At 53.3% G+C, this 64,478-nt stretch overlaps 1 protein-coding gene across 1 annotated transcript; it reads right to left on the bottom strand.

The window, feature by feature from the left end:
- Nucleotides 1-6,540: 6,540 nt before the first annotated feature.
- On the bottom strand, nt 6,541-23,369 carry TRIM35 (tripartite motif containing 35). The gene is made up of 7 exons (XM_032790549.2): nt 23,156-23,369; nt 22,309-22,747; nt 19,980-20,075; nt 18,077-18,307; nt 16,205-16,227; nt 15,192-15,313; nt 6,541-7,266 (listed from the first exon to the last, which is right to left on the bottom strand). Exons 1-7 carry the CDS (start codon nt 23,263-23,265, stop codon nt 6,701-6,703), a joined length of 1,587 nt encoding a protein of 528 aa, XP_032646440.1. The 5' UTR covers nt 23,266-23,369; the 3' UTR covers nt 6,541-6,700.
- Between the last annotated feature and the right edge of the window lie 41,109 nt (nt 23,370-64,478).

Genomic DNA, 64,478 nt, shown 5'->3' with positions numbered 1-64,478 from the left:
TCCATAAATAGCTATTAGCCAGGATGGGTAAGGAATGGTGTCCCTAGCCTCTGTTTGTCAGGGGGTGGAGATGGATGGCAGGAGAGAGATCACTTGATCATTGCCTGTTAGGTTCACTGCCTCTGGGGCACCTGGCATTGGCCACTGTCGGAAGACAGATACTGGGCTGGATGGGCCTTTGGTCTGACCCAGTACGGCCGTTCTTATATTCTTATCATGTAACTAATGCCAGCTGTAGGGTGTCCCTTTGGTGAGGTGAATGTAACAACGCTGCACGGGACGGGCTTCCCAGGGACTGATACCCTGTTGAAGCTTTCCCCTGGCCTATATTCTTATCGGCTTAGGGCAATAAACCTCACTGACCCTGGTTATTTGGGCACTTGGGTAGATTTCATAATGAACTGAAGTGTAATCAAACCACTCACTACACAATGGTTCAGCAACCCTCCGAGTTCACACATCTCCAGAGCTTCCTCAGCTCACTGCTAAGCCTCCTGCCTCTGGCGGTCTCTGCTACTCCCTCCAGTCCCCGCTGCAGCTTGTGCTGCCTTTTATATCGGGATCCTGGATTCCTCGAAGGTGGGGCTCATCAGTGCTGGCTTAGCCCCAACGCTCCAGCCTATGGGCAAGCCACCTGTTACACACCTGTCCCCCTTAGGCACATCCCAGGGCAAGTTCTACATGAAAAATTGTTTTCCCTCTCGCTTTCCCCCCTACAATGTTGCTGGTGGCTTATTCCACTCAGCAGAAGTGTAGCTTTTCAGCGCTGGCTTCCTTCTCTGCCCACACATACCCTGTTCTGCGAGGGAAGGCAGTAACTATACTGCCCTCCTTTCGAAAGCTTCCCCTGATTGGCCCAGGGAGAGGGACGTTCTGCCCCATCCTACCCTACAGAGCTCCTGATCCTGGGCCCTTCAATGACAGTGACCTGGAATCTTCCCACCCCCCTGCTAACTCCCCTGGACCAGTTCCTCTCTTCCAGTTTCCACTGCTCTGTAAGCCTGTGCTCGTGTTAACGTTGCTAGAACAGAGTCTTCTGCACCCCTCCACTCCACCCTGACTTAATGGGCCAGTACACCCCCTTACATTCCTGAACAGGGAGGGAAATAAGCTATACCAGTCTACAAGTCACCTTTATACCAGTGTAAGCAGAGTCAGGATGAGCTGTACCCTGACCAGTATAACTGTGTCCACACTAGAGGGATTGTATGGCTGTGGCAGTCTCTACCTCAAAGCAGAACCTGGGAGCCCCCCTATTCTCCCTGTCATAATTATGATATATTCCATACAAAGCATACCCTGTAAGATATCACATGAAACGTCATGATCTGCCAAAACCCATCGTTCTGTCCAGATATGTATATTGTTAGTGTGTATGAAGTTATGAGATTTTGCTGCATGGTTGTTACTGAAACGTGTTGTCTGTTTGAGAGTCTTTACTGCTAGTTCCCCACTGATAACACAGGACGTGAGCCACTCCCTGGAGGGTGTTAAGCGACCACCAGGGGCGGCTCTAGGGATTTTGCTGCCCCAAGCACAGCAGGCAGGTTGCCTCTGGTGGTTTGCCTGCCACCCTCGCAGCGCCAGTAGAGCGTCCCCCGCGGCTTGCCGCCCCAAGCACGCGCTTGGCATGCTGGGGGCTGGAGCCGCCCCGGTGACCATTAATCAGCAGGGGAGTTGTAAACCAGGGATTTACAAGGCTGTAAGAGAAGCACCGTACAGTGGGGCACTGCTCAAGTCTGTGACTCAGCAAAGCCCACCAGGACATAGCTGAGTTCGTGTTTTCCAGCCACAAGGACGGACGATATAAAATAGGCCACAGCCTGATGCCACTGTGCCCTTTCTCCTCACCCACCTATGCAGGAAGCAACAAGGACGCTGGGAAGATGACTTGAACTGAGGAGACTGGTCCCGGGCTCAAGGGGGAAGCCTGTGTACTAAGAATTATAACCAACCTGCAACATCCAGTGCAGTGAGAAAGTTGCTTGATCTGAATACTGCCTAGTCTAATAAGGGTTAAGATTTAGACTGTGCACGTGCCTTTTATTTTCTTTGATAACTATCACTGAACTTTTGTGCCAACCACTTAAAATCGATCTTTCTGTAGTTAATAAACCTGTTTTATATCTTACCTAAAACAGTGTGTTTTGGTTGAAGTGCTTGAAAAATCTCAGCTCAGTTTACAAAGGCTGGTGCGTGTTCTCTCCACATCAAGGGAGGGGTGGACTGGGTAATAAGGCTGCGATTCTGTCACAGAGATTGTGAAAGTCACAGATTCCATGACCTTCCGCCACCTCCGTGACTTCCGCAGCTGCAGTGGCCAGTGTGGCTGGCCACCAGGTGCCCAAGCAGCTGGTCCCAGGAGCGGCTGGTGCAGCTGGCCCCCAAGGATCACCTGAGCAACAGCGGTCCTGGGGGCAGCCGGAGCAGCAGCCCTGAGAAACTCCCCAGCAACAGTTCTGGGGGAAGCCCCAGGGACCACTGGAGAAACAGCGGTCCTGGGGGTGGCCCTGAAGGCCATCATGAGAGTGGTCCTTGGAGCCTCTGTGCAGGGCCCCCCCTGCCCCCGCTGTGATTTTTGTTTACTGTTCATGACCTGTCCAAGACTTGGACTATAAATACCCATGACTAAATCTTAGCCTTAGTAATAAACTTACACTGGTCAGCTTCTTACCAGGGCAGGATGGTACATTCCTGGGGTGCAAAGCTGGGGGCTTGGGAGATTTGCTGGTGACTGTATGATTTGTGAGTGGTTCTGGGAGCATTCATGCCATCTAGCTGGCTGTGGGGCTCCACATGCTGTTGTGCTGAGTGATCACAGCACCTGGAGGGGTTTGCTGCTTGTCACTAGCAAAGCATTGAGAGAGCCAGCCCAGGCTGGATAGTTAAGGGGGCACAGTGGTACCCCAATTCCAGGTTGCACCCCAGGGATCCCATCACAACCGTTTTACCTATATAGGTTACAAAATCATACCCATAACTGAAATAGTTCTACTGGTACACAAAATGAATGCAGACCAGGCCTTTAAGATAAGCGTGGATGGAAAGACCGAGACCCCAAAGCATTCAGAGGCACATAGTGGATTTAAGGGGGATTCTTAACATCCCAAGCTACAGGAAAGCAACCAGCAATTCTTACCTTGAAATGCTTAATCCACCTCTTCTCTCTTGGACTGAAAGCTCTCTGGGCTAGGAATGGTCACAGGCTGGGTAAGTTCACAGCCCTGAGTTCTGCAGGTCATCAGACTAGATGCTCTTTTGACCATGCATCCGACGAAGTGGGTATTCACCCACGAAGGCTCATGCTCCAAAACATCTGTTAGTCTATAAGGTGCCACAGGACTCTTTGCCTCTTTTGACCTGAAAATTTATTAAACATTGGGAAAGTTTGTACAGCACCTGACACCGCAGGGCCCAGACTTGGTCGGCCTCTAGATGCTACCACATTAAACAGGTTACGTAATAAGAGAGAGCTCTTCAGGCCATTTCTGTCCAGGCAGTAATTCCAGCTGCTGCTAAAGTTATACAATAGGCAGCATATGAGATGCATCATATGTTGTATCTTACCCAGGGACATAATGCAGTTTGAATCAGTGTCAATTTCAATTCAAATTCACCTCCACTCTTCTGGTTCTCCCCAGGAATTAATGGACAGGCAGGAAAGGGCAGAGCTGGATTCAAATAGCTTATCATAGAGAGGAGGGTGGGTATGTCTGATGTGGGCTCCATGGAGGAGCAGCCCCATTGCGCAGGAATGTGTATGTTTGTTGGGGGCGTGGAGGGGGAGGAAGTCTGGTTGAAGAACTGAAAAAATTCACAGCCCCCCCCCCCCCCCCCCAATTCTTAACATACTTTCCTCCACCAAAATCCGCTTACCTTGGCACTCAAGGGGGTGGTGTGAAGGCGATTTGGAGTCTTGTCTTTCACCCAGCTGAAGGGAAATACCTGATTCGCAATTAACTCCTCCCCATCCCCTCCTTCCCACACACACACTTAATACCGGAGATTTCAGGCTGTAAATTAGGTGCCTGAGACCATGCTGAAAATGAAAGTGGGACTCTTGGAATCAGCTCTCACGACTCACTGCATGGAGTCCCTCGGTCACACCCAGTTCCTCTGTCATTGTGGAGGTCTGGTTTCGGCTCCCAAACGGATTGTGACCTCTCAGACTGGAGGAGAGGCGTTAGAGCAGCTTGAGTCAGCTTTCATGACGCGAGAGGCTTAAAATTGGTTCTAGGCGGTTAGAAAGGGGACACTGATGAGTTGTTCTCCATGGCCACGGAAGGCAGGACAAGCCGTAATAGGATCTGCCAATCAGGTGCATTTCTTGACTTCTCAGCCAGCTGACCTGCATTTCCGCCCATATCCAGTAGATAGGGACATCTTCCGAAGGCTGCTTAGCCCAGTTTGGGGGCTCAGAGGGAGGCAGTTCTGATTCCAAGAACATACTGGCCTAGATCTCCCCATGGCTGCTTACAAGAGCTCCAAACCACCTTTGAATCTTGGTAGGGCGACCAGACAGCAAATGTGAAAAATGGGGACGGGGGTGGGGGGGTAATAGGAGCCTACATAAGAAAAAACACACAAAAAATCAGGACTGTCCCTATAAAATCAGGACATCTGGTCACCATAAATCTCGGGCACATTCCTCTCACGTCTTTGAATTAATACAGTTCACATTACCCTCTTATACAGAGGGCATGATTCTGATCTCAGGTACCCTGGGGGGAAACCAGGAATAACTCCAATGAAAGCAACAGGGTTACACCAATCTAAAGCCTGTTTGAGGTCAGACTCAGAGTCACAAGCTCCAAAAGTTAACAGTCCGTCAGAACTCTTTGAGGTTCGACAAGGAAGGGGTGAAAAGCCACTCTTCTCAGTCTCAGGTCCTTCTTACACATCCGGGCTGTCCAGTGCCCAGAAGCGTCTGGGTCTGCCTTTTGCACACCTGCGCTCCCTGCTACAGCACAAGGATCAAACATGCTCAGATGAAACACTGGAGTCGTGCAGGACACAAGACATCACGGGTTGTGGAAGTCCTGGCCAGAGCTCTGTGATTAAGGGTGAGTTGAATTTTACACCTTATATAAAAATGGGAAGTGATCAGTTATCTAGGAGGAGTCTGGTTGGGGCACTTTGGGCTGAAAATGTGCCAAAGCCCTGCCATGCAGATCAGGTTTGGCTTATGGCCAACAGAGCCAGTTTGAGGAATCTCCCAATCTTTTGGATTCAGTCACGTTCTGCACAGCCACTACTGTAGGTAGCCAGGTGGGTTAGGTGTGGTTTTACTTTCTCTCTCATCCACAGAAGACAACTCCGGGGAGCACAGGCTGGTGGAGACCTCTGGAGACCTGTATCCTATTCCCAGCACTGCCACTGGGTCCAAGTCAAAGTCAGCTCTGTGCCTCAGCTTCCAGATCTGTAAAATGGAGGCGACACGGACCTCCTCTGTGAAGTGCTTTAAGATCCACTGATGCTTTTATTAGATGGCCTCATGTCAGCCTGTGTAGAGGTATCCAGTCATTTAGGAACAGAGCAGCTGGGGCCAGGGAGATGATGGGTTACTCAGAAGTTAACACTAAAGAAAAGGTGCAAAGTTGATCACTTGTTGATGCTACTCAGTCAGGGATTATTCTCACTGTGAAGAGGCTGGACAAGGGGAGTTCAGAGCTCCTGGCTACTCAAGCTGCCCACTGTGACATGCAGGAGTCCGAGATCAGGAACATTCACTCATTTCCCTGCGGCCGCTCAACCAGAACACAGGACCTGCTGCTGAGCTCTATTGACTTGGCCTGAATTTGAGCCTATTACCTTGGACAAAGAGGCTTTGTAGGTTATGACCATTCCCCTGAGGCTCTCAGTGCCCCCATTTTCATATCGAAAAAACAGCTACAGCCCTTTTGTCTTTCAAGCTCATGAAACTCTCCATGCAAGAGCTTGGGGTTATTTTTATAGCAGCCAAGGGACAGAGTGAAGAGGAGGCTCTATACAATGCACTGTAATGGACCAGTGGTCTAATTAGTGCAGGACCTTGTCTCACCTGTGGTCTACACTAGATACTCAAGGACGAAGTGCAAGAAACCTTACACAGGGGTAATTCTGAAATTCCCTCAGGGCAGAGGGAGTTTCTTGAGTACCTGCTACCCTGCCCTCTGGTAGCTGGTTTATGTGCTGGGGCAGGAGGGGTTTTATAACAGAATAGTCTCATGAGCCACAGGCCCACGCCCATTTTTTGAATCCTGAGAAGCTCTTGGCCTCAGCATCATGTGACCATGAGTTCCACGGGCTCAGCCTGTAAAGAAAATGCTTTCCCAACTCAGCAGTGATTCCCCCCACCCCCAAAAGGAGGGGGAGGGGTTTGGCAGCTAACTGAACCTTTGACGAAAATTCAAAAGGAGACGCTTGGAATTTGTGACTCAGAACACAATCCACATGAGACCACTGCTGTGTTCTGCCACCATGGAGGTTTATTAAAAAGAAAAAAAAAAAAAAGAGCCACAATCTGTTATGGAGGCAAAGAGTAGAAAATAAAAACCCACCAGTAACAGGTTCCCGTGAGAAACCCCAAGCCAGAAACCAGGGGCCTGAGGGGGTTAGTCCATTGGAGTACAGCCTGATGGAAGACACTGTAGAAAGGCTCTTGGAAGATGGGAAAGGGGCAAGCCAGGAGGGGGAGCCTTTACTGGTTGTGTTGAGCAGCCTAAAGTGGAAGGTCCTCCTTGATCAGGATGCGCAGAGGGCAGATCCTGAGGGACCCAGGCGGTGTATCAGGCTTTGGGTTGCCCACGTAGAAATAGGGGAAAACCTCGCCACTGAACTGCTCATGGAAGGTGTAGATATGGCTATTCTGGTCGGCGTCGTAGAAGGAGAGCTCGCCCTCGTCGCAATCCAGTTCTACCCGGATCCGCTTGAGGTCCCGGAGCACCGTCTCCGACCTGGACGAGTTGGAGGCCCGGCACATCTCGCTGTCCGCGCCCTGCAGACGGTAGATGTACCAGAAGCCCGAGCGGGCGTCATGGTGGAAGTTCCACCGGCGGCTGCCGCGCTCCTTGGCCACGCCCACGCGCCAGTTCGTGAGCCCGCCCAGGTCCACCTCCCACACGTGGGAGCCCTTGGAGAAGCCCCGGGAGCCCAGGATGCAGGGGGCTGAGGAGAAGCGCTCCGGGTTGTCCACCAGTAGCTTGTAGCTGCCGTTGGTGATGCTGGTGAGGTTACTGGAGACGGTGAGCCAGCCCGCGGCAGAGTTGGGGTCAAAGCTGAAGGGAACTGAGAAAGGAGATTTGTCAGGTGCCAAGAGCGGCCTTTGGAGCTAGCATCGTGCTGGCATGAGGTACAGCCCAGGGCAAACACCCCACTTGCCAGCCTCCACCACCCAACCTCTCCCCCAGCCCACCCCTTGTGTCTGGGGAAAAGCCCCAGTCCAGACTCGTAACCCCCACCAACACACCTTCAAGTCCCTCCTCAGAGCAACCCTGCTGGCGTGTCCCCAGGGAACATCAGGTGCCACGTGGTTTGCGCTGCCCATAACTGCCTGGGCACCACACACCTCCTATCGTCTGCATGACTCCGGCTCTCCAGTCCATCTATAAGATTGTCAGGCCTTTGGGGCGGGGTCTCTCCTTGGCTGGGCGTTTGTACAGCCCCTAGCACGGCACCAGCTGTGGGCAGCCAGGCATTATGGCAATGGAAGTATTTGCCACATCTACAGCCAGCAGGGAACACTCCCACCTAAGTACGTCTGATCTCCCTAGCACCTCAGAGCATTACTACAGGGTATCCTGCCTCGTTTCCCAGCCGAGCCGGACAGCTGGAAGGGACATAGCCAGTCACACGGGGAGTCCATTGCAGAGTTGAGAATGTGACCCCGATCCCCAAGTCCCAGAGCAGAGCCTTAGCCAGAGGTCATCTTCACGCCCTCCCTCCTTTCCGGCTCTAAACCCATGACAGTGATAAGATTTCTAGGGCCTGTCCAAATGAGACCACCCCCCACCCTCACCCCCACCCCTGCCCTCTGTGGTTTTTTCCTATTAAAAGTTTCAAATGGCAACATAGTCTCTGCCTTAATTCTATTTTACCCGTTTGGGGCATGGGAATGGCAGTCACTTTTTTTAGAAACTGGACAAGTGTTGGGCCCTCCCCCCGCAGAGATGTCCGCGCACCATCGGCACTGCTGGAGAGGTACCCGCTATGCCAATGGCGCCTGTGGAGAGCAACAGCTGTTTCTCAGGAAGGTTACAGCCCGTGGCTGGTGTGACCAGACCCCTGGGAGGTCCTGCTCGAGTCCTGCCGGGTGAACTTGGAGCTGCACTGAACTCAATGTTTCTGAGGCCGGAATCGTCACCCTTCACGTCCCGGACAGCGTGGGCCACGTGGTGTCGGCACTCGACAAGCCTTGCCCAGGGGCATCTCCCCAGCTGCAGTGTTCCCTACCCCAGTGAGACTCCTGGAGTCAGCGGGTTACATCCAGGATGAATCTGGCCTGTAGGGATTTTTACATGCTCTTTTCAACCCCCCTCCTCTCCCCCGACACCACCATCCCTGCTGTGACTGGACTCCACTCAGCTCTGGCTGTTCACCCCCTTTCCCAGACAATCTGATCCTACTGTGCTAACAGGAGCTGTCTCCCCTCTCTCCGGCTGGATCGCTTGCTGCCACCAGCTCGTTGCAGGGCGTGAAATTGGGCAGACGGCCCCCTCCTGCACCCAGCGCTATCCTGCGTGCGGTCGGGGAGGGGGGGGGGGGGCGCGGAAATCTGAGCAGGGGCCTTGCCCCTCCCAGCCCAGATTCACCATGCCTGGCAGGCTCCTCACCTGGTTATCATGACAGGAGCATGGGTGCAGTGTGCAGAACCAGCCATGTATGGTTAACCCCTTATGTGCCAAAGCAAGATTGGACTGGAGCTTGAAGTTGTGAGTAAGGTCCCCCACCCCAAGGCTCTGCTTGGGCATCCCCAGCTCAGCCCCTGCCGCTGCAGGCCTAAACCCGCTGATGAACTCGGCCAATACAGCTTGGTCCCGAGCAGCAGCACCCCCTGGTGGAAACCCCTGATATAACCCTGTAGTTATCCCTTTTCCTCTTCAGCTGCAGCACCCCCAGCTACCCTAGAGGGTCCCTAGCCTGTCCCTCCATCTCTGCCATTGCACCTGTCAAACCCACAGCATCCCCCTCCTATGCCAGTTCTGAGCCCCACACATCACCCCCCCTCCCAAATATACTCAGTAAAAGGTAGAGCTAAGCTGCTGTGTACAGAGAAGAAAACCTCTCTAGGATAGACTGATAGGTGCAAGGATAGGTGCACTGGGTAAGAGATTCAAGTCCAGGACCTCCATGGGAGTATTCTCAGAAGTGCTTCCAGATCCACGCACAGGGCCAGTTAGACAGACAGAAGTGCAGGGCCTCATGGGTGGATGAAACGATGGTGTTTGGAGGAGAGATTCGGGAGGGATGGGCTTTGGCTAAGACAAAATGGACCCAGATTTCTGGCACATAAAAGTTAAAAAAGTCAGGGGAGTTTTTAAACTTAGGGCTGGGGGAAGCCAACAGACGCCACTCTGAGGGGAGGATTTATTAAAGGCTATTCTTCTCCTCTTGACTAGGATAGAAAGTGAGAAGATGACAATACTGGTAGGAACGGAAGAGAAACAGTCAAAAGGAAAGAGTCCCATCCAATCACATCACATGAAGGCCAACAACTAAATACTGACAAATGTTATAAGTGCTTGTATACAAATACAAGAAGTCTAAATCCTAAAATGGGCGAACTTGAGGGCCTAGTATTAAAAGGAGGATATTGATATAAGCAACATCACAGAAACTTGGTGGAATAATGTTATTCCATTCAACATGGTGATACTAGGGTACAAAATATATAGCAGGTGTAGTAAGAGGAGGCCCTGAGATATAAACCTTGGTATCAGAGGCCTGGTATGAGGCCTGAGGCCTGAGCTAAAGTAATGGTCAAGACATTGCTAACAAAGCAAAGTTGAGCTGTGAGCCAGAGGCAGGCCCTGCTCACAGAAGCTGGCAAGGAAAGGGCTGATGCTGCAAGGAGATACGTACTTAAAAAGGTACTGAACACTGGAGATCAGAACATTCACATACTTGCACATTCCACACAAATAACAAGGAACAGGCTGATGCATCCCAATGACGGAGGCAAAAGGGTAATATGATGGATAGAGTTGTTTTGTTCTAACCAACATGTACAAGGTGAGAGGCGGCACCTTACTACGTAGAGGGGTTGTACCTTACTACGCAGAGGGGCTGCACCTCAATACGTCAGGAGGGATGTGTAACTTGTTTGTACCTGTGTATAAGAATGCATCCCTGGGGCGATGTCTTTGTCCGGCCTAGGGGGCAGTGGAAAGTCCCGCCACTGACTGAGCCGAGTCCATTGACCGTGGGTACATATTTGTAGTATGCTCGGTAGACTAAGTAATCTGCGGAGAACTACTACTGTATCCAATACGGCAATAAACCTGGCCGACGTGCCTTCGTACCTTACTAGACTCTGTGGTCATTGGGGGTTCTCTTCGGGTCTGCTGTGTCAGCTGTCTGCAGAGTTGGGGCAGCACACAGAGGGAACACATGCACGCAGCCGAGCGATACCAACATTGAACAGAGCAGAGCACCACACTGGTAGCATCTGACAACAGCAGGAGTCTGAGTCCCAGTTGTCTTCAGTCCGAAAACCACCCCACTGCAGCCTGTGGAGGAGAGACGCAGGCAGCCAAGCTGCTGGCAATGTCTGCTGCAGGCGATGCCCCCCACAGCTCCCATTGGCTGGGGGAGAGGGACAGAGATACCACTAGTATCTGACATAGGAATGACAGAGTAGGTCACACTGATGCGGGAGTGGCACTGTAGGTGAAAGAATCACCATGTGAAACAGTATCATAGACTTTACAGATAGAAATTCCACGTTTGAATAATAAAGAATCTAGAATAAGAAAAAAAGAAAGAAATGGAGATATATCATCTCCTAGAACTGGAAGGGACCTTGAAAAGGTCATCGAGTCCAATCCCCTGCCTTCACTAGCAGGACCAATTTTTTCCCCTGATCCTTAAGTGGCCCCCTCAAGGATTGAACTCACAGCCCTGGGTTCAGCAGGCTAATGCTCAAACCACTGAGCTATCCCTCCCTCCTAACAGTAGGAATATACAACTGACACAGAAGCAGGATGTGGCAGTGACTGTGAAATAGGGAGATTAGAGAGGCTACAAAAAAAACAAACAAAAACCAGAAAACCCACTAATGGGGGATTTCAACTAACCCCATATTGACTGGGTACATGTCACCTCAGGACAGGATGCAAAGATGCAGTCCTTGATAGTGTGTAGAAATTGTTTCTGGAAGCGGTTAGTCCTGGAAATCACAAGGAGAGAGGCAATTCTTGATTTAGTCCTAAGTGGCGCACAGGATCTGGTGCAAGAGAAAAACAGCTGAACCACAAAGTGATAGCAACCATAATGTAATCACATTTAAACAGCCTTGTAGGGTTGAAAAGACCACAGAAGCATTTAACACCCAAAAGGGGAACTAGACAAACATGAGGAAGCTAGTTAGAAATTAAAAGGCACAGCCACAAGAGTGAAATGCCTGCAAGCTGCATGGAAACTTCAAAACCACCAAAGGAAACTAATAGGAGGACCAAAAAAATAGAAGTGCCACCATGGCTAAACAGAGTAGAAAAGGAGGTTAGAAGCAAAAAGGGATCCTTCAACAATTGGAAGTCAAATCCTGTGATAAACAAAGGGAGGGGAGGGGACTCCCTTTTACGGACACCCAGCCAGCCAGTTAGCTCTAAAGTCCCTCTTGGTGGCTGCTTGCTTCATCTGTAAAGGGCTAAAAGATCCTGCAGGTAAAAGGAAGGGAATGGGCACCTGACCAAAAGAGCCAATGGAAGGCTAGAACTTTCAAATGGGAAAAAAGCTCTCTTTTGTGTCTCTGTTGTTCTCTCTGGGCTGGAGAGATGGGAGCAGCTGGAATGCTGGGTGAAGCTTGGACCAGGTATGAAAAATCATCATCCATAACTAGAAGGATTCACTGGGACCGGGAATGTTTAGATAGATGGGATTAGGTTGATTTATTTACTGTAAGGCTTGCGGACTCCTCTGTGCTAACCCCAGATGCTTTTGTTCGCTTTACGCTAAACCCCCAAGAAAGCTAGTTTGGATGCTTAATTTTTTGGAATTGCTCTTTTAAAAATCTAGCAAAAGCCAAAGTTCCAGATGTATTTTCTTTTTGTTTTAATAAAATTTTCCTTTAAGGACAGGATTGCATTTTTGCTGTATTTAAATTTTTAGAATCCTTGGGGGCTCCCACCTTCTGCGCTTGAAGTGCCAGAGTGGGGAATCAGCCTTGACAAATCTCAACTGAGGAAAACAGAAAGGAGCATAAACTCTCACAAGTCAAGTATAATTAGATAGGCCAAAAATGAATGTCTTTTGCTAGTTCTTGTCAAACTAAACAGCAAAAAAGTTAAGTACATCAGATGCAAGAAGCTTGCCAAACAACTAGTGGGGCCACTGGACGACTGAAATGCTAAAGGAGCACTCAAGACAAGACCAGTGCAGAGAAGCTAAATGAATTCTTTGCATCAGTCTTCACTGCAGAGGACATGAGGGACATTCCCACACACAAGCCATTCTTTTTTAGGTGACAGATCTGAGGAACTGTCCCAGATGGAGGTGTCAATAGAGGAGGTTTTGGAACAAATCATACATCACACAGTTATAAGTCACCAGGACCAGATGGCATCACCCAAGAGTTCTGAATGAACTCAGATATGAAACTGCGGAACTACTCTCTAGGGTATTTAACCTATTGCTTAAATCAGTCAGTGTCAGATAACTGGAGGGTAGCTAATGTAATGCAATTTTTTAAAAAAAGGTTCCAGAAACGATCTTGGCAATTACAAGCCCGTGAGCCTAACTTCAGTACCATGCAAATTGGCTGAAACTAGAGTAAAGAATAGAGGAGGTCATGCCAACACATAGATGAACACCATTTTTGATGGAAGAGTCAACACTGCTTTTGTAAAGGGAAATCATGCCCCACCAATCTATTAGAATTCTTTGCGAGTGTCAGGAAACATGTGAACAAGGGTGATCCAGTGGATATAGTGTACTTGGACTTTCAGAAAGTAGGATTTGTACTGGGACCAGTGCTGTTCAACATATTCATAAATGATCTGGAACAAGGGGTAAACAGGTGGCAAAGTTTGCAGATGATACAAAGTATCAGAGGGGTAGCCCTGTTAGTCTGGATCTGTAAAAGCAGCAAAGAATCCTGTGGCACCTTAGACTAACAGACGTTTTGGAGCATGAGCTTTTGTGGGTGAATACCCACTTCGTCAGATGCAGGTAGCTGCATCTGACGAAGTGGGTATTCACCCACAAAAGCTCATGCTCCAAAACGTCTGTTAGTCTAAGGTGCCACGGGATTCTTTGCTGCTTTTACAGATGATACAAAATTACTCAGGACAGAGTTAAGTCCAAAGGTGACTGCGAAGAGTTACAACAGGATCTCACTAAACTGAGTGACTGGCAACAAAACAGGTGAAATGCAGTGTTGATAAATGCCCATTGGAAAAAATAATCCCAACTATACACACACAAACTGATGGAATGTAAATTAGCTGTTACCATTCAAGAAAGATCTTTAAGTTATCCTGGATAGTTCTCTGAAAAGCATCCACTCAATATGCAGCAGCAGTCAAAAAAAGTGAACAGAATGTTAGGAATCATTAGGAAAGGGATAGATAATAAGACTCATAATATTATGCTGCCACTATATAAATGCACAGTACGCCCACACCTTGAATACTGCGTGCAGATCTGGTCAACCCATCTCAAAAAAAAAGATATTGGAATTGGAAATGGAAAAAGTACAAAGAGACTGGGACTGTTCAGCTTAGAAAAAAGGATGAGTAAGGAGGGATATGAGAGAAGTCTATAAAATCATGACTGATGTGGAGAAAGTGTTATTTACTCCTCCTCATAACACACAAGAACCAAGGGTCACCCAATGAAATTAACAGGCAGCAGGTTTAAAAGAAACAGGACGTATTTCTTCATACAACACACAGTTAACCTGTGGAACTGGTTGCCAGGGGATGTTGTGAAGGCCAAAAGTATAACTGGGTTCAAAAAAGAGAACTAGATAAGTTGTCGTGGAGGATTGGTCCGTCAGTGACTATTAGCCAAGATGGTCAGGGGCACAACGCCATGCCCTGGGTGTCCCTAAGCCTCTAACTGCCAGAAGCTGGAACTGGCCAAAGGGGGATGGATCACTAGAGAGAAGACCTTGTTCTGTTCATTCCCTCTGAAGCACCTGGCACCAGCCACCATCAGAAGACAGGATACTGGGCTAGATGGACCATTGGTCTGATCCAGTGTGGTCATTCTGTGTGTCCCACTGCCCCCTAGTGGATAAAACGAGGATCTGCGTGTGTGTAAGTCGAGATGGGACCGCCTCTCTAGCTCAAATGTAAGAGTGGAGAGTCAAGCTCTCTTCTCCACCAGTTTACAGTTCAGTTTAGCAGCATCTGGAGTCCGTTTATGCAGCACCTATGGCTGCTACCTGTAATCTGCTGTTCAGGGTGTGTTATTCTCTGCAGATCAGAGGAGGAATCCGTTATAGCTCCCAGCCAGCGGGTTTGGTCAGGCTCTTAGCTCTGTGTCCTAAGACACAAATCAGCCTGAATTCCATGCGCCAGCGTAACAACCCCACATCCAGGTCATCGGCAGGGTTTGAACCCACAGCCTTCAATGCCATAGGCCTCTACCACCTGAGCGAAACGAGTAAGTGCATTAGCAGCAGCAGGCTGTTAGCCTCCAGGTGGAACAGCCCCAGTAGCTTTGAAGGCACGCAAAGCTCCATGGTGCTCCCGGCCTGGAAGTCTGAGCAGCTGTGTGGCTCTAAGTCAGTGGTCTCCAAAGTGGGGTGCGTGCATCCCAGGGGGTGTGCAAGAGGATCATTTGGGATGCGCAGCAGGAGGAGCGCCGCCAGAGCAATGCCACTTCTATTTTTCCCCTTCAGCAGTTCGGAGGAGGGGGTGCACGCTCAAAAATTTTTTACTGATGGAGTGCGTGATCAAAAAAGTTTGGAGACCACTGCTCTAAGTTACCCGGTGCATTGGCCACCACTCGCCCACCCCACTCATTGCCCCGTGTCCGCACTGCCTTACCTACTGTAATGATGTCCAGCATCTTTTTCCACACGTCATACTGCAGGGACCCCAGGAACTTGGGGACATCAACCAGCATTCCCGGCGAGATGGCTTCTGGCTCCTCTGCCGTGCAGGCAATTCTGTGGAGATGCAGGAGGTTACACGGAACCGGTCAGGAGAGGCCATGTTCCAGGGGGTTACTGAAAATGATCACTTAAGTCGGGGAGGAGGTTCTGTTCTGCCTGCAGGTGACAGCCGCAGTCCAACATCCCACCACAGAGCAAGGCCAGGGATGGAGATCTCCAAGGCACTGCTGAGTCAGGACAGCCCTCTGCTCTCAGGGTCAGCCCAGCATGAGACTATGGGGCACTGTGCTGAGGGAAGGGATCGTCTTTCAAATGGGGCCTTGAAACCAAATCCTCAGGGATTCCACAGCACTTTCCCTGGTTAGAGTCCACCTTGGGTGGTTACAGCCTGTCTGTAACCGTCCTTTGTTAATTTGGTGAGGGGGGCCCTTCATTTCCAGGCCTGAACAGCTGCCTAGGGTCATTCTCAGGGGCAGGGGGAGCAGAGTTGTAATTCCTGCCTCGGATACTGGAGATTAGTCCTGGACCAGACCTTCACGGCCCAACGTGGAGCTTCGGCGGGTGAGATTAGAATGATTTCAACCCCGATTTCATATCTCAGGCTCATCTTTACCATGTGATATTTGTAAATTGCTCTGGGACCTCAGGGATCACGAGCTGAATCATCAGAGCTGCTTGGCATGAGCAGGAATTGCTGGTACTCTGCACCCTCCAAAACAAGGATCTCTACCAAAGTACCACCTCTACCTATTCGCAGCCGCAGCCATATGCATCCTGCAGCGTTTTCATGTTCCCCTGCAGGAAGGTTTCGAGGTGGGGTCTGTGTCATGGACAAAGCCATTGCACTTGGAATTGGTAACGCTGCGGGACTTGGTGTAAGAGGGCCATCCTTGAGCCAATAAACCCCAGCTGCACATTCAGGATTTCAAACGCTCAGGAACCTACCTGCGCTTGCGGTTCTTGTGTTTCTGAAAGAGAGAGAAACGCCGCACGTTAAACCCGCACAAGGTGCTTTTGTAACGATCAAAGGAACTGACAATGGTGGGTGGGCAGAAATGTGCCCTGGAGACCAGTTATGCACTGGAGCATATGACTGCACAATCGGGGGGGGAAGGGGGAGAAATGGGGAGGGGTTGCTATTCTCATGCCCAGGTTTGGGGCAATCCAAAGTGCAACCCCCCTACAACAAAGCCACATGCTTTTGAGCAGGTTTCAGAGAGAATTTACATTGAACACGTGATTGTTTTGCCCATACTGCCCAGAAGAGGCAGGAGACAGGCAAGGTCTCCTTTCCCGGCTGCATCCCATTCCCTTCCCTCCCAGTCCCTTCTGTAGCACACTAAGGGATTGTCTGCATAGGCGTCGACTCTGTGTGTGCTCTGGGACCATGGGGAAAAAATAGTGGATGCTCTGCACCCACTGGCAGCCAAGCTCCCCTCAGCACCCCCGCTCCCAGCGTGCCGCGTCCCTGCTCCTACGCCTACCTCCCAGTGTGTCCTGCCGCCCAACAGCTGTTTGGTGGCACTTAGGACTTTCCAGGAGGGAGTGGGGAGGAGCAGGAACACAGCACGCTCAGGGGAGGAGGCGGAGAAGAGGCGGGGACTTGGAGGAAGCAGGTGGAAAGGGGGGCAGGAAAGGAGCGTGGACTTTGGGGAAGGGATGGAATGCGGGTGGTGCAGGGGCGGGGTCGAGCAGCCGGGAACAATGGAAGTCAGTGCCTATGCTTGTCTACATGTGAACCACTCCTGCAGCACAGCTGCAGCTTCAGTGTAGACACTCGGGGTATCTCCCATTGGCGTAGGCGATCCAGCTCCCAAAGAGGTGGTAGCGAGGTCGATGAAGAATTCTTCCATCAACTCAGCGCTGTCCACACGGGACTCGGGCTGGCTTACCGCCGTCGCTTGGGCGGGGGATTTTTCTCACCCCGAGTGATGAAGCTGGGTCACTCTCATTCTAGTGCAGACCAGCCCTAATGGGTTTGCTTTCAGCCCAAGCAATTGCACCCTTCAAATACAGGGACAGATCCTCAGCTGGTGTCAATCAGGGGGGCGCCATTGAAGTCCATGGCACTAGGCCAGTTTACTCCACCCAGGGGGGAAGGGGAGGGGACTGGCTCACAGGTTTTATGCCCCTTAGCCAAGCTGTTTGTATCTAGCTCTGCGAACCCTCTTGCTCACTGCAGGTCAAGCTCCCACCACCACCTCAGCCCTTGGTCCTTTGTGGCTCTGGGCATCATGTATCCAAACCCTCTCGGATGCACCAGCGTCCTTGGTGGAGCCATGCTTGGAACAAATGCCGGCTACCCAGAGCCACATGGAGAGGGACCCACCGCTCCTTACTACGAGAGGCTTCTGCCCAGCAAACCCATTCTTCACTGCCACCTCATCCCAGCGCGAGGTCTCCCTGGCCTGCCCCTGCCCCGGTAAGTGCCGTTTCAGATTATTGTTCCCAGACAAATTGCAGCTTATGTCCTGCCTGGTCTCTAGATCCTCCGTTACTTCTCTGGGGGGGTAAAGGCTCCCACACAGAGGCCCCCCAGCGGCTCTGGAATCCTGTGCTTATTTGGCCCCAGGAGAGGCAGGCGGCTGCATTAGCTATAGCTGAAGACCAACGATGGCCATGTGTTAACCATTGCACTGCTGATCATTTGAGCAGAAACCTCTAGCTCCCCTGGGATGTGGGCGGAGCTTTGACAGTGGGCAGAGCTAAGATGTAGTTCGACCTCTCCCCCAACCCACAACTCCCCCATCTGAGTCACGGGGGCCAAGGTGAGCACTGCAGGCATAGATAGGGAGGAAGGCAGGAGGATGGCATTACCTTGAGGAAGGAGATGTCATCCTCAGTCAGCTCAGCCTGCAGCTGGTTGACCTCGTGCAGCAGGGCATCGCTGTCCTCCGACAGCTTCTTGATCTTGCCCTCAATCAGGCCCTGCTTGTGCCGGGCCTCCTCGTGCAGCTCCGCCAGCACGGCCTTCTCCTCACCCCGCAGGAACTCGTGCAGCTTCTCGAACTCCTTCCTGATCTGATCCTCCAGCCTGGCGACCTCCACCTGCCCGGCGAGAGGAAGGGCAGGACCATAGCAGCGATCGGACTTAGCCCCGACTCTTCCCACCCCCAAGGGGTCCCTGCACCCAACAGCAACCCACAGGGCAACAGGACCCCACTCTAGGGCAGGAAGGGAAGAATGTTATTTGTATGACAGTGGCACTTAGCTGGGGGGCCCTGCCCCAAGGAGTTTACAATCTAAAAAGACTGCTCAGAGTTTGTCCAATGACTTTTTCATTAAAAAGAGTCTGTTGTGTCCAAATCTTGGTTGCACAAAAACCATCTGAAGCTGATTTTTCAATGAAAAAAACAAAGCAAAAATGTGAGCTTGTGTTTCCTGGATGGAAAACATTTTGGGTTTCGGGCACAGGGACCGACCTCCCTGCTGCCTGGTAGGTGCTTGACCCCCGCCCTGCCCTCACCCCACCTGCATTCCACCCCTTCCCCAAAGTGCCCACCCCATTCCTACCTCCATTCCTTCCCCAAAGTCCCCACCCCTGCCCCACCTCTTCTCCACCTCCTCCCCTGAGCATGATGTGTCCCCGCTCCTCCCAGAAAGTCCTAAGCATTGCCCCACAGCTGTTAGGCAGCGGGGGCGGAGGAAGTGCTGGGAGGGAGGGGGAGGAACGGGGAAGCAGTGAGGAGGGAGGAGCTTGGCTGCCGGTGGGTGGGGAGCACCCGCTAATTTTTCCCTGTGGATGCTCCAGCCCTGGAGCACCCACGGAGTTGATGCCTATTGTTTAAGGCCTCTGGAAAAAAAGAAAAGGGAAGGGGAGAGCTGAAAACCCAAAACAAGGGGAAGGGAGTTGAAAGCCCAAATCAAAACGTTGCCATTCAAAATGAAAATGTAGCTGACATTTTTCCTGGAAAGAAAAAATAAGGCGGGGGGAGGGGGGGGCTATTTTGACCCGCTCTGCTAAATAGGACACAGGGCAGGAGGCCCGTTTGGCTGACGGGAAATGAACACGGAAGTGGTGAAATGGCTTAACTAAGTTCCCCCAGAGTCTGACAGAACCTGCAGCTGAACCCAGATCCTGAGCCCCAGGGCATCCCTCTGATGACTGCCACATTATCGCTTGTTCCTTTGGGCTCCAGCAGAACCTCACTGGCCGCCATCACCAGGAAGAGCCATTGTCCCTCGGGTTTCCCAGCAGTGGGCCAGAGCTCTAGAGACCAGACAGCATTTCCCACCCAGTATCAGCCTCCTGCACGGAAAGCAGCCTCCCTCCTGTGACCCCAGCCTGCCTCCCCACCACACTCCTGCCGTTATGTGGGATTGCTGGCATAGGATGGGGCAGCGTTCCACTGCAGAGGTGGCTGCATTTCTGCCATGGGAGTGGGATCTGCTAGGTACAGTTTGCAAAGGACCTTTGGATCCTGCGGGATGAAAGGCTCCACTGAGAGATGTTTTCAAACAAGGCCCAGCCTCAGGCACTGGTCACACAGAAATAATAGTGGCCCTGGGCTGTGGCACCAACTCTAACTCGTGACTCAGCTCAGCCCTGCCCAGCTCCACCTGGCAGCAGTGAGAAAGCCTCAGCAGCCAATTCCCTGTGGGTTGGGCCCCACAGCCACCAGCTGCAGGCTTGCGATCAGCTAAGACCCCCTTTGCAGTGCCTGCAGGACTATCTCCTCGGCTGTCCAATCCGCCAACCCACTTCAAACTGGCTGTTTACCTGGTTGTGCTTGGAGATTGACTCGTACGACCGCCGGACTGCCCCGAAATCCTTCACCTTGTCCCGCAGGGAGTTCTTCATGTTCCTCCATTTGGCCTGCAAGAAGGAGATGCTCCTTATATAGCACGTTCCTCAATGGTAGGCCTCTGTTAGGGACCACTTATTTTTATACATATACACACACATACACATGTATGTAATTTATTTCATATATACATACACACACCCCCATGAAGTCACACCAGCTCATGAACTGTTCCCTCTGTTTTCCCCCCCCACCCCCAAGCATGTGTGGAATGAATTTTGTCATGTGCATCAATATGGAGCTGATTTATGACGTGGTAGGAGTGAGGCCGAGGGGTTTGGAGTGTGGGACGGGGCTCAGGGCTGGGGTGCGGGGGGAGGACGACTCCGGCTCTGGGCTAGGGCCAAGGATGAGGGGATCAGGGCTGGGGGCTCTGGCTGGGGGTGCAGGCTGCCCTGGGGCTACAACAGGGAGACAGGACTCCCCCCAGCTCTCTCCCTCTGCAGCAGCACCTGGGCTGGGGCAGACAGGCACCTATCTCCCAGCCACGCCAAGGCCGGGGCTGGGTGGGTGCCAGCAGGGAGAGGCATCTCTCCTCACCGCAGCTCTGAGCGCCTGCGTGGTGCATAATAGCCTGCTGCGTGGCCACGTGGCTTAGAGGGAACTTAGCTCATTAACAACAACAAGTTGCATTTTGCTAGCCCTTTTCCTCTGGGGACCTCCGAGCACCTTACAAACATCCGTCCAGCCTCAACTCTCTCAGGAATCTAAACGCTCCTGCTTCAGCGTGTAAGACAACCCCTAAGACACTGCCCCTGGGGGCAGGGGAGCCAGTGAACACCTCTTGCAGGGTTTTGCCCCTTCTTCTGAAGTATCTGGTCCTGGCCACTGTCCGAGACAAGACCCTGGGCTAGAGGAGCCATGGGCCTGATCCTGCCTGGAAATTCCCATATTCCCAATGCTGATTCTCCCTGTTTTGCAGACAGGAAGCATTAAACGAGAGGGGGAGTGACTCACGCCTGCTCACAGCATGGCTGGGATGAGAGTGCAGGAGGCCTGACTGCCAGGGCTGTGTCTCAACCACTAGACCATACCCCCTCCACACATACACACACCCTCCCTGTGCACTGTCAGGCGGAGTTATAAACAGATTTCAGAGCCTGCCCCAATGGCTGCTGCCGTGTTTGATTTAAGGCACAGCCCCCTCCCAAGTGACTCACTCGGCCAGTGACGACAGCATTTCCAATTTCCCTTTTCCGGCTGGAAGAGCAAAACCACTGTCTGGAGATCGGCCCTGCTGCCCTGTTCCCTGGCTCGTGACTGGGGAGAGGCTCGGAGCATCACTGCTCTGCCACAGTATCTTGTCCTTCCCCCATGCCGGTGCTAAGCACACTTCACTGCCCTTGCTCCAGGCGTGGGGCCATGGCAGGAGCATTGCTGAGACACGGCCATTCACCAGCCAAGGACACACAAACGGTCTCCAGGCTGGGGACAGTGTGGGCCGGACCCCATGCTGTCCTGTTCCAGAGCTCTCTCCAGCTCCTGCCATACTGCTAACAAGGCAAGCGACTGCCCTGGGTGTCCTGCCAGGGGACTGGGCAGGCAAGCCACACGGCACACCAGCTTTTCAATGTATCCCAGCAAGCGGCAATACAGAGAGGAAAGGGGCTGGCAGAGCAGTGAAGCAGCACCTGTACAGGCAGAGTACCTTGGAAACAGAGCAAGAGCAGAGAGACCTGGTGCCTTTCGCTCAGGCCTGCCCCCCCAAACACACAGTCACACTACAGCCGGCTGCCTGCTTACAGCTGCCCCTACTTCATACTAGTAATTAAGGGGAGCGCCATCAAAATCCCAGTCCCGGGAGCCTCAGGCAGTTAGCATGTAAGGCAGGGCTGCACATGCATGATATTCTGCAAGAGGGGGAAAGCTCTGTGCACACCCCCCCATCTGAGGCCCCCCCTTCCCACCACAAGATATACCTCCCTCTGGGCAATCCGAGGTGCAGTCCACTCCCCTCGTGGAAGTGCCATTGGGTGCATCCCTGTATTCCAGCCATGCACATCCCTGTATCCCGCCTACAACCGGACCTATACCATAAGCCCCTAGGTCATGGGGTGCCCGCTGAGGGCAAATCCCTTGTGCATGCAGTGCAGGGTTGCCCTGCATGCCAGGTGTCCACGCCGCCCAGCACACACCTCCGTGCACACACCCTCCCCATCACCACACTCCAGCCCTCGCACGTGCATCTCCTGCACGTCTGCGCCCGCGTGTCGCTCAGGTCACACACCACCCCCGGCCACTCACCCTGTAGTCCTTGGCTGTCTCCGCCAATGGCCACACCTTGTGGCCCTGGTGCTGCTTGGCGCTCTGGCACAGGGCGCACACCAGCTCCTTGTCGTCGTGGCAGAAGAGCTTGGCCTCCTCGCGGTGCAGGGTGCACAGGGTGGGCCCAGCCGGGGCGCCCCGCCGGCTCTCCTCCCGCAGGAGCATCTCCACCAGGTTGTTGAGCGTGTGGTTGACCCGCAGCTCGCCCAGGGGGGCCAGCTCCTTGCACACGGGGCACGCGTGGCGGGGCTGGTGCTCCCACGAGCGGCTCACGCAGGCCCGGCAGAAGTTGTGGCCGCAGCCCAGGGTCACGGCCTCGCGGAAGGGGTCGTAGCAGATGGGGCAGAGCAGCTCCTCTTTGAAGGTGGCGCCAGGGCGGGAGGAGGCGGCGGCAGAAGCGGCGTCGGTCTCCATGGCCCTGCGGGGGCGGGGGAGAAGGGGAGTCAAACCGGCGCAGAGAGCAACACCCCGATTGGGAAAACCGCCCCGGCTGCTGCTGCGATCGCGGCCTCTGACTCACTGCGGGGAGAAGCCGAGCCCAGCCCGGCCGGCGGCGCTGAGTGACGCGGCATCAGGCCAGTGGGAGCCGCCGCAGCGCCGCGGTGGTGGGCGCGGCCGGGAAGGGGCCGCTGCTCTGGGGGGGTCGGACCGTCTCTGCCCCGCTGCTGCTCCGGGGCTGGGGGGGATCGGACCGTCTCTCCCCGCTGCTGCCCGGGGCTCGCTCCCTCCTGCCAGCTGGGGGTCCGGGAAGATCCGCCCCCGCCTAACGCCCGCCCCCGCCGCCCGATGCAGAGCGGCCGGCGCCCCTTGCCGGGCTGGGTTTTACCTGGGCTGGGAGCAGGCAGCGGCGGGAGGGGCCCAGGCCGGGAGGCACCGTTTGCAGCAGCCCCGGGCTCGGCGCTGCCTGCGCGGGGGCCGGGCGGAGTCTCCGGGCATCGCTGGGGCGATCGGACCCCAGGAGAGAGGAGCCGCTGGAGCCGGGTCTTTCCTTTTATGTCCCTGGGCCGGAGCCGGGCTCCACCCCCGGCCGGCCCCTCCGGGACTAGGGAGCGGCTCCCGCAGCCCACGCCAGGGTGCGGGGTGCGGCTCGGAAGGGGGCGGGGGAAGAGACAGGAGAGTCGCTTTCTTCCAACCCTGAACAAGGAGATTGCTCGGAAGCGGGAAACAGGCCTCGCTTTGCAGCTGCTCTGCACGCCCCCCACCCCCCGGGGCTGAGACCCCTTTACACACAGCGCAGATCCCCAGAGAGACCCCACGGGGCTTGTCGCACTATGATCCGGGGGGGCTCTAGCCTAGTCTTTGTCCCTGAGCCTGTGTCTGTTGCCCTTTGCACTGGCCCTGAGAGGGGGCGGAGTTGGGTTCATTAGTGCAATAAATTAATGATTGTCCAGCCCTTTGTTACCTCCCTAAATCCATGCTACAGGGCTAGCTGCTGTCAGTGCCTGGCGACCAGCCTGGACGCCCCGCACGGGTCTGAGGCTCACACAAAGCCCACCCAGCTGCGGAGAGCCAAAGGAGATGTTAGCCCAGGGGTGGGCAAACTTTTTGGCCTGAGTGCCACATCGGGGTATGGAAATCGTATGGCCGGCCATGAAGGCTCACGAAATTGGGGTTGGGGGGTGCAGGAGGGTGCTCTGTGCTAGGACCGAGGGGTTCGGAGGGTGGGAGGGGGATCAGGGGTGCAGCCTCCAGGCAGCACGTACCTCAAGCAGCTCCTGGAAGTAGCCGCACATCCTCACTCTGGCCAGGCAGCTCTGCATGCTGCCCTGTCCACAGGCACTGCCCCTGCAGCTCCCATTTGCCTTGGTTCCCGGCCAATGAGAGCTGCTGTGGTTCCCAGCCAATGAGAGCTGCAGGGGCGACATGCGGAGCCCCCTGGCTGTCCCTATGTGTAGGAGCCGGAGCGGGGACGTGCCGGCTGCTTCCGGGAGCTGTGCAGAGCCACGGCACACGTGGAGTGGGGCAAGCCCTGGACCCTGCTCCTCAGCGAGAACCCGAGGGCCAAATTACAATGTCTGAAGAGCCGGATGTGGCCCCCAGGCTGTAGTTTGCCCAGCCCTGTGCTAGCCACATCGCTCCCTAGCAAATTGATTCCTAAACAGGAATTACCCATTGAACTCACCCTGTGATTATTTTTGAAATAGGGATAAATTTGTGTACACTGTAAACTTCTTATGGAGAATTGGTGAAGAGGAAATGGGATGAATTCACAGCCTAAATTATTCCCCATGGATTATTTGCTTGGCTGTAAAGATAAGTGCTTCCATACCCCCCACATAACAGCAGGCATTACTGACCCAATACATTCAAACATCGTGAGTCAGGCCCCCCAAATCATGAGATTTTAAAATAAAGTGGGGGATTCTTTTTATTTGCCTTATAGTTTTTTAACCTTTAGGGGGTCCATTTTCAAGCAGGAAGGGCTAATTTGCTATTTTTTAAATGAAAGCGGAGATTGTCATGTGCTCACATGACTCCAGGAGCTGGGGCATTAAGAAAAGCCCCAAACATCATGAGACTTGTGATACAATTGCGAGAGTAGAAAACACTGCATTGGGCCTGATTCTCCATTGTCTTGCACTGTGTGTTCTCATTTGTGGCTGTGGAAAGCCAGGGTAAGAAGCTTTTACACCCATGTGACCCTGATGTAAATGACAAAGTGCAGGGTGGTGGAGAATCAGACCCTTGTTTTTACATCTCTTGGCTTCCCAGTGCTTCAGGTCTCATCTGTATTTTTCTTATTCAGTCTGTAAACTCTTTGGGCAAAGACTTACGGGTATTCTACACTGCCGAGTGCATTGCTTGTGCTTAGTAAATATAATTAGCTGCTGGTTCTACCTGGAGCCCACCCAGCATGATGCCAGCAGAGTATGTGGTTGCATTTTGTGTGTGAGAGAAGCAGATGTCTGTCTGTTAGGAAATGGATTTACTCATTCTACCTCTACCATGGGAGGGTAACATCTTTTGATCACTCCCCAGTCAAGCCATGTACTGAGCAGGGAAGTTCTGGATCCTTGTGTCACTCCCTTTCCTGCGTGCTTTGTTTGCAGAGTGCCCAGGACCTGGATGGAACAGCAGTGGCTAGCACGGGGTATAGATGGGCAGAAGACAGTGTGCCTCTTTGCACTCTGTGTGCCATATGCTGCAGCTTCTGTCAGCGGTGGTTGGGAGTGCTGTGGCTAACATCTGGCATCAGCGAGATGGCCACTGTGCTGGGATCACTAAGCACTGATCAGTGGGGTATCTTTGCAAATCCACAGCTCTGGTTCTCCATACTCAAATCTATATGCAGGTTAGTGTGACTCTGCATTGGGTTCTCGATGTTTGTACATCACTGGCCACAATGGGGCTCAGATCCTCGATTCCATAGCAGCCCTCAGAGCTATGGGCTCATCATGGCAGAGTGAATGAGACCTTTTACCTCCTCTTGGGGGCCAATGGCCAAGCTTGAGAACCACCAGGGGTACAAACTGATGTTGGGAGTCCTGGGGACTTCTGAAAGAGCTGCCCTTCATGGGAGCACTTAGAGACACAGGCCTGGTCTAGACAACACAGTTAAATCCATGTAAGACCGTTTATGTCAGTGTCTACACTACAGCCTTGCACCCCCCCCCCCATGTATGTGCCCTACTCCACTGACATCATAACTCCACCTCCACGAGAGACGTGGGGCTTGTCTGTGTAGCTAAGGCAATGCACTGTCTGTGTAGACGCTGTGGGTCTTACAGCTGCTGTTGGCAGGAGCTGTGAAATGGACAAGAAAGCGGGGCAGCTAGAGCCAGCTGTCCCCTGCTACAGTGGAGAGCTGGGTGGCTGGCTCCTGCTCCCAGCTGGGCAAGAAGCCAGAAAGGCTCCCCCTCCAGCCTGGGCTGGAAATGTTGACTGTCTTGTCAGTTTCATGGCTGAGCCATGAAATTGACAAGCCCGTCCAGAGTGTGTGTATGGAGTGTGGAGGAGCGAGAACTCAGGGCAGCTGGACCCTGCTCCCAGCCCCAGGCAGCTTCCCCTGCTCCAAGCGGGGAGCGGATGTAAGGGCAGCCCACCGAGAGACCAGGAACCTGTGGGGCAGCTGGGCTGCCAGCGGAGCTGAGGGACTGGGCTGTCAGCTCCCCACACTCCCTCTCTTAGGCCAGTGGAAGTGCTCCTGGGAAGGACGTTCACCACCGACCCAAGGAGGATAGGTAGTGTGAACATGCATCTCCGCAGGCTGTAAGTCAACCTATTATAGGTCCACTTCAGTTTCTAGTGTAGACATACCCCCCAGGCCCGATTGTGCTGGGCACAGTCCAAATGCATGGGTGGTGGTGGGGAATAGCCCTGTTCCCAGAGACCTTGCAATCTAAATAGGCCTCTCTAACCTCATTTAACAGATGGAGAACTGCAGCCCAGAGAAATGAAGGCCCAGTTCCACAAAGCTACTTAGGCTCCTAATTTCCAGAGTCCCGGGTCAGTGACTTAACCATGGGGTTACCCCATTCCCATTGCTCTGGTCTCTGGCTTGCTTGTCCCCACACCGCACATGTCCGTCAATGCTTGCGTTGAGTGACTGCGGTCTTGAGAGTGCTCACAGACTCATAGACTTTAAGGCCAGAAGGGACCAGTGTGATCATCTAATCTGACCTGCACACTGCAGGCCACAGAGCCTCACCCACCCACTCCAGTAAGAGACCCCTCACCGCTGGCTGAGTCACTGAAGTCCTCAAATCCTGATTTAAAGGCTTCAAGTTACAGAGAATCCACTGTTTGCACTAGTTTAAACCTGCAAGTGACCCAGGTCCCGTGCTGCAGAGGAAGGTGAAAACCCCCCAGGGTCTCACTAATCTGATCTGGGAGGAAAATCCCAGCAATCAGTTAGACCCTGAGCATGTGAGCAAGACCCGCCAGCTTGACAGCTGGGAAAGAATTCTCTGCAGTGACTCAGAGCCCTCCCCGTCTAGTGTCCCACCACCGGCCGTTGGGGATATTTTCTACCTGGGGATGAGACATGGCCACCCTGCCCCTGTGCTTACATCGTGAACCCTCCGGCCTGGCCCTGGGCGACTCGCTCATTTCTTGGTACTGAGCTACCTCCTCACCATAGCAACCCACAAACAAAAGTACCGCAGCATTCCACAACCCTGTGGCTTCCGCCAGCCGGGAGACCAGCGCGCGTTGGCCCACGCCCTGCAGCCAGGGGCCTGCTTCTCAGTAGTCACTGGGCCTGACTCTGCTGACCCGTACTCACGGGAGTGATGCTCACTCATGGGAATAGTCCTGCGAGGCCTGCATGGTTATTCCGAGACCGCTTTTAAGTGGGAAGACAACTGAGCACATACTCCTCGTCCCTCCGCCCTCCCGTCCTGTCTGCCAGCTGCAGCCCCTCCCTGGCTGGCACAGGCTAAGCAAAGGATCAGCAGCAACTCCCTGGTATTTCCACACATTGGCCAGGCCCTTCTGCACAGTGCGTGGGCTCTCGCTGGATCTCTTCAGGCAGATTCCTCCCACTGCTCTTCTCTCGCTGCTCCACCCTCGGTTCTCACTTCCTTCATTCGCTCCATCGCTGGGATCCCTTGTTGTTGCCAGTCATCCCCTCGGCCCTATTGCACGATCCTGCTCTCTCCTGCGAGTCCCTCTGCCTGGTTCAAACTGCAAAGAACCCCCAGCCTCCAATGTTCCTCCCCGTCTCTTAAAGGGGCTGTGACAGGATGCTGGGAATCAGCAACTGAACCAGCACTCTGATCACTGGTTAACCAGTTAGGTACCTGGGTGCTAGTCCGGGCTCCTGTCTTTATCCGAGCGGATGGAGAACCTGAAGGGGGAGTCGGTGTAAAGGTTCGGCAGGCTCAGAGATGGGGGAGACGTTACGGTGGCTGGCCGAACAACAGAAGGAAATGCAGAAGACCTTGCAGACCTTCCAGTCATCCCACCACTTGGAGAGACAGGCCTTGCTCACCTGGCAGGCTGAGCAACAAACACGCCTGCGGGAATTGATAAGGGAGCAAACCCAGGTGCAAGAAGAGCTGCTACACAGCACAGTGAGTCCGCGGTGGGGATCAGCAGTCAGCCTCAGGGGCTATGCCTTGGCAAAAGGGGCCCCAGAGATGACCCATTTTTGGTCACATTTGAGAGAGTGGCTGTGGGGGCAGGATGAGATGGGGCAGCTGGGCCCTGTGGCTAGTATGCTGTTTAACATGAGAAGATCATGTGGCCAATGTGGTTTTCAGCAATGAGCAAGCAAGGGACTAGGAAATGGTTCAGGCGTCCATCCTAGGCTGGGTGGGCCCTTTGATGGAAAAATACTAGCAAAAACCTCGAGCAGCAAGATGGACTGGGGGATTATGGTCCCGGGCATTTGTGCCAGAACTGCCAGGCTGGGCCACTCGTCGTCTGAGGCCAGATGCCCAAGGCATGGCCGATATTGTGCACACTGTCATTTTGGAACAATTCCTGCAGAGCCACCCTGAGAATACCCAGGCAGCATGGGTCAGGCAGCATCAATCCGTCACTCTAGAGGGCAGCTGAAGGACCAGAGAAGTTTGTGGAGACATTCCCAGAGGGAGATAGCAGTTTAAGGGTTTGGATTCAGGGAGGAAGACTGGCGCACGAGTGAAGCTTGAATGTATACATGAGGATAAGAACCTCTGCCCTATGGTACAGGTGCCCCGAGAAGTTCAGGAGAAGTTTAAATGGAAGTGGGTTGGGGTAGTGGCAGGGATGGCCTCAGGGAATATGATGCCCTGGGTGAATTTTTTTTTGGTGCCCCTGGTGCCTGCAGGCCCTCCCATCACCCCTGCACCCCACAGGCTCCCCCCCATTGCCCCTGGCCACCCTGGGCGCCCCACCCCATCTTCCCTGGCATCCACAGTGTAACTGGAGTCCCAGGGAGCCAACTGAGGCCACTCAATTAGGGTGAACTGCAAAGAATGGGACAGGCAATCCCCAAAGCTGGTGGATATTCCAGTGCTTAGATTTACCGAGCCAGCACAAAACAGCTTCTATAACACCTCACTGGTTACTCAGAAGCCAACAACACAATGCCCTTAAAGTAACCCACCCTCAGGCTCCACCTAGGCACCCAAGTCAAATATGACAAGGATTACTGAAAATCTTATTCATCATATAAGAAGGTTCTACGAATCCCAAAGGATTGGACACATTACCTTCCAGGTTAATGAATATTCCAAATCTTACCCAAATACACACTCACAGCCAATTCTTATTAAACCAAAATTTATTAAAAAAGAAAAGAGCAAATTGGTTAAAAGATCAGCACATGTACAGACATGAGTACAATTCTTGAGACTCAGATTCATAGCAGAGATGGTGAGCTTTGTAGATGCAAAGAGTCATTTTAGAAATAGTTCATAGGTTATAGTCCAATGTTTATATTCAGGGTGGTCCAGTCAGGACTGGGATTCAGTCCTCATGGCTTAGGCTTCCCCGGCATGAAACCTCAAGCAGATCTGAGATAAAAAGGATCAGGACCCAAACATCTTTGTACAGTTTCAGGCCTTCTTGTGACAGCTTGGAGTCCTTCTGAGAACATAGGCACTCATGGGGACTTTTGAAGTAGATCCATTTCCTAAGCAGCACCAGTAATTATCTACACAGATTAACACAAGGCAATTGCCTGTTTTTCCACCATCCCACAGATGGTTTGCTACATATTTCAGAGAGGTGAATACAGTGATAGCCTATGTTTACAGTTCATCTCAATGTTAAGATGTCCTTTTGATCTCTGAATGAACAGAATACAGCACAGACAGGCTATTTGATTACATTGTTAATCTTTAACACTAGATATGTAAATACACAAAACACAAACATTAGCTACCAAAATGTCTTTAGGGGTTGAATTTGAGTCATTTATCCTGCAGGATGCTTAACTTCCTAGTCATGCATCGCACACGGGCTCCTCGCCCATCGCCTGCGGGAAGGGCAGCACAGAGGGGAATTTCTGAGCCAGAGGAGACCCTGTCCCTGACCACCATGCCTGCGGAAGGGGGGGACACAGGGGCTGTCTCTCTGGCTCTGCAGACACAAACTCTGCTGCCTGCACCTCCCTGCCAGGCTGGCAGCTCTGGGTGGGATCACCCGCCCCCTGTCCAGAGGCTCCAGCCCTGGGATCCCCACAATCACCCTTGCTCTAGCAGCCCAGGCCCGCTAGCTTGTGGCACTTGGATGGTGACCCCCCTCCGACCACGGCACCCTGGGCAGTCACCCATGTCACCCACCCCTAAGGTCGGCTCTGGGCAGTGGATGGGTTGCCCCACCCCCTCTTGTTAGACACAGACTGGAATCCCTTCCCATTAGGGAAGCAAAGGAGTGTCTGGAAATCCCAGAGTGTCTGGAAAGCCACAGGGAAGGGAAAGGAGCTGTTAAACTTAGAAGGGCTGGGAAACGTAGACAGGCGAACCCAGGCCCTTGAGAACACAAAGGGAAGCACCCTGAGATATGAAGATACGGAAATAGTCTCAGGAGGATAAAAATAACCTGAGCTCGTTAACAGCAGTCGAGAAGTTATCAGAGCTCCTATCTCTGGAAAGCCGGGGTGTGGAATAGGGAAAGCCCAAGAGCAGTTGAAGAGTTAGGGTCACCAGAGGACCCCTGCACCAGTAGACCCTCCCCCAAAGCAGAGGGCGAGAACGAGGAGTGTGGAACCCCAAGGTCCCCAGGTGTGAGGACCTGTGTGGCTGGAGAATGGACGGACCCTACAAAGGGATCCTAGCTGGCTGAAGTTGAGTTGTGGGTCCAGTAGCCTGGAGATAGAAACACCTGAGCGGCAGGTGAGTGGCAGAGTGCTGCGAATCAGCAGCTGAACCAGCACTTGGATCACTGTTTAACCAGTCAGACTCTCCCCAGGGGCCTGGTCAAGGAGAGGGGTTCCTGATGACCAGGTCAGATGAGGGCTGGGTAGCTAACCAGCTAATTAGCCCATTAACAAGGAGGCTGGACAAAAGGGCAGAGCAGGAAGTGTGAGGGAGGAGCAGAAGAGAGAGACAGGCCAGTGGGGCCTGAGACAAGGGAATTCTCTGGGAGGAGACACTTTGCTGCCCTCCCTTTTGCACTAATATGCTGCAAATGCACTAATATGTAGGTGGTGGAGTGACACACTAAACAAATTAATGGCCCAGTGGCATTTATGCAAGAGAAGGTCTCTGGGCAGGTCTGTGTGAGGCAAGGAGAATGGAGCAAAGGATGCCCCATCACAAGGCCAAAATCTCCTTCTTGGTCTTTGGACAGCAATTCGGGGAAAAAGAACATGTCACCATATGGACTCCAGTAGTCTCTTCGAGGTGCCCCAGTGGCCCTCCGAAGCAATGCAGCTGCCATCCCGGCATCCACACCAGCCATCTCCCCAGAACACTGTGGTGGAGTCGCTGTCATATTTCAGGCCAATCACGTTCACGCCTTCTCTGCCCACATTTTCGCAGGTGGAGCTCAGTTCCTCGGAGCGCCCGCAGGAAGCACATGTCCAGCCCACACACTGAAAAACAGGGCCACGTTTGTGAAGAAATTGCTCATAATGTATTAAGTGGCTGGCTCGAATCTCTAGGTTTTTTAGTCAACAGATCTAGCTCCATCTTTCCCTTTTATCACCAGAGTGGGCTTTTTATGAATTCATTATTATAGAATCATAGACTATCACGGTTGGAAGGGACCTCAGGAGGTATCTAGTCCAACCCCCTGCTCAAAGCAGGACCAACACCAACTAAATCATCCCAGCCAGGGCTTTCTCAAGCCTGCCCTTAAAAACCTCTAAGGAAGGAGATTCCACCGCCTCCCTAGGGAACCCATTCCAGTGCTTCACCACCCTCCTAGTGAAAAAGTTTTTCCTAATATCCATCCTAAACCTCCCCTACTTCAACACTGAAACTCTGTTGTGTACATGGCAGTTTTACTGAGAGGTCCCATTGTACTGGGTCCTGGACACACACATGGCCAAAGACAGGCAATCTAACTACACAAGCCAGACAAAGGAAGTATTATTATCCATAGTTTACAGGTGGGAAACTGAGGCACAGAGCAAGCAAGTAACTTATTTGATTCTATGCTGGGGGCAAGGGGCAGGGAGAGACCTAGCAGTTGCAAATGTGCTCTCTAGGCCTTTGACAAAAGTGCAGTGGAGCAAAATCCAGAGCTAGACACTGGACATGTCAATTTGATTTGAAAGCAAACACACAAAACAAAGCCAACTATCCAGTCTCTGATGAACTGTGGTCTCTGATTGCCAGAGCAACAGATCAGGATGAGAACCTGCAGAAAGCAGCTAATCCTTATTAGCACAGGGTGGATGGAGCAGCATCTTCTCAGCCCCTATCACCAATTCTGCAGGGAGCTCTCAGTCCTAGGTGGGATTTTGTTTAAAGACATCAGGGTGACGATTCCTTAAAACGCTACAGAGGAACATGTTACAAAGGATACAAGAAGGGCATTGAGGGACTGAGAAATCTAAGAGAAGGGCTAGAGATGTTTTATACTGAGCACAAATGAATAGTGACATTGAGGAAGTTGTTAAAGGCAAGTGAAAGTGACCATGCTGCTGATGGCTCAGGAAAAAAAATTGTCCCCGGAGCAAAACAGGCATAGACTGGGGGGCAAATGATGTACTTGTTCTAAACAATTATTCTCACTTCCCCTAGAGAGCCTTATTAGCAGATACTACAACCAAACAGGTGATTGTGGACGTCAGATCTGTTTTTGCTAGATGTTGTGTGCCTGACAAAGTAATGGCTGACGATGGGCTGCAGTGTGGTGGGCATGTGTTTAAGCAGCTTGCCGTGAAGTTTGGGTTTCCACATCGCCTCAAGTTGCCATTGTCCCCAGACCCATGGGCTGGTGGGAAACGGTGTTAAAATCAGAAAGCGGCTACAGGAAAAGGCTACAGCGTGAGACTGAGCTGTACTCCGCCATGTTAAATTACAGAGCAGCAACAGTGAAATGTGGTTTGTCACCTTCCGACACTTTGTTTAATAGAAAACTTGAGAACAATGATGCCTGTAATCATAGAATATCAGAGTGGGAAGGGACCTCAGGAGGTCGTCTAGTCCAACCCACCTGCAGGGTGCCATGGTTGTGGAGGCACGGAGCAGGGCAGGCCTGGGGGGCAAGGGAGCTTGGCATAATGGGAAGGTTTGGGGCCCAGGGAAGATGAGTGGGGAGCCCAGAGAGGCAACGGGGGCCTCAGACAGATTTTTGCTACAGATCCCTAAGTGGCCCCCTCAAGGATTGAATTTATAACCTGGGGTTTAGCAGGCCAATGTTCAAACCACTGAGCTATAATGCAGGAAGCTAATGATCAGAGGAACTGTGCAGATGTAGAAAGAGACAGACAATATGATTTGGCGTGACGCAGTGTGTCGGCCAGGAATCAACAGTTGTAAACAGCAGTGGGGTCACAAGAGAGGTGGACAGGCCCTGAGAATATTGAGACTCCAAAGAATAACAATGAAGGCAGAGAGATTTTTTTGGTTCGATGCAAAGTCGGTTTGTTCCTCTTTCCACACGGGGCAGCTGGTCTCTGATAAGCCAGGGGTGACTGGCTGTGCCTGCTCTCGTCAGCATGCACCAGCCCATAGAGTCACTCGCCTGTTATCGCAGGAGAAGCCGCTAGATGGCATAGGAGCAGAGCCAGCAGTGAAAATGGACAGGGCCAGTCTTAGGGAAAATGATGCTCTGGGCAAACTTGCATTTTGATGCCCCTGGCCTCTGCTGTCTCCCCAGACTCCCCCGCCCGATCGCCCAGGCCCCTGTTGCCTCTCTGGACTCCCCATTCATCTTCCCTGGGCCCTGATGCCTCCCCTCCCCATTATCCCAAGCTCCCTTTACTCTGTGTAATGTATATAAATACAGCTAAATCCTGAAAAGACGACCCTCTGATCTGGGCCACAGCGGAGAGGGAAGCTGCGATACAGGAAAGGGTAAGGAGACATTTTGCCTAAGCGCGCAGGGCTTTCCCCAAGCCAGTTACGCAAACACTGGGCCAAGCCGTACGGGTTTGCAGGGCTGGGTTTGGTACACTGAGTTATGCAGAATGCGGAGCATAGCTCATTATCAGTAATTCAGTATTGCCAACCCAGAACATTCACAAATCATGAGACTGGCCTAAAAAAGGTGCATTTGATGTTAAATAACTAATGTTGGGGCTTTTTTTCTCTGCCTCCCACCTTTGAGCCCTCAGGATTTGCTTCTCAAGCTTTTCCCTGCAGCAGTGAGAGCGCGATGCGTACTTAAAAAGACAGCTGAGCTCTCAGATGATCTCATGACTCCAGCAGCTGGGTCTTTAGGAGACTCATTAAAGATCCTGAGACTTGCTCTAGGGCTGGCAACCCTGAGCAGCAGTGTGACAGTAGCACTTGGAGAGCACTCCAGCAGAGAGCAGGACCCCACACCCCTAGTGAGAGACTTTCGCAGCCCAAAGAGCATACCACGTAAATAGACAAGATGGGATGGGAAATAGAGGCACCGAAAGTGAAAGTGGCTTGCTCAAGGTCACTCAGCTGGTCAGAGGCCAAGCCAGGAACAGAACCCAGGTGTCCTGGCTCTCAGGCCATTTTTTTTTTTTTTACTAGTGTTACTGATAGTTTTTTCTTTGATAAGATAAGCACAGCGCTTGGTGCTTCTGGGGGGAACAGACAAACCCAGACACACATTAGCGCCCTCCAGAGGCCAGGGGCACCTTAGTACCTTTGACTTGCATCAGTGGACAGTGTGGGCGTGATTGGGCAAAGCACACTTCAAAAGTGGGTGCGATTGGGCAGCGGTTTGTGCCCTCTTCATGCTGGGGTTCACAGTGGCACCAGGTGCGGCTGAGGATGCATCAGGCCCCTGCCTCTGCCATGTTATCTTCACCTTCCTTGTCCATTGTTTTAACACCATCCCCTGAGTCCAGAGCCACTCGCTTCATTTGTGACACCCAGTGCCCCGGGCTCTCAAACCCTCCAGCCCAGCAGGCCACCCCAGGTTTGTGGATGGGCCGGATCGAGCCTGCCCTGGGCACTGCACAATGCCTGGTGTCATGGGGCCTCAGCGGACGGGGTGTGTTTGATGATCTGATGGGGTCAGTGTGGTCCCACCCCTGCCTGGCCACAATCCTATTTGCTCCTGCAGCCACCCAGTGCACGGGCTGTAGGGTGACCCGATGTCCTGGTTTTATAGGGACAGTCCTGATATTTGGGGCTTTGCCTTATACAGGTGCCTATTACCCCCCCCACCCCCTGCCCCGATTTTTCACACTTGCTATCTAATCACCGCAGCGGTCACCCCGGATTGAACCAGAGCCTGGCACTCAAGCAGCTGCTGCACCGGCTGAGGTCCCCGCCTCGGGCCAGCCACCTGCTGCCTTGGCCCCGGGCCGCCCCCGCCACGCAGCGTGCGCACAGATCCACACGGGGGCAGCACCAACGTGCCTGAACCTCCCCGCACCTGCGGAGCCGGCTCCAGACACGCTCCGGCTCTGCCGCTGCACGGACACCCCGGGTCGGACACGTGTGTTCCGCGGCCGAGACCCCTTTCGGAGCGGGGCCAACAGCTGCTCCCTCCGGCCTGCCCGGCGCTGGCTTGGCCGCACCGGGCGCTCTGCTTCGGAGTAAGTTGGGGTGTGTGTAAATGTGACCGGGGGAGGGGGTCTTTCTGTCCGCTGGGGCTTGAAGCCATTGCTCTGGGGTTGGGGGTGAGGGGCTGTTACATCCTTCCCCTGGCCGGTATCTTCTCTCAGCGAGGGGCAGGATTGTGTGGCTGGCGAGTGGTTTGGAGACACCAGGGCTGGAGGGCTACTCGAAGGGGCTACCAGCCCCTGTCCCGTCTAAGTCCAAGCCCCCACCCAGGCGGATCAAACGCTGCTGCCCTCTGTGGGGAGGTGCCCAGGCTTCTGGTGAAGCAAGTGGCTGGTTCCTCCGTCTTAGCCGTCCAGCACGGATGGAGCTGAGGTGAGCTACCATCCTGCGCGTGGGCAGCGGGCAGTTCTGGGCGTGGGTGCGGCGTGGGGGGAAGTTGGCACTGGCGGGACTGAGGCCAGCTTCCCCGGCTTGGATGGGTCTGTGGAAGGGGGCACGAGGTGGGGATGGTCTGCCTAGGGGGAGTGTGGCTGCGGGCAGGCTGTAAGCTGGCATCATAGAATATCAGGGTTGGAAGGGACCTCAGGAGGTCATCTTGTCCAACTCCCTGCTCAAAGCAGGACCAACCCCAACTCAATCATCCTGTCTGATGGTCTGTCTTCCACCTCAAACCTCCCCGCGCAGCCCAGGGAGTTTGGCCAGGCGAGGGTGCCCCCCATGGATGGTTTGCCAGGTTCCCCAGCCATTCTGTTCTTGCAGGAGCCTTGATCGGAGGCCCTGGCTGCTGATCTTCTCCTGCAGCAGAGTGTGCGTGTGTGTGTGGGACACTGGAGAAATGGCTTGTAGGCTCCACGCGCCAGGAGCCAGAGCAGCTTTGGGCTGAGATGGAGAGGCAAAGATGGCGCCTAGTCTCCCTCCCCCCACAATTCCACCGTGCTCTGCCCTGCAGGCTGGAATGCGCTGGGCACTGCCACGATTCCTCCCTTCGGTAGGAAGGTCCCACTCCCCCATGGCTGACCTGGCAATGTGTATGGCTCCTGTGGTACCATAATGGCTGCTCTGCTATTATTATGCTTGCAGCGAGGTCCTGCCAGCCCAACGGCAGCACAGGGAGCTGTATGTGAGCACCCTGTAAGGATACGGGTGTATCACAGAACTGTTGCCTTGTGGTGGCACAGGCAGCATGGCCCAGGGGAGAAGGACTGGGAACTGGGGGCGTTGGCCCTGCGCCTGACTCACTCTGGCACCAGGTAAGTCACTTAACTGCTCTGTGCCTGTTTCCCCCTCTCCGAAATAGGCCCCTCCCCTCCCCGTTGTGACGTATGGTTGAAAAGCGCTAGGGGTGGTGATCAAGGGGTTGGACAGTTTGCACCATCAAGGTGCTCTGCAAACGGTGCCAACGTTGTGATGGCTCATCCCCTGCGGAGGGAAGTGCTTGAGACCCACCAGTCTCAGGGCTAGTGGCTGCTAAACCGGCCTTGATCACGGTGTAGCCAAGGCACCCGTGCTGGTTCATTGCACCCCCGCCCACTGGGACTATCGTGTCATCAGGAAGCTCGTTTCCGGGCAGTTGTGCGCTTTGTCTTAGCGGCTTTAACGGCAGGGCGCATCTGCCGCGGATTCTCTGACACGCCCCAGCCACCACCTAAGCCATGAGCAATGGGATACAGACCCTTCTGCTGCAGAAACACAGCTCCACAGGCATCTGTCCCCCATGCCTTGCCAAAGTGTCTTGTTTAAATAGGGCCCTAGGCGGGTAGGTCAGTCTTTGGCCCCTTAATCTACCCTGTCCCAGGGACAGAAAAATATCATCTCTCTCCATCCCCAGTGTGCACACTCCGCCTTCCTCCTCTTCTCCATCTCCGTAGCCTGCTTGCAGGGCTCCAGCATGTGGGCTCCCCATGGCGTTGCACAGAGTTTTCCCCAGGGCTGCTAGCTGGCTTCTTAAATCTTCTAGGACACCCTGTGGCCTTCCCAAGAGAGGGGAACTCTCATTTCAATGAGGGGGGTGGCCCCATGGCTGAAGGTAGATCCAGCTGTGTGGCTGGGCAGGAGCCCATGGTGGACGGAGTGGGGACGGGGTGCAGAGCACCTGGCATTGTTGTGTAAGGATGTGGGGTGCAGGGACCCAAGGGCCCCTTCCATTTGGCAAGGCAGGGCTGTGGACTGAAGAGAGCTGCAGAGAACAGCCACCCCGGCCTGTGCTGGGGCAGAGCAATGTGACCTTTATATACATACATACGCCCTCTCCTTGCTAGCCTGGGGAGATGGCCACGCTCAGAGGACAGGCTCAGTTAGCTGCCACTAGTGTGCTAGGGACCGTGACCTGCGTACGCCTCCAGCGGTGGAGAGATCGCACACGTCTGAGCAGGTCTGGTTCCATCCAGCACAGGGCAGTGGGGACACCCTCTCCCGCCACCAGTTGCTTACCTGGCTCAGCAAGCTTGGGGTTGGTTTGGGGTCCCGGTTCCTAGGCCAGCATGTCTCCATCTGTCTGTCTGTCCCTCCTGCACGCATCACCATGGTACCGGAGCGTGCCTTGCTCTCTAGCGTCCCCTCTGGCCGGAGCTCTGTGTGATGTGCTGGCAGATGTGCTCCAGGCAGAGGGGGCGCTAGAGAGCAGTACGTGCCCAGATACCATGGCAGAGGGGCAGAGCCAGCCCTCCCCGGGTATACAGGATGCAGAGTCGAAGGTGGCAGTGTGTGGGGGGCGGGCAGGAGATGGCGTTTGGGTCCTGGAGGGGCTGTAATGAGGGGCAGTGGGGTGGATGATAACCATACACTGGGGAAGATGGATAGCGAGGAGTTTAGGAATGGCCAGTGGGGGTGTGACCCAGAGCCCTGGGCCTCTCTCGTTGCTATAGCGAGACTGGAGGGCTGTATGCAGCTAGGGTGACCAGATCACAACAGTGAAATATCGGGACACATTGGGGTGCTGTCAGCCCTGCCCACAGTCCACCCCTGCTCCTTCCAGGCTCCACCCCCACTCTGTCCAGGTCCTGCTCTCTGCCTGCTCGGCTCCCCGCCCGTCACCGCCCCCTTCCTCAGTCTCCCACCCACCGCTCGTCTCCTCACCCCCTCCTGCCCGCCTGCTCGCCTCTTCACCCCCCAGCCTACCGCTGGTTCGCCACTCGTCTTTTCATACGCACCCCCGTGCTACAGCGCCGACATCCCCTCTGCCCACCTCCTCTTCCCGCCCCTGCACCACCCTCGCCCCGCCCCATTCCACCCCTTCTCCCAAGTCCCCGCCCCTGCCCTGCCTCTTCTCCGCCTTCTTCCCTGAGCTCACAGTGTTCCCGCTCCTCCCCCTCCCTCTGAGAAAGTCCAAAGCGCTGCCAAACAGCTGTTAGGCGGCAGGAAGCACTGGGAGGGGGAGAAGGAGGCGAGCAGGGGGGAGCTTGGCTGCTGGTGGGTGCAGAACACCTGCTAATTTTTCCCCATAGTCGGCACCTCCCTCCTGCTCATCTCTATAGCTGAATATCGGGACAAAAGGCATCCAGATTGTACCTTGATCAGGACGCGGGACAAAGGATTAAGTATCAGGACAGGCCCCAATTTTATCGGGACATCTGGTCACCCTATATGGAACTGAGGCACCAAGCATCCTGTTGTGGTACCTGCAGTATCTTGTGTGAAACCTGGGGTGGTTTTTTCAAGGCTCTCTCTTCCTTAGGTGTTCTCAGGTCCCAGTTAGGAGCAGGAAGGAGGATCTTCCGGAGGTTCCAGTCAGTGTGCATCATGAATTCAGGTGGCAGGTGCAGTCGGAGGATCTTGGCTAGGAGCCGTCCATGCATTTACTTTTAAGGAGAGTGGCTGATGTGGGGAGGGGTGTGGGACACCTGGGTAGGGCTGGGCAGGAAATGACTTTGCAAGAATTTGCAAGATTTTGAAATTTTTCCTGGCCCAAATTGGGACAAAAATCAAAATCTCAAAAATTTTCACAAACTGAGAAAAAAAAATCAGTTTGGGTCAGTGGAAATGTTCTGTTTTGATAATTTCAAAATGGTTCTTTTCATTTTTGACCTTTTCTCTCTCTTTTTTTTAAATCTTTTTGTTGTTTAAATTTACTAAAATTTTGAACCAAAAAGTAATTTCAATTTGAAAAGCCAAAAGTCTCTGAGCTGAACACATTGAAATGGGACATTTGGACAACTTCAGAGAGATTTTTCCACAAATGTTTTGTGTGGGGAGATGGGTTGAAACTGAACCACTTTCACAAACGGCTTCAGTTCTGACCAAGCCACATTATTTTTTGCCAGAAAAGAGCAGTCAAAAAATTCCCGGCTAGGTGTACTCCTAAGTTCGAAGCTGGGCTCTGCCGCGGACATAGCTTTGAACCCTTGGGCAAGTTGCTTCACTTGCCCGTGCCTCAGTTTCCCTATTGGCAAACTAGGGCTGCTGATGCTTGCCCCCCTTCGCAGAGCGAGTTGAAGAGCTGCAGATCAGAAGCATCGTTATTTATTAAATAACAGCGATGCCTAGAGGTTGAAAGCCTAGGTGGCTGTACAAATGCATAGTAAAGCTTGCGGAGCTTATGAAGTGCCAGCACATTGGACAAGAACAGATCACAGGCTGACCTTGATTCTGAGTATTCACACTAGCTGCAATAAGTCAATGTGATAGTGAGCTCGGTTATGCTGGAGCCTTTGCACCCTCGGGCTGTACGGCGTGGGAGCAAAAAGCCAGTGCCGGTACAGGCCGAAGAGAGGTGACTGCGTCTGTCTATGGTGACTTTCTGAGTGCGAACTGTTGCTTGTACCCACTGTTAACAAATGTGGCTAACAGGTTGCAACATGCATGATTGCATCCCCTGGGCTGTTGAAAGCTTAACCCGAGATGGAAGGGCAGGATGGTTTTGTAGTTAAAGAACTGGCTTGACTGTGCTGAAGTAGGAGTTCAATTCTCGTCCTGCCCCACGCCCTCTCTGCGCTGCCTGTAAAATGGTAATACTGGAGCTATATAGACTATTAGTTCTTTGGGGCTGGTGTCATATGTCTGTGCAGCACCTACCACTGGGTTCCACAGAATCAGTCTCTCTCTTGCCTCTTATTTAATACCGAGGACTAGCTAGAGACTGATTCTATAGCCAGTGGTGAGGGAAGTCCCTGGGGGCACTGGAGACTCACATTTGAGCCCAGATTCCATGTGAATGCCGTGGCCTCCTGACTATTTTCTTCTTGCCCAGAAATTCACCCTGGACCTGAGACACCTTCCCAGGGAAAGTCTTGTGGCCAGCGACAGGTTTTTATGACAAGTTTTGATTGTGACAAATAGTCATTTTCTGTCCAGTAATTCCAAACTGCCTGTGCATTTCTCAGGGGCTATGGGCTTAGCTCTGGGGTCTGGCCACCTTCCAGCTAAGGAATGGCCTGTCTCTCCAACTGGCCCTCATTTCGGCTGAACACAAAGTCCTTCAGCATTTACTTGACCAAAACTATTGTGGAGCATTACTGGCTGTTGTGAAGTAGCTGCTGAATAACACCCCAGAAGAGGTGGCTGAAGAGATCCCTATATACACCCATTACCCTCTTCACAGGGAGGTGCTATGAGTAATGGAGAGCAGCCCTGAGGCTGCTGTCAGTTATGTAGAGGGACTGGCCTGGTGCAGAGCTGGCCCAAGGTCAGGGAAGCACATTGGTGACCTCTAGCAGTGGCTCTCAACCTTTCCAGATGACTGTCCCCCTTTCAGGAGTCTGATTTGTCTTGTGTACCCCCAAGTTTCACCTCACTTTGAAACTAGTTGTTTACAAAATCAGACATAAAATACAGAAGCGTCACAGCACACTCTTACTGACAAATTGCGGACTTTCTCCTTTTTCCCCTATCATTATAAAATAAATTGATTGGAATATAGCTATTGTACTTACGCTGCAGTGTATAGTATGTAGAGCAGTGTAAACAACTCATTACCTGTATGAAATTTTAGTTTGTACTGACTTCGCTAGTGCTTTTTATGTAGCCTGTTGTAAAACTGGGCAAACATCTGGATGAGTTGATGTACCCCCTCTGTGTACCTCAAGAGGGACACGTACCCCTGGTTGAGAACCCTTGCACCATGCTCTGTGGTCCTTGAGTGCAGCTGAGGATCCGGGCCTGGCTCTCCATGTGACCAGTTGGGGGTCAGACCCCCGCACCCGAGTTCTGAGTAAGATGGAGGTGGGTTGCCGTGTTTGTGGAGTCCTTTCCTGGAGAGGGGCGCGGGGCAGTCTGCTCTCTATCTCGCCTGGCATGCTAGTCACGGAAGTGTAGGCTTGAGGATTCATGTCACCGGCACCCACCCCCAGCCCGTCCAGGAAGTGGGCCTCTGGGCTGTGCTTTCAGTAGTAAGAATGATGCCCTTCCCCTTAGCACAAACTCCCCTGCGGGCCAGATCCTGCAAGTTCCTTGGTCCTGTTCTTGCCTGGTGAGCCAGACACCTGCACAGAGGAGGAGCAAAGGATCACACCGCAGGTCCCCGAGCTCCGGCACCAGCTTCCCTCTCACATAGGTGAGTCCCTCAGGCTCTTGGGAGGTGGCAGGGGGTGCTGCAGGCAGAGCTGTCAGCCCCCTGGGAGGAACAGGGCAGGCTCTGCACCCGGGGGACCTGCTGGGGCTGGCAGGAGATGCAGGCAGGGAGAGAGAGAGGGCGGTGCTCGGAGGAATGCAGGGCAGCCCAGACCAGGAAGTGAGCGCACTGAGGGTGTGTAACTGCCAGGGTGTTTTCTCTGGGCCTCGGGGGAAGGAAGATCCCATTTTCCATACCTCCGTCCCTACCCCCGTGCCCCAGCTTGGAGGTGCTGTCACGGGGCTGGAGGAAGGGGGACCTGGGGACCTACATCTATTTCACTCGCACCCTAGGAGCCTCGGAGGTGGGTGAAAAGGTAGGAGGAGCCTCGGAGGTGGGTGAAAAGGTAGGTTACCCTCTCGAAGACCCTTCGGGCCTGGGTGCTGAAGGTGTCCCGTTGTGTAGCGCCCACGGGAGCGCTCTGGCTTGCGTGGGGGTGACGATCGGTCCCCTGGTCACGGGCGGAATTGCTGTGACTGAGGCCGGGTGCCTGGCCCCACTAGTTGAACGTGCCAGGCTAGGACATGCTCCTGTGAACACACGCGTGTGTTCTGGCTCCGTGCAAAATCTTCCCCCTCCCCTCTCTGGTGCGAGGCCACTGCAGCTTGTCAGCTGGGATTGAACCCTGAGGTATACGGTGCCAGGCTCCAGGCTGGATCCCCCGTGTGACGGCATGTACCTCCCCGCGCCACTGGTATGCCGATCGCTGTGTCAATATTTGCTGTGGCTGGGCCAAATCCGTCCCCAGCATAACTGTACTGGAGGAGCGTGGATCCCTGTGTTCACTAGTCGGAAATGCCCCAGAGAGGGGCGGAGACAGGCCCGGCTGTACAGCCCCCGGGCCAGGAGAGCTGGGGACGGTGGCATGCTCTGAGGGGACAGCAGGTTGGGCTGTTTGCTAAGGGAAGGGGCACGTGTCTCATGATGGCTGATGCCAAGAGCACCATGTGTCCGAGACGAGCTGGGGCCTATCCTTGGACTGGGTGTTGAGTTTCTGCCTATGGATATCCTGGTTGCAGTCTGCCACAGGCAAGGAGAGACACCCCCCTAAATGAGCCCAGCCCAGCCACTGGCTGGATGACTCGCTGGCCAAGTCCATCCCCGTGGCTGGCCATCAGCCGGCAAACACACTGTGCTACAAGGTCCCAGCGGCCTGTGAAGGCTGCCCCGGGGGAGAGACCTACCTTGGAGGGGTGTCTGCGGGACTCTCTGGAACGGATCTTAGAGGACATGCCGTGAAAGCTTAGTCAGAGAAGGGTCCCAGTTGCCATGTGAAGGTTGTGAGCATCAAGGAGGGGATGGGCCGAGCAGGGCTGGAGGCAAAGGGAGAGCACAGGCCGGTATCAGACGGCTCCTCCCTGCGAGAATGATGGGGATGAGGGTCTGCCGGGGAAGGGGTGGATGCTCTGGCCAGCTGTGCTGGCCGAAGCACTGGAGAATAGGCAGCGGGGAATGATCCTGCGCTGGGGGTGGAGTGGATCCTGCCCTATTTGGGTTGCTGTCAGCTTTGTAGGGGCAGAGGGTCAAATGCCGCCTGAAGCTGCAGAGATAGAAACTGGAAACTTTCCAGGAAACTTCCCTGAGCCTGAGCTAGATCCGACTATGAGCTGGCAAGTCCCAGACTGCAATTCCACCCACCTCAGCTCAGCTGGGCCCAGACCTCGGCGCTCTGCACGGGGCTCCCCAGCTCTCAGGGGCTGTTGAGCGAGCATGTGGCTTTGTCTGGAGTTCCCCTGTGCTCTGAGAGCGAGGGGGAAATCACACAAGCTTCTGGCGTTTCATGCACCATCTGTTTCCTCCCCTGTTTCTTATTCCTTCCCTGCTTCGCCCCTTCCCCACTGTTCCCTAAAGGCTGCAGAAGCTAAGGTGAGGAGGAGTCTACAGAACTCAGATGGCAACAGAGAGAAGTCTCCTTAAAACGCCTGCTGGCCTCTTCCCCAGCTCCCCCCTCCCCGAAATGTGGTCCCTGGGAAAGCCCCGTCCACAGAGCTGAAAAAGCTCCTGATCTTTCCTGCAGCGAAAGCGCGGCTGGCGATGCCTTGCTACCGATGCCGCTGGCTCCTGCCCAGTGCATGCCATTCATAGCAGGAACGCACAGCCTCAGGCTTCCTCATCCGGGGCCACAGCCTCCGCGGGCGTAAACCAGCCTCACTCCACTGGAGTCAGGGGATCCCGTTTACACTCAGGAAGCATCTGGTCCTAGGGAGCTGCCCGCAGACCACAGAGGCATGACAGAACAGGAAAGAAAGGCCTGGCTTGAGTTGTCCCAGGATGCCGCAGAATCCTTGGGTGCTCAGTGCTGGGGGAAGGTTCCTTGCAGGTGGCCCCAAATGATGACAGGCCTGGCTTTTCCCATGCCGTGCGGTAGGAGCCGTGCAAGTGTCACCCCTCAGAGAGCGTATGCTGAACTGCAGGAGACGTGAGACTGTTACAGCCCTGGCTAGAGAGTCTGTGTGTGTTAGCCCAAGCTTCGGCTTCTTGCCCTTCCGGGCAAGATGGTGGCTCGATCACTCCAGGCCTGCAGCCTGTGCAGCCTCCTTTCCCCCAGGGGCTTGGACAGGATCCGAGCGCCTCACACTCTGCAATGTACATAGCCTCACATGCCCCTGTGAGGCAGGGCAGGGCAGGGCTAGTATCCCCATTGAACAAAGGAGAAACTGAGGCACAGGACAGCTAAGTGATGCACCCAAGGGTGCACAGGAAATTGGTGCCAGGTCCCAGGCTAGTGCCTTAACCACTGGGCCATACTTCCTCTTTATCCTGCAGTCCTGGGCCTCAGTTTCCCCTTTGTACTCAGAGCCGGGAGCGAAGAGTTTGTTTTCACTGCCCCATGAGTTGGGTTATTAAAAGCAACACAGAGTTCTTGGCTGGGTGCATGTTGAGGCCCTGTTTGTGCAGAGACTCATGGCTGTTCAGGCTTATCTATCTCTGCATCTGTGAGAGCTATGGTCATCTCAGAACTGTGGTCAAGTCCCATGACAAGGTGTGAATTGGCCTCTGTGTTTCAGTGAGCAAGAGATTCTTATGACAGGCTTGAATCAGTTCCCCCCTCTCCCATCTGCGCAGCTCGGTACCATCTTTGCAGCAAGTCCCTAGCCCAAAATCAGGGGGGGAGGGGTTAACACCTTTAAACTTGGGATCTGGGGTTAAAACTTGCAGCTGAACTATAGCATGTGTCTGAAGGAGCTTGAGAGGGAGAGGAATATTGTGCATCTTTAGCGGTGTCCATGGGACAGACCCACGTTCTGTGGTTCGTTCATTGGGTGTGTATGAAAAAGACGGATGTGGTATATAAGTGTGTGTGTGAGAGAGACACTCTGGATTTCCGCGTGTGGGGGTGGGAGAGAAGGGAAGGGGACAGCTCCTCTGAGATCCCCAGGCGCTCCATGGGTCATGGTGCAGATGAGGCAGTGGGCATGTGAATGGCTTTTCTGGAGCCGTTGGGACACTGGCAAGCTCTGGAGAGCAGCACTTTGCTGAGCCTGAGTGTCTTTCCCCCTCTTCTCTCCCCAGTGCATTTGCTGAATAAAACGTTCGGGCTTTTTCTGCATCCTCTTGAATGGAAAAGCCTCCCCCGCCGTTGCTCCTGCTTGCTCCGAAAGCTCTCCGGCTCTGGGTCTGTAATTTTTACCTTCCACCCCATCCTGTGGAGCCCATGTGCTCGTCTGAGTTCTGCTTTTCCATTGCCTTCACGTTTGGGCTATTATTAACATTCGCCATGCAAACTCCTCGGGGTGACGGAGGCAGGGATGGCGGTGTCTTCTGAATCACTTTGCTTTTCCCTCGGCATCATTGTTACTCACGCTGGGTTGACCCAGGAGCGAGGCCTTTTGTACCGAGCGTTGCTTATATTTAAAATTATAATGCCGTCAGGGCCCGTGGAATGCCCCAGTGTTGGAGCCATACAGACAGCGCGGTTATGGCAGGAATTGAGTAGACCCTATGCTGCTTGTGATGAAGCAGAATTCCCTGAGCTGATGGAAGAACTAGCTGGAAAAAACGTCATCCTCCCCACCCACCTCCGAAAATTTTGACAACCATGCAGAGGTGAAAGTAAGCTGGTATGGTCTGGTACAGCGTACCAGCAAGAGCCAGTATACCGTGCCGGACCGCACCTGCTTCCGCGGCAGGGATTTAAAGGGCTCTGGGCTCCCTGCTGCAGCGGGCAGCCCAGAGCCCTTTGAATCCCACCTGCGGCTCCGGCGACCGGGCTGAGGCCAGATTTAAAGGGCTCAGAGCTCCCATGGCTGCAGGCAGCCCAGAGCCCTTTGAATCCCACCTGTGGCTCCGGCGACCGGGCTGGGGCCAGATTTAAAGGGCTCAGAGCTCCCACGGCTGCGGGCAACCCAGAGCCCTTTAAATCCCACCTGCGGCTCCAGCGGCCAGAGCTGTGGGGTAGATTTAAAGGGCCCGGAGCTCTGCAGCAGCCGGAGCCCCGGGCCCTTTAATTTGCCCCTGAGCCCTGGGGGCTCCCAGCCACAGCCATGCCCCGGGGCCTTTAAATCTTGAGAGACACCGCCTCTTCCGGATGAGGCCACATCCCTCAGGACTCCAGCAGTACCAGTAAGTCCTGTAAGTTACTTTTACCCCTGCAACCATGGAAAAACTTTCAATGAAAAATCAAAAACTGAAATATTTCAATTTGGAAATGCAACCATGGTGACTGATAGGAGTTATAGTTCTGGAGTCTCATGCTCCCAGTTCCCCTCTACAGTCCAGCCTGTAGAAGGGAACTGGGAGCATGAGACTCCGGAACTGTAACTCCTATGAGTCACCATGGTCGTGGACTTCAACTCCCAGGATGCACTGGCTTCTTTCACCAAGAGGAGAGATCAGAGAGCATCATGGGGGATTGTAGTCTGAAGCCAGTGCATCTTGGGAATTGAAGTCAAGCTGGAGAGCCCAAGCCACAGAGGGGAATGAAGCTCTGAACTAGATCCCCCATGAGGCAGCACAGCGGCATGTCAGAATTGACATTTTTGATTTGTCAGGAATTCAGCAAGGACTAAGCCAGGGTAGTGACTCATGTTGTAACACTGTCTTGGGCATGAAAAGCCACTGAAATGAATGAGACTCCTCATTTGACAGAACAAGGAGCAATGGTCTCAAGTTGCAGTGGGGGAGGTTTAGGTTGGATATTAGGAAAAACTTTTTCACTAGGAGGGTGGGGAAGCACTGGATGGGTTACCTAGGAAGGTGGTGGAATCTCCTTCCTTGGAAGTTTTTAAGGTCAGGCCTGACAAAGCCCTGGTTGGGATGATTTAGTTGGGAATTGGTCCTGCTTTGAGCAGGGGGTTGGACTAGATACCTCCTGAGGTCCCTTCCAACTCTGATATTCTATGATTCTATTCTATGTGAGCAGGGACGTCTCTGGTAAGGAAAGGCTGCGGGATCGGGACCCCCAGCCCATATCTGTAACACGCTGGCTAAATGTGTTTGACATGAAGAGGAAGAGCTCACCCCGGCCATCAGAGGAGACAGCTGCTCTTTTAGCTCAAACGATAGAGGCCTGTTCTTTGGTTCTGGAGGTCTCCGGTTTGATGCTTCCTGACTTCCCCTGGTGGGGGTGAGTTTCCCATGGAACAGTCTAAGTGCCTGAAGCACGTGGAGCAGCCTGGGTGAACCTTCAAACCTTGGGAGTCCTCTATCTATGCAGTGTCTAGACTGGGGGGGCCAACCTGTGGCTCCAGAGCCACGTGCAGCTCTTCAGAAGTTAATATGTGGCTCCTTGTATAGGAACCAACTCCGGGGCTGGAGCTACAGGCGCCAACTTTCCAGTGTGCTGGGGGTGGGGGGGGCTCACTGCTCAACCTCTGGCTCTGCCACAGGCCCTGCCCCCACTCCTAGGGTGACCAGACAGCAAGTGTGAAAAATCGAGACGGGGTGGGGGGTAATAGGAGCCTATATAAGAAAAAGACCCAAAAATCGAGTCTGTCCCTGTAAAATCGGGACATCTGGTCACCCTACCCACTCCACCCCTTCCTGCCCCCACCCCAGAGCCTGCACCCGGGGAGGCGGGGATGGAGCTGATGTGGCGGGTGGGGGCTGCTGATGTATTACTGTGTCTCTTTGGCAATGACCGTTGGTAATTTCTGGCTCCTTCTGAGGCTCAGGTTGGCCACTCCTGGTCTAGATGTTGTTCTGATTGATTAAATCAAAGTTTCACTTGCAGATAGATAACTAGTTGTCACCTGGTGTCCACACAGACCTGCTGGAACTTGGCCATCTTGCTTTCATTTAGTGCCTCACCCCGTCCCGAGAGATGCTGCGGTTCTTTCGGGAATCGGAGGCAGGTAATCAGAGAAGCAGCACGGCCTGGAGATCTGAGGGTGGAGTTGGGAGCTAAGAACACATGGGTGCTAATTCTGGCACAGATGCTCATGTCTTCTGTGACCTCGGGGAAGCCGCTTCCCCTGTGTGTGCCTCGGGTTTCCCCTCTGTGAAGTAGGTCAGGATCATTAACGCCATCTCCTAGGTAGTTAATTCACTTCTGAGAATGCATCCTGTATTATTATTTCTCAGAGAGATCGCTGGGGTCTCACATTAGTCTCACTCGCTATTATGAAAGCGAGCGCTGATCTTCCTTGATTTACCCTGCCCCTGCCATGGCACCGATCTGCTTTGTGGTGTGCTTTCACAGTACAGCCGTAGCTGCTGGGAGATAACCGTGCAGTTAGCCATCTAGCATCTGCAAACGCCCACTTAGCGTGTTGGCCCTGCCGCTGGCAAATTCCAAGCTCTGGAAGCCTGGCCTCTCATGCGACCTCTGCCCGGCTGCTCCTTCAATTGCATCCCGGCAAGTGGTGCGCGCAGGCTTTCCACTTAACGGGCCTGTACACGTTCCACCTGGAGGGATCCGTTCTCCATACTGCGGCATGCAGAGAACTGCAGCCGCAGCAGCAGAGGTGCCTGCTGCTGCAAGACGGGATTGTACCTTGCGCTGGGTTCACCATCACCAAGTCTCCTCTGTTGGCCGGTCACCACTCAGCAAGTGTGCTGGGCCTCAGTTTCCCCTCTCATTGCCAGTCTGTCCTGCCTCCCTGGCCCATAAGGACAGACACCACCTCTCAAGTCTTGCTAGATGCCTTTTTCTCAGTCGGTCGCTTTACTGTCCAATGCAAAACAGAGCGAGTTCGGGGCTTGTGGTAATTGATCTGAGTCATAAAGCATAAGTCCCAATTCTGAACCTTAGCGTCCAAAATGTGGGTGCCTGCATGAAACCTCCAAGCTTAATTACCAGCTTAGATCTGATAGCGCTGCCATCAGCCAGGAATTTCAGTGCCGGACTCACTCTGGTCTCCCCAAAACCTTCCCTGGGGGACCCCAAGACTCAGATGCCCTGAGTCTCACAACAAAGGGAAATAACCCACTTCCCTTCCCCCTCTTTACCTCCTCCCAGATCTTCCTGCCCTGGGTACTCTGGGAGATTACCCTGCTTCAATTCCTTGAAACACAAACACAGAGAGATCAGGTTTCTCTCACCCTCACTCAGAGTCCCTGCAAATGTAAGCTTTGTAACTCTAACACAAAGAGATTCCCCCTCCCTTCGTTCATTAAGCCTTAACCAGAGAAAAAAAAATAAACAGTCTTAAAAAGAAAGGCTTATATATAAAAAGAAGAAAAAAGACATAAAATGGTCTCTGTATCAGGACAATATACAGGCGTCATTGCGCTTAAAAGAAAACAAAATTGAATAAACAGGTCTTATCCCAAAAGAAATAACAATTTAACACATTCCAGCAACTACCACATGTAAATACAAAAACAATATAAACAAACTATGATGTCTTATACATGTACTTACAACTGGGAACAGAAGATTAAGAAAGCCTGGAGATAGAGAGATATTCTCAGAGCCGAAGAGAGAACAGAGACACAGACAAAGGACACACACCCAAAAATTCCCTCCCTGAGCTTTGAAAAATCCGGTTTCCTGATTGGTCCTCTGGTCAGGTGTTTGGTTCCCTTTGTTAACCCTTTACAGTTAAAAGAAACATTAACCCTTAGCTATCTGTTTATGACAATCTGTTAGGACCCCTCCTCCTCTGCTGGGAGCTTTCTTGCCTTCCTTTTATTAGTGTCAACTGAGCCTCATCAAGCCCAACAGGCAGGATCATATCCTTCACAGGGGAACTGGGCATGTTCTCTTAAAGAGGCCATGCCAGAGACGGGCCCGCTGAGGAAGAGTCCATCTCGATCTCTGGCCCGAACTCCACCCTCCAGACCTGTCTCTGCAACAGGTCAAACTGCAAAAGCGACTCTGACCCTTTGAATGCATGTCCGATTGTCATGACTCGAGCTGGCCAAGAATTTTCCGACGGATCCGTTTCCCCATCAGAACACGTTTACTCGGTGCCATTGAACAATTCTGTGGGAAGGTGTCAATTTCAGCAACATTTCCCGGGGACAAAAAAAATCAAACGGTTTCGTTTCAACATGTTTCCAAATGCCGTTTACATAGAGTTTTATATGTTCTATTATCAATTATCACGGAATGTAAAAGTGTGAAACAAAATGTTTTGATTTTATCAAAATGTTTCCATTGATCCAAACTGAAATGTTTTGTTTTTGGCGACGTTAGCTTTTCTCCCAGCTCCAGTCTTGCCACAGGCTCAGCTCTGCTGAAAAGTAGGGACTTGCTGCCCATCGTGTCTTGGGTTGGATGCTCTTGTTTATATGCTACTTTTTCCCTCATCTTTCCGCAGTGGGAATCCCACTATATGCAACTCATGTACCCCTGCAACAGGAGGGTTGGAGGGAGTTCGTGTGTTACCGACTCCAGGCAGATTTACCCCACTGGAGAGATGATCCTTCTCCTTCATCTTCCAAAGCCTGCACCTCTGCTACTTGAGCCAAGGGAGAAAAGCCATCACTCATTGCTAGCATTTGGTATTTTGCCTTTCTGTGGGCTAGCTGCTGCTGCGTGTTATGATCTGACTTACAAAGGGTAAAATTTGCCCCTGAATGGAGGAGTGTCAGCACAAATGCACCGTTTAAAGCTCACATACGCCCCAAAATAGATCTTAAGTGGGGTCTGGGTGAGGCCTAAAGAGTCGCTCGGAGAGCAGCGAGAAATTCAGCATTTCCATCCCATGGGAAATTCCAACTTTTGTTTTCATCCCAAATCAGGAGGAAAAGTTGAAGTTTTGAACTATTGTGTGGAACGGCAGTTCCAAAACATCTCAATCTGGAAATAGGGAAACATTTTGTTTCAACGTTTTCAATCAAAAGAAGATGTTTGACAATCCTGGAATGGATGCGTTTTCTTTGGTTTTTTGGACCTGCACAAAATGCTTGTTTTCAAGTGAGTTCAATCTTAAACTGCATTTTCCCCGTGCTGGTGCACTGCCTTATGGGAGACGTAGTTTGGGAGACTGAGGCCCTCATTCGCCCTATGGACCGGACATCCTGGCTGGACCAATAGTGCATCCAGGGTCATTGGACTTCCATGATGCACCAGGCAGCTCGGTCAGAAGGAAATCTGCCTTACATTCTGGGCATGTTTTAAGCTATCCAGCGATGACGTCATGGTCTCGCACGTGTTCTCCTGTGGCTGTATTATCAGATCCTTGAGCAGCAGGATCGCGAACAGATGTCACATAGGAATGTGCAGACTCCCACGGAAGCCTTGGCATGATGGTTGGCCCTTTTGTCAATCAGTTTTCCATGTCGGGCTTCCTCAGAGTGTTTACCGCCTTTATTGCTGCTTGCTCTCCGTTCAGATCTGTCCGTGGCTGCCTCTTTGATGTTGTCAGTATCTGTGATGCGGGAGGTGCTGTTCAGCCTAAGGGTGTGTCTCTGGGGGTTTCGTTGACCGCCCCCCTATGCTTTCTGAGTTTCAGTTCACCATAGAAGACCTTTTCCTGGCATCTACCATCACCCATTCTGATAACCTGCTCTGTCCATGTCAGCTGAGCGTTCATGATCATTGCTTTGATGCTGGTTATTTTTGTTCTTTCAAGTCGTTTGGGGAGCCTGTCCCAGAGGAGAGAATGGGGGTCTGAATTACAACTCCCATAAAGCAGCCCACTGCTGGGGAAATATGGACCGTGGGGCTGATCCACTCGGGCGGGTGCCGTGTTCCCTGCGGGGATACAGAGAAAACCATTTGTTTTTTAACTTAAGTAAGAGACAGAGCAATGCGCTGCTTGAAGCTATCAACTCTCTAGGACAGGAATGTCATATATATTTAGGAGGCACGTGCATATTGAGGATGCTACCGGAACCACGTAATAACCAGTTAAGGGGGTCTCAACTCGCCCAGCCAGACTCTTCAAATAAGGGAAAAACTGTGCAAGGGAACCTTCATTCCCTGCATCCCAGTGACCATTCTTGTTGGTGGACTCTTCACCTGCCTAGCAAACCCCCTTCCGCTTTGGAGCTGTGCAACACACACACACAACCCCTGCAGCTCTCCGTGTAATGCAAAACATGGGCTCTGATTTGAGTGACAGCTGCAGGCCTAGCTCATGTGAGTAAGGGCAGCGGAGAGGATTCGATTGTGTAAGGTTGGGCTTAAGGTTCTGCCCTAGAGGAGCTGGAGGGATTTTGGGTGCACACACTATGGTTCTATGCAACTCACCACTTCGTGCTAACACGTTGGCATACCTTGATATTTAGAGGCCCTGTTCCATCCTCATGCTTCAGGGTAAAAGCTGTCAACAGCTGGGGTCAGGAAGAATTTGTCCTGCACCCAGCCTGATATGGCTAGTATAGAGCATCTAAAGCATAGTCCACTGCCGAGGACTCAGGACTGGGAGATAGGAGACACGGGGTGTCTTAGTGAACGTAATAGTGCTGCCTTCCCTAGGCTAGCTGGTGTCTGTTTCCCCTCACACAGGTTAGATCTCCCCGCTTCCGCAGGAAGCACTCACTGCCAGGCTCAAGACTCTTTCTAGGCAGTTTTATTCTTCAAAATAAAAAAGCAGCCCCTCTGCCCACCCTGGGCTACAGCATCGAGCCACTCTGCCCTGGTCCCTTTCAGTGCTGGAAGGGGGTCTTCCCATCGCTCTGCTGCTTCAGTGCCACCTGCAGGCCTCCCAGCTGAGCCACTTGCTGGCTATTTATGGGGATCACCTGAAACCCCCCTCTCCCGTGTTCCCAGCTGGCTCTGATAATTGAATAGGGCTAGTGGGGCCGAGGGTCTCTGGCCATTAAAGGCACAGGACACGCCGTTACATGGATTTCTTGGTATTTGCTGTGTCTCGCTTTCTCCACCTTTAAATTGTGGAGGATGATGCTCACTGTGACGAAGTGGGGGTGTTCTGAATGTTTCCTCTGAATACTGTGTGGGGGCCTCATTTTCTGGCCTACCCTCTGTCTCCATGGCAACTAGGCCCAGGCCCTTCCCCGCTGCAAGGGGATGGTAAAGGTGTGGGAGAACAAAGAGATCAGGTGACCGGGAAAGAGCCAAAGGCCAGAAAGGAGGGGCTGGAGGGGGTTTCAGTCTGGAGCTGGCTGGGGACCGGGAAGTAAGGGCAGACGTGGGGTCTGGCTTACTGGGCCCCAGAATGGACCCGGCTGAGGTATCCTGTTCTCTGTATCTACAAGCTCTGTTTCAGACCGTGTTCCTGTCATCTAATAAACCTCTGCCTTACCGACTGGCTAAGAGTCACGTCTGACTGCGAAGTGGGGGTGCAAGACCCTCTGGCTTTCCCAGGACCCTGCCTGGGCGGACTCACTGTGGGAAGCGCACGGAGGGGCATATGCTGAATGCTCCAAGGTCAGACCCAGGAGGTGAAGCTGTGTGAGCTTCTTGCCCTGCAGACAGTCTGCGCCAAGGGAGAGGAGGCTCCCCAAAGTCCTGCCTGGCTTTGTGGGGAGCAGTTCCAGAGCATCACCCGGGGACTCCGTGACACTTACCCACCTGTGTAATGTGCTCTGAGATCTATACGTGCTGTATAAGCGCCCAAAGTTATTACAGGACATCCTGGGGGCTTTTCCATTTGCTCCCTGAAGGATACCAGGCTAAATGGACCCTTGGGGGATGCCGGTTGGGAAGAGTCCTGCGTTGTGCCCATGATAAGGTGGGTTTGCAGGATAGCCACAGGAAAGTTGCCGGGCTGCACTCGGGTGGGATCCACAGGTGCGTCCGTTGGATGTCACATCTCGCCAACTTCTTCCCTCCACCCCAGCCTGCCTCTTGCTGCTATTGGTGTTTTTTCAGAAGCAGCCAAATACGGAAAACAGACCGTTTTATTTTCCTTTTCCCCCAAAATGAGGCAGCAGCATCACATGTGGTTTCACTTTGGTTACTTAGCGACCAGCATGCTAGTGACCAATGTGATCACACCTCCCAGAGTTTCCTATGGTGCAAAACAGGACTCAAGTGCTACTCTGCTTGCTTCCTTCGCGCAGATAAAGGTTACCGGGAAACACGCCCACCTTGCTCCTGGGAAGTGGGTTCCCCTACCCAAGGGGAGGTTTCATTGAGGAGTTGGATTTATTTTTAGTATTTCAGCATTTGTTAGATTTTTGGTTTTGATTCTCAAGAAAGTGACGGGCTAATAACATGGTTATAACTTTCTGCCACAGCTCCACTGATGCCCCTCAATCCTATCCGCAGCCCTCTGCTATCCCAGCTCTGGGCTCCCACCCACAGCTCCGCTGATGCCCCTCAATCCTATCCGCAGCCCTCTGCTATCCCAGCTCTGGGCTCCCACCCACAGCTCCGCTGATGCCCCTCATTCCCGACCCCTAGCCCCCTGCTATCCCAGCCCTGGGCTCCCACCCCCACAGCGCCGCTGATGCCCCTCAATCCTGACCCCCAGCCCCCTGCTATCCCAGCCCTGCTCCCCCACCCCTAGCTCTGCCCGGAACCCCAGGTCAGTACTCATGGGGCTATCCCATGCTGCTGTGGCTTCACAGCTAGGTACCTTAACTGGCTAGATCCGAGCTAGCTCGTGGATGTAGATGTGATCTGCAGTCACACCCTGTGCTTGCAGTGTCCAGTAGATGAGCTCAGAACGTGCACAGGATCTGCGATTGCTGCAACCAGCCCTGCTTGCTCAAGGCTGCGGTGGCCTCTCCCTCCCATATGCTGAGCAGTTCTGGGTCAGATACTAGCTCTGTGCAGTTGGACTTGGTGTTTATGGGGCTCACTTACAGACCTCATCAGCCTCCATCAATTCCCCCCACCCTACCAGGTTCCAGTGGGAGTCAGGGGCCTACATACCTTTGAGCGTCTGGGCTGGAGTAGGCAGCCCTGGTTGCCCATCCGTGGGCTGCACCTGTCAGGGTTTGACCCTTTGACGGGAGGCTCATTCGGACAGGGACCCTTTGTCTGCATAGCACCTTCTGGACAGGTAGCCCTGTGTCAGTAACGGTGCCAGCCCGGGGGGTTGGGATTGTGGGCAAATGCCCACCAGGAACTGGGAGCGAGGCCTGTCAAATGTCAGGAGCAGGTGTGTGGAGCCTGGAGCCCACAGCTTACGTTGGCAAAAGCATCTAAGGGAATTATTTCCTGGGTGTCTGGTGCTGGGTCTTGCTGACATGCTCAGGGTCTAACTCGATTGCCATATTTTGTGTCAGGAAGGAATTTTCTCCCACATCAGCCTGGCAGAGACCCTGAGGGGGGTTTCACCTTCCTCTGCAGCATGGGGCACGGGTCACTTGCTCCTTTAATAGGGCTGCCCAGAGGATTCAGGGGGCCTGTGGCAAAGTGGGGGAGCTGCGGCACCTGTACTCATCCAGCGGTGGTCCGGGTCTTCGGCAGCATTTCGGTGGTGGGAGGCCCTTCAGTCGCTCCACGTCTTTGGCGGCACTGAGGGTCCCCTCGCCACCCAAGACCCGGACCACCACTGGGCCAGGGATCGCAGGGCCCGGGGCCTGGGGCAAATTGCCCCACTTGCCCCCACCTTTGGGCAGCACTGTCCTTTAGACTAGTATAAATGGTGGATTCTGCATAACTTGAAGTCTTTAGATCAGGATTTGAGGACGTCAGTGACTCAGCCAGAGGTTCTGGGTCTATCACAGGAGTGGGTGGCTGAGGTTCTCTGGCCTGCCATGTGCAGGAGGTCAGACCAGATGATCATAATGGTCCCTTCTGGCCTTAAAGTCTGTGATACTTGGGAACCAAGTCTCATTTTCAAAAGCTCCTTAGTGACTTAGGCACTTACACTGTTTAAACCCTGATCACCAAAGGGGTTCGGCTTATTAATTGACGATTTCTCTGCGTCAGCGTTGTGTTGGGGATGGTTTAATTTGTGAGTGCTGGAAATGGACAAAGGTCAAGACCAGAGATCAGTAACCTTTGGCGCGCAGCCCCTCTGGCAGGCTGGGCCGGTTTGTTTACCTGCCGCATTCGCAGGTTCAGCCGGTCACGACTTGCACTGACCGTGGTTCACTGCTCCAGGCCAATGGGGGCTGCTGGAAGTGGCGTGGGCCAGGGGATCCCCCGTTGGTCTGGAGCCCCCAGTGGCCTGGAGCGGCGAACTGTGGCTAGTGGGAGCCACGATCGGCTGAACCTGCGAACGTGGCAGGTAAACACACCGGCCTGGACCGCCAGGGTGCTTACTGTGGCGGGCCATGTGCCAAAGGTTGCCGATCCCTGGTGTAGAAAATGTAAGGGGACACTTGTAAATTACATTATTAACAAAGGGTAGCAAATATGGAGGGATTGAGCCCTGCACCACTCCTGTCAAGGAAGGAATTGTAAAAAATCTGGGCACTGGAGGACTTTGCTCATCCTAGAATGGGTTGGAACTCACATACGATTTTCCGGGACGTTTTCAGGTAAAATACAATCCCTTTAACAGCTGAACTTTCATTGAATTTGCTTATTTCTGACCAGCTCCAGTAGCTACTCTGCTTCACACCATGACGGGAGCGAAGATAGAACTCCAGTTTTCCTGCCTACTGGCTTAGCTAAATCATTGTCAGCTATTAACAATGTAGGGCCCAGGACACGCTTTTGAGACATTCCATTTCCATCCAGTATGGGGCGGTGGTGCAGGGAGAGGTTCATTACACTATTATTAACCTCATTTCTCTACAGGCGGAAGGAATAGAGACTGAGAGAGGGGAGGTACAAAGTTAGACTCCTAAAATCAGGCACACACGGGATTAGACACACAGAGAGATGATGTACAAAATTGGCCGCCTAAAATCAGGCCTAGCCAAGTTGGAAAATTTGCCCTCATGAATTTGTCCAAGGCCAGTCAGTGGCAGACCCAGAAATAGAACCCAGGAGTCCTGAGTGCTGGGCTGATGCTTCCTGTCGTGATAACGCTGCGGAAGCAAAGCATTCATGACATGGGGTTGAAGGTCTCTCCAGAGAGCATCTTATTCTGCTCAAGTATTTTGCCTTGTGGGTAGGCTCCAGTTGCAAACCCAACAACTGATGCTAACATGCCAACACGCCAGTGGCTGGTGGTGAGTCACCGCCGCCTGCTGTCAGTTGGGGATTGGCTGGTGCGTTCTGTTCCCCTCTCAATGTGCTGTGCTGGAATTCAGGAGTGTGGCAAGAGCAACATTCCACTCTTCAGCTCCAACGCTGTTGTTTTTTTTTCAATTGAATTCGCTGGGAGTTTCTTTGACAGTTTCCCTGGGTACAGAGGCTGCTGTTCAAGGTGTGGAGGCGGAGATGGGAGGAGGGGAGAGCCGCTTGCTCTGCTGCCTAATTTCTCCCGTGCACGCTGAGCAGCAGTTACAAGCGATTGTCTTTCTGAGCTTCAGAACAGATGGTTAAACAAAGAACTTTAAGCAGGGAACGAAATGCTGGAAGGGATCTGAAAGCGACTGAGAAGCCAGATCTGTGGGCCTGCTATTCTGGCATGATCTTATGGGCTGTGTGAACAGGAACGTAGGAAATGCCGTACCAGATTGGTGGCCTATCCAGTATCCTGTTTCTGACAGTGGCCGGTACCAGCTGCTTCAGATGTAGATGTAAGAAACCTCAGGAGCTAGTGTTTGGCTTTGTTACACTGCTGTCTAACATGACAGTGGATGCTCTTATGGTCCATATAAATGTCTGATCCTTTCCTGACTCCAGCTCGGGTGTCGGCCTCCAGAATACTTGTGGCAGTGAGTTCCGCAGGTGAACATCGTGTACCATGGTATGAGATATGTGTTCCGTCTTCCATTTCATAACCCGTGTTGCTTGTATTCTAACAATGGCCGTACTGGGTCAGACCAGTGGTCCACCGAGCCCATGATGGAAAAAGAGTCAATAGCGGCAGAGTCTTGTGGCACCTTATAGACTAAGATGTATTGGAGCATGAGCTTTCATGGGTGAATACCCACTTCGTCGGATGCATGCAGTGGAAATTTCCAGAGGCAGGTATAAATATAAATTTCTACTACATGCATCTGATGAAGTGGGTATTCACCCACGAAAGCTCATGCTCCAGTATATCTTTTAGTCTATAAGGTGCCACAGGACTCTGCCGCTTTTGCAGATCCAGACTAACACGGCCACCCCTCTGATAACGGTCAGTAGGAGAGCATCATAATCTTACATGCCTCTGCAGCTGTAGAGAGGCTGCCTCCCCAAGCAGACAGACCTATGGAACATAAGGAGAATCCCCCAGGGCTCAGTTCAACCCCAGCCTCCTAGCAGAACAAAGCGGTTTTGCGTTACCAGATACTAAGGGCTTGCTCTCAAGGCAGTGGAAAGTCTCCCATTGACTTTGCGGGAGTCGGGCTCAGGATCTCTGCTACAGCGGCAAGCCCCTTGCCAGCAGATAGAACAGAAGTGGTGCTTTGACCTTGCCTAGGGCCCCCTTTCCCAGGGGTGAATTTCACCCCCCTCTGTAGTGGGAGCTTCCTCCCGGCGTCGCTCACACAGCAATTCCAAAACTCAAGGGTCCTGGCAATTTCCTACAAGCAAAGAGTTGTGAAACATCCTGGTGTTTTCCAGCAGGGCCCTGCTGAAGGCATTGATTAGCAGCTCCAGGGAAATCGTGGGACCACCACCCAGCTGTTCCTCAGTAGATCTCAGACTGCTTCACAAAGGAGGGCAGGATCCCCATTGTATAGATGGGAGATGGGGAAACTGAGGGACATCCAAGGGGCCAAGCCAGGACTAGAACAGTGGTCCCCTAAACCCCAGCACAGAGCTCTGTGCACACGCCCATGCTCCTTCATGCTGATACTAGCATTGGAAGGGAGAGCGAGCCTCATGTTTCAAGGCTGAACCCATTCTATAAGTATTGGTGACTAGAATGAGGCCCTCCTGAGGGACAAGTCACCCTACGTCTGCCTGCTGAAGTAACTAGTGAGGAAGGATGGTCCCGTGGTTAGGCTGCTCCCCTGGGACTTGGGAGACCTGGGTCATGTCACGTAGCTGCTCAGTGCCTCAGTTTCCCCTTTGTACCATGGGGCTAATAGCCTTGCGCTGCCTCAGGGGGGTTGGTGAGGATAAGCGTATTAAAGACTAGGGCACGCAGGGCCCTATTTTAAATGTATTGAAGTGCTGAGCTCCAACTGATTTCATTGGGAGTCAGGTACCTAACTAGGCATTGTAGTAAAGGGGGCTTTGATCTGGTGCTGGGGGCAGGAAAGACATTGAGTCTGATCCAGGATAGCAATTCCTAGGGCCTTGGGCAATTCGGGAGAGTCTGGCTAAGTGTAGGGCAGGGGAGCACTGCTCCCACCAGCCTGTCCCTTGGTGGGGGCAGGAAGCAACGAGCCTACTGTGACCAGCTGGGATCCTCACAAGACCTGCAGCTGCCCCTATGGCACAGGGGCGAAGGCGCTGAACCTGTCTAAGCCGCTCTCGCTTGGATGGGGGGTGCCGGCCACTCCTCTCATGGGGATGGCAGCGGGCCTGTTGTGGACGCCGCTGTTTGTGTGTGGGGAGAGGCATGGGACCGATAACACCTTCCTCCCAGCCAGTGCAAAGGGGAGGCCTGGCTGATGGGGGGACTAGAGCAGGCTGGTGGATCCGTCTTCCCTTTGGGAGGATGCCGGGAGCATGTACTGGGCAGGTGTGTCTAGATGAATCTGTTGGGGTGAGTATGTATCTAGATGGGTGTGTGTGTGTGTGTGTCTAGATGGATGTGTGTGTTTGTGTAACTAGATGAATGTGCATGTGTTTCTAGAGGGGTGTGTGTGTGTGTAGATGGGTGTCTGTGTGTATCTAGATGGATGTGCTCTCTGCATGTATGTACTTAGATGGCTGTGTAACTAGATGGGTGTGTTTTTAGATGGCTGTGTGTATCTAGACAGGTGTGCTGTGTGCATGCGTGGGGGTGTATGTCTGTATGTGTACATGGGAAGCTGACTGGATCTGTCTAGGGGGCGGGTGGTGGTGTGAATGCATGTGTGGCTGGCTTGGTGGTTTTTGTGTGCACCCAGCACCACCTGTATTCAGTCCCCAAGTGGTTGTCATGCTACAGACTAGACTGTAGCAGTAGCCACAGCCCTGTATCAGGGGTTGCGTGGAGCTGCATTTCCACAGCAGGAGCACTGGGAGGGACTGTGCCTAGAAGGCAGCCGCTGGCTTACATGCAGCGAGTGTGATAGGTGTCAGGCTGGTTCCCTTCAGCCGAGGCGTGTCCACATCTCACTATGGGCCTGATCCCGATCAGGAGGAGTCTTACCATTGATTTCAGTGGGGTTTGGACCTGCCCATATGCCACCATCACAGGTGTACCTCAACCCTGGCCTGGAGGGAGCACTCCCAGGGGGCTCTGCCTCCTTCGCCTCTCTCAGCTGGGATGGTGATACAAGGGAGACAGCTGTGATCATCCCCCTGGTGGGGTGCGGTCCCCATCCAGTGAGAGACAAACCAACCCCTGAGCACTGAACCCCAAAATCCCTCCCGGTGGAAGGAAAGTGCTGAGCATAAGGATTAGGGCGGGGCGAACGTGGGCCGAATTCCACGCCCCCGCCAGCAGGGGTGGCGCCAATGTTATGCATGTGGGAAAGGCAAGATAAATCAGTGCAGTGGGCCGATCCTGAGATCGCTCAGCCCCTAGTGTAAATACAAAGCGAGCCGCCCCATTAAATCGTAGAGGCCTGATCTGGTCTCACTCCCAGCAGTGTAAATACAGAGTGACCCCACTGGTGTATGCGAGACCGAGCCTGAAGTCTGTGAGCCTGGCTCTGCTCTCACTCCCCCTTCGCCCAGGCTGTCTGAGTAGCCTTCTTGAAATCAATGGGGCTAATCGTGGAGTGGGGGGTCCAGCTCAAGAGAAGAAATCCGGTCCTGTGAATCTGGGGTTCCCAGTGTGAACCTTTAGAGGGCCCCGCAGTTCCTCAGATGCCTGCAGCCTGCCTGCTGATCTGCAAGCAGCTGCCTCCTGGGATGCTGTCTTCACCAGCTTGTGATAAATTCCCTCCCAGATGGTCCCTGCTTTGTCCTCTCACCATCTCCAAATAAACACGAACATGCTGCGCCCGGTACAAGAAGATCTGTTTTCACCCATTCTTGGCTTCAGTGCAGAGCGTGGGTTTGACGGGAGCTGTTGGGGGTGGGGGGAAGTTCAAGTTCCGCATCACCTGGAGTCCTGAGGCTCTTTTGAACGCCCCCTGGCATTTATTATTAGCTCTCAGGCAAGGCCTGTTTAAAAAAACGGGTTAATAAGTGACCTTGTAAGAGATCGGTGGTTTAGTGATGAGAAGCCGGGAACCAGGGGACAGAAGTCCTGGCTTTGTGCTAACCACAACCCTGGATCTGAACACAGCAGAATTCTGTGGTGTGAGCAGCTCAGAGCGCCAGATAAGCCTATTCCTTCTTTGCCGCTTTGTGCCTCAGTTTCCCTGCCTGAGGATGGTAGTTCACTGCTTTGCTGGGCACAGCCATGAACTGGAGTTAGTTCATATTTGTCAGGTGCCAGAGTAGACTGAAAGCTGAGAGTTCTGTGTTTATTGCGCTGGGGCCAGAGCCAGGAGCAATTAACTCCCGTGCTATGGGGAGGTTTGCAGTATACGAACCAGAATCGAATGGATTAGAGCAAAAGAGAATAGAAAAGGGAAGGGAAGTTGGTTCTGGTCCTTAGGCGATGCTGATTTCAGTCACTGCATCGGGGAAGCACGGAGCCTATAGTGACGAGTGAGGTTATAAAAACCTAGATGATAGGTGAGATAGGGAAGGGGCAGGGGCTGGATTTACAGAGCCCCGAATGGGGTCGTGGCTGGTGATGAAAGGATGAATGGATTAACGCCCACAGGCTTTGTCTAAGATTGCAGGTGTTTGGAAATGGGAAGGACACAGATGTGCTGAGGGTGACCACCTTTTCAAAACACAAAAAGAGGACACATGCAGGAGCCCTGCCCCCTCCGTGGCCCCAACCCAGGCTCCTCTTCTTTCCCCCGCGGCCCTGCCCCTGGCCAGGCCAGAAGCCAGAGCCGGGGAGTGATAAGAGCCTCCTGGAGGGCCTGGGCTGCTGCGGGGAGTCCCTAGGGTGACCAGATCGGATGAAGAAAATAGGATGCTGGGGGGGTGGAGAGTGAGTCCAAAAAAAACCGAAGTGCAAAATATCGGAACAAATTGCGTCCCCGACCCAACCAAACATTGGTTGGGACGCAGGACGACTGCCTAAATATCCGGACAGTCTCGATTTTATCGGGACATCTGGTCACCCTAGGAGTCCCAGACCCTCCACCTGTCCTGGGCAGGGGGCTGGAGTGCCTGAGAGCAGCCCGGGCCTGTGTCCCTACCTCCCAGGGCAGGTGGAGTGTCTGGGACTCTGGGACTCCCCACAGCGGCCCCGACTTCTTGGTCGGCTCTTACTCCTGCTTGGCTCTGGCTTCTGGCCTGGGCAGGGGGTGGGGCCTTGGGGAAGAGGAGGAGCAGGGGGTCTCATGATGATGGGGGGCTGAGGCCCACCGCAGTGCCCCCAGTGGGAAGGGGCAGGCGTGGAGACCCTGGTTCCAGCTGTCACAGGGATAGCCCCTGGGAACCAGCCTGGTCCGAATCATAGAATATCAGGGTTGGAAGGGACCTCAGGAGGTATCTAGTCCAACCCTCTGCTCAAAGCAGGACCAACCCAATTAAATCATCCCAGCCAAGCCTGACCTTAAAAACCTCTAAGGAAGGAGATTCCACCACCTCCCTAAGGAACCCATTCCAGCGCTTCATCACTCTCCTAGTGAAAAAGTTTTCCTAATACTCCAAATCTGGGGGGGGAAGAGAGGCCCAGCTGAACTTCAGTGGCCTGGCCAATACTGGGGGATCTAGGGGAATGGGGAAGGTCCCACGGGCTGGTGTCTCCCTGCACCTGCCATCAGAGGCCTCCTCCAGCCCCCACTCCGGGTGAATCATCCCCTACAGACTGGAGCGTGTGTCATTTCCTCCGGTTTCTGGAAGCCAGACTTCCTGTGCGGGAGTCACGTGATTAACTGCTGCGGGCTGGCATCTGTGTCGTTTCACAGCGGCTAGAGAGCTCTGTGCTTTAGCAGCTTGGTGTCGAAGCGCTTCATGATAGTTTCATGGGAAGCCGCTGCAAGTGGTCTCCATTTCCCTTTTTCACAGCTCTGCCTACGCCTCTCAATCCTGACCCACAGACTCCCCCACCTCCCCACTCCTGGTCTCACCCATCGGCAGTCCTGCCGCTTTCTCCACCCATGCTGCCCCCCTGTGCCCTCCTTCATCTGGCCCTGAAGCAGTGTGGTGACCCAGTTTGGGAAGCATCAATCTGTTCTGTGGATCTAGCTTGGAGCTCTCCATGAGAAGTACCTGGAACATGGCTGCTTCCTCCCTGCCTTGGGATTCCTGGCTCCCTCACTGCCATTTGAGCGCTCCGTCCCTTCCCGTGGGAGGCTGTCCCACCCCTTCCCCTTCCTACTGACCAGGGAGTGGCCTCCAGTGTCTTCCCCACGCTTCCTCACTCCTGCCCCCAAACACACTCCGCGCGTTGCTCCCTGGTCCTCCCTGAACCCAGGATGGTGAGCGGCAGGTGTGCAAAGGGCCAGGAGTGTAGACACCTTGGAGCGCCCAGAAAACCCGCCTGATTAGCCAGCCTGCACCTCCAGCCAAAATGTTCCCCGTTTCATTTCATCCCATTGCTCCTGTCCCCCTACTTCGACCACCAGAAACAACCACCTTGGCATTCACATTCCTCAGATGCCTTAGCAGCGCCAGACAAATTGGGAAGCTCTTTCAATCCTTCTCCATTAGTCAGTCC

The sequence above is a fragment of the Chelonoidis abingdonii genome, chromosome 3, assembly GCF_003597395.2.
Source record: "Chelonoidis abingdonii isolate Lonesome George chromosome 3, CheloAbing_2.0, whole genome shotgun sequence".
Classification (NCBI taxonomy): Eukaryota; Metazoa; Chordata; order Testudines; family Testudinidae; genus Chelonoidis; species Chelonoidis abingdonii.
This window is presented reverse-complemented; position numbering and strand designations above follow the sequence as displayed.

Coding starts and splice junctions, on each gene's coding strand:
- TRIM35 (XM_032790549.2), bottom strand. CDS start 23,265: ATGCCCGGAGACTCCGCCCGGCCCCCGCGCAGGCAGCGCCGAGCCCGG. Junction 20,076..22,308: donor AGACAGCCAAGGACTACAGG/GTGAGTGGCCGG, acceptor TCCTTCTTGCAG/GCCAAATGGAGGAACATGAA. Junction 7,267..15,191: donor GCTGGACATCATTACAGTAG/GTAAGGCAGTGC, acceptor CTCCTTTCTCAG/TTCCCTTCAGCTTTGACCCC.